Raw genomic sequence first — 72,089 nt, forward strand, 5'->3', positions numbered from 1 at the left:
AGTGCACAATTGTTTTAAGCCTGCCCTGAGCCAACTACTACTGAAAACTAACTTTTTTTACTTCAGTTTGTTAATATCAATACATAATCGGCAGCCATTTTATGCAACAATAGTGCACCAGCAGAGGATATCTGCATGTCTGCAAGTCCAGAAATACAGCTTTTTGCATACTGGGGTTAAAAAAATACTTTTTTTCATATAATGCACATCTAGGATTAGACGTGCATAAGTGAGTGTCACATTTAGGCCATAAATACAGCTTTTTGCTTACTGGGGTGAAAAAAAACATCTGTTTCATATATGCACATCTAGAATTAGACGTGCATAAGTGAGTGTCACATTTAGGCCAGAAATACAGCTTTTTGCTTACTGGGGTGAAAAAAAACCATCTGTTTCATATAGTGCACATCTAGGATTAGACGTGCATAAGTGAGTGTCACATTTAGGCCAGAAATACAGCTTTTGCTTACTGGGGTGAAAAAACCCCATCTGTTTCATATAGTGCACATCTGGGATTAGACGTGCATAAGTGAGTGTCACATTTAGGCCAGAAATACGGCTTTTTGGTTACTGGGGTTATAAAAACCCTCTGATATACTGCACATCTGGAATTAGACAAGCATAAGTAAGTGTCACATTTAGGCCAGAAATACAGCTTTTTGCTTACTGGGGTGAAAAAAAACCATCTGTTTCATATAGTGCACATCTGGGATTAGACGTGCATAAGTGAGTCTCACATTTAGGCCAGAAATACGGCTTTTTGGTTACTGGGGTTATAAAAACCCTCTGAAATACTGCACATCTGGGATTAGACGTGTATAAGTGAGTGTTACATTTAGGCCAGAAATACGGCTTTTTGCTTACTGGGGTTATAAAAACCCTCTGATATACTGCACATCTGGGATTAGACGTGCATAACTTACTGTGAAATTTAGGCTACAAATACCGCTGTTATATAGAGTTAAAAAATTTTTTTTAGTGCAATACCCTACATCAGGGTTTATATTGGCGGTTAATTATTTTTAACAGACTTAACCACTTTTTACTTTGCTTGGTGAACGCTAACTATGAGGCAAACGTCTAATAAGGGATGCGGTCATGGTCGTGGTGGTGGTGTTGGTGGAGCCTTTGGTGCAGGTAGAGGACGTGGCCGTTCTGCCACAGCTACACGTCCTACTGAGGTCCCAGTAGCCGCCAGAATCTACAGCGATATTTGGTCGGGCCTAATGCCGTTCTAAGGATGGTAAGGCCTGAGCAAGTACAGGCACTAGTCAACTGGGTGGCCGACAGTGGATCCAGCACGTTCACATTATCTCCCACCCAGTCTTCTACAGAAAGCGCACAGGTGGTGCCTGAAACCCATTCCCATCAGTCTGTCACATCACCCCCGTGCATATCGGGGAACCTTTCTGAGCCTCAAGTCATGCAGCAGTATCTTATGCTGTTTGAAGACTCTGCTGGCAGGGTTCACCTAGGGCATCCACCTAGCCCTTCCCCAGGGGTGGAAGACATAGAATGCACTGAAGCACAACCACTTATGTTTCCTGATGAGGACATGGGAATACCACCTCAGCACGTCTCTGATGATGACAAAAAACAGGTGCCAACTGCTGCGTCTTTCTAACAGTGTGCAGACCGAAAAGGAGGTCAAGGAGGAAGACTGGGTAGAAGACGATGCAGGGGACAATGAGGTCCTAGACCCCACATGGAATAAAGATCGTGCCACTGACTTTCAGAGTTCGGAGGAAGAGGCAGTGTTGAGACCGAGCCAACAGCATAGCAAAAGAGGGAGCAGGGGGCAAAAGCAGAGCAGCCGTCGCCAAAACAGTTTGCCTGCTACTGGCCACCGTCACCAGGGACCGAGCACACCAAAGGCAGCTTCAAGGAGTTCCCTGGCAAGGCACTTCTTCACACAATGTGCTGACGACAAGACCCGAGTGGTTTGCACGCTGTGCCATCAGAGCCTGAAGCGAGGCGAAACGTTCTGAACCTTAACATAACCTGCATGACCAGGCATCTACATGCGAGACACGGGCTGCAGTGGAGTAAGAACCTTCAAAACCAAGAAAGGGTTAAGGCCCCTCCTGCTCCCTCTTCTGCTGCTGCTTCTGCCTCTTCCTCCGCCTCTGGAGGAATGTTGGCACCTGCCGCCCAGTAAAAACAGAGGAAGTGCCGCCAACAACACCACCTCCATCACCAAGCATCTACACCATGTCACACGGAAGCGTTCAGCTCTCCATCTCACAAGCCACACTCGATCCCTGGCCCTGAATGCCAGCATTTCTAAACTACTGGCCTTTGAAATGCTGTCATTCAGGCTGGTGGAGACGGACAGCTTCAAACAGCTCGCTTGCTGTCCCACAGTACGTCGTTCCCAGCCACCACTACTTCTCCAGGAGAGCTGTGCCCTCCCTTCACAACCAAGTATCCGATAAAATCAGGTGTGCACTGTGCAACGCCATCTGTCGCAAGGTCCACCTAACCACAGATATGTGGACCAGTAAACACGGCCAGGGACGCTATATCTCCCTAACTGCACACTGGGTAAATGTATTGGCGGCTGGGCCCCAGGCGGAGAGCTGTTTGGCACACGTCCTTCCGCCGCCAAGGATCGCAGGGCATCATTCTTTGCCTCCTGTTTCCTCCTCTTCCTACTCGGCTTCTTCCTCCTCTTCTACCATCTCCTCATCCGGTCAGCGACAGACCTTCACCACCAACTTCAGCACAGCCAGGAATAAACGTCAGCAGGCCGTTCTGAAACTGATGTGTTTGGGGGACAGGCCCCACACCGCGCAGAAGTTGTGGCGGGGTATAGAACAACAGACCGACGAGTGGTTGCTGCCAGTGAGCCTCAAGCCCGGCCTGGTGGTGTGCGATAATGGGCGAAATCTTGTTGCAACTCTGGGACTAGCCGGTTTGACGCACATCCCTTGCCTGGCGCATGTGCTGAATTTGGTGGTGGAGAAATTCATTCACAACTACCCCGACATGTCAAAGCTGCTGCATAAAGTGTGGGCCATCTGTGCGCGCTTCTGGCGTTCTCATCCTGCCGCCGCTCGGCTGTCTGCTCTACAGCGTAACTTCGGCCTTCCCGCTCACCGCCTCATATGCGACGTGCCCAGCAGCTGGAACTCCACCTTGCACATGCTGGAGAGACTGTGCGAGCAGCAGCAGGCCATAGTGGAGTTTCAGCTGCAGCACGCACGGGTCAGTCGCACTGCGGAACAGCACCACCAATGACTGGGCCTCCATGCGAGACCTGTGTGCCCTGTTACGCTGTTTCGAGTACTCCACCAACATGGCCAGTGGCGATGACGCCGTTATCAGCGTTACAATACCACTTCTATGTCTCCTTGAGAAAATATTTAGGGCGATGATGGAAGAGGATGTGGCCCAGGACGAGGAGGAGGAAGAGGGGTCATGTCTAACACTTTCAGGCCAGTCTTTTAGAAGTGGTTCAGAAAGAGGATTTTTTGCAAAAGCAGAGGCCAGGTACAAATTTGGCCAGCCAGGGCCCACTACTGGAGGACGAGGAGGAGGATGAGGAGGAGGAGGATGGGGATGAAGCATGTTCACAGCGGGGTGGCATCCAACGCAGCTCGGGCCCATCACTGGTGTGCGGCTGGGGGGATACGGAGGACGCAAACGATACGCCTCCTACAGAGGACAGCTTGTCCTTACCTCTGGGCAGCCTGGCACACATGAGCGACTACAGTACATGCTGCAGTACCTGCGCAACGACAACAGAGTTGCCCACATTTTAACGTGTGCTGACTACTGGGTGGCCACCCTGCTGGATCCCCGTTACAAAGACAATGTGTCGTCCTTAATTCCCTCACTGGAGCGTGATCGGAAGATGCGCGACTACAGGTGCACGCTGGTAGACGCCCTCCTGAGAGCATTCCCGACTGACGCCGGGGGACAAGTGGAAGCACAAGGTGAAGGCAGGGGAGGAGGAAGAGGTCGCCAACGCAGCTGTGTCAGCGCCAGCACCTCAGAAGGCAGGGTTAGCATGGCCGACATGTGGAAAAGCTTTGTCACCTCGCCGTAACAACCGGCCCCAACTGCTGATATGGAGCGTGTTAGCAGAAGGCAGCATTTGAACAACATGGTGGAAAAGTACCTGTGCACACGCCTACACGTACTGACTGATTGTTCTGCCCCATTCAACATCTGGGTCTTCAAATTGTCCACATGGCCAAAGCTTGCCCTGTATGCCTTGGAGGTGCTGGTCTGCCCTGCAGCCAGTGTACTCTCTGAACGTGTATTTAGCACGGCAGGAGGCGTCATTACAGACAGACGCAGCCGCCTGTCCACAGCAAACGTGGACAAGATCACATTCATTAAAATGAACCAGGCTTGGATCCCTCAGGACTTGTCTGTACCTTGTGCAGAATAGACAGTTCTAACATCCTCAACCATCCATCCTTGTACTCAAGTGCACTTATTGCTTTTTTTTTTTTTTATATGTCCCAATATTTTGGGGGATACCCCTATGTAAAAATGCAAAATAACACACATCTGTGTTGGCTACCTATTCCTCCTTCGCCGCCGCTTCCACCAAGACCGCCACATGAGCCTACACGGCCACATCCACCCATTCACCGCCTCCTCAACCTCTTCCTCCTACATCATTCCTAATTTTTATTTTTTTAAGGTCTTTTTTTAATTCATTTTCCTATCCACATTTGTTTGCAGAACATTTGCCATGCTCTTAAGCCCATTTTGCTGCCTTTTGCAGCCCTCTAGCTGTTTCCAGGGCTATTTTAGTGCCATTTTAGTGGCCAAAAGTTCTGGTCCCCATTGACTTCAATGGGGTTCGGGGTCAAGTTCGGGTCCTGTACCCGAACTTTTTTTTTAAGTTCGGCCGAACCTGCCGAACCCGAACATCCAGGTGTCCGCTCAACTCTACTCCCTATCCTTTTCCTGAACTTCTATACAGGAAAATAAAAGTTTAAAGTCTTTTCTACCTCTTTTCTGCCTGCTGACGTCTCTCCCTGCACTAAGTACACTGGAAAATGGCTAAATCCAAGATGGCTGAGGATTTTTATAGGGCTGTGACATCACAGGGCTGGCTGGCTGCTGATTGGCTGCATGCATGGCATTGTGGGTGATCTTTCGTTACCTACATCAGAAAACAGTGTCTGTATTTCAAATTCCAATAATATGGGCCTAATATAGTGTCCATAATCTGTGGTGTTCTGTGACATGTACTTTCCTGCATCCGAAAACTGTGTCTGTATTGTAAATTCCAATATTCTGGGCCTAATATAGTGTCCATAATGTGTGGGTTACTGTGACATATACTGTCCTGCATCAGAAAACTGTGTATTTAGCGGACAGTAAAACAATCTGTGCCACATCTAGTGACAAAACCATTAATATGAAGAAGGCGAGCACTAAGGGATGGGGAAGTGGGCGTGATGCTGATGGTGCATGCAGAGGCCATGGCCCTGGGTGCAATGAAACTGTGCCTGCTGCCAGTGCACCAGAAAAAAATAAATAAACATCCACTGTACCCAGCTTCATGTCCAACTTAGCTGGGCGGCGCAGGACAACACTGTCCAAGTCAGACCAGTGCGAACAGTTGGTCGGTTGGATTGCTGAAGATAATGCTTCCAGTCGTTTAAGCACCACCAAGTCTTCCACCAAGTCCAGTCTCTGTAGCCAAGAGTCTGGTCAACCAAATACTCACTCTGATCATCCTTCATCCCACCATGGAGAGGCTTGCTAAACGAGTGTTCCCACACTCTGATATTCCGAGGAGCTCTTTCCAGCGCCACTATTAGATTGGGCCCTTACGCTTAGCACGCTTGAAGAGAGACCTGAGATATTGTGCCCTGATTACCAACTCTTGAGCCTTCACAGACTCAAGAAGATGACGGTGGTGAATGGCAATCATTCGTTCACAAGGTGGATGATGATGAGACACAGTTGTCAATCGCCTAGATTGTGGTTAGGTCAAGTCAGGAGGATGAGTAGAGTGAGGAAGTGGAAGAGGAGGTGGTGGACGATGAGGTCACTGACCCAACATGGGAAGGTGAAAAGCCGAGTGAGGACAGCAGTACAGAGGGGGAGGCATCCGCAGCACCGCAACAGGCTATAAGAGGCACTGGGGTTGCAAAAGGGAGAAGTTGGCCCACACCAAACAGGCCCGCAACTGTTACACTGAGAACCCCCATGTGTAAATCTACCTTGCCAAGGGGTAGGTGTTCCGCAGTATGGCGCTTTTTTGAGGAAAGTGCAGACGACAAAAGAGTGGTAGTTTGCAACCTGTGCCGACCAAAATGAGCCGGGACGTGAACACTAGCAACCTCACCACCACCAGCATGATCTGCCACATGGCATCCAATCACCCAAATAAGTGGGCCGAACGCCTGGGTCCACAATCTGGGTCTGCGGGTCACACCACTGCCTCCTCTTCCCCTTTGTTACATGCTGCTGGCCAATCCCCTGATCAAAGCGCCGGCCCGGATGCCCCTCGCCCTGCACCTGGACCTTCGCATGAACCATCAGCAACAACATTCATTTCCCTGTCCCAGCGCAGTGTCCAAATGTCCATAACACTGACCAACACAATTACTGGGAAGGTCCATTTCACCACGGACACATGGACAAGTGCCAGTGGCCAGGGATGCTACATTTCCCTGACTGCACACTGGGTGAATGTTGTGGAGGCCGGGAGTGAGTCGTACCCTGGGATGGCACAGGTGCTACCCACGCCCAGGATTGTGGGCCCTACGTCTATCAGGGTCTCCGCCAGCAGCTATGTTACTTGCTCAAACCTCCACTTCTCCTCCTCCTCCTCCACTTCCACCTCCAGCAGCAGTCAGCCATCAGTCGCTAGATGGAAGCAGTGTAGCACTGCTATGGGTAAGCGTCAACAGGCCGTGCTGAAGCTGATCTTCTTAGGGGACAAACAGCACACCACTGCAGAGCTCTGGCAGGGTATAAGGGACCAGACCGAGCTGTGGCTCTTGCCACTCAACCTACAACCAGGCATGGTTGTGTCTGGCAAAGGCCGTAACTAGGTGGCGGCTTTGGAGCTCGGCAACCTGACACACATCCCATGCCTAGCCCACGCCTTAAACTTAGTGGTTCAGCGGTTTATCAAAACCTATCCCCATTTGCCAGAGCTACTAGTGAAGGCACGCCGCGTGTGTGCCCATTTCCGCAAGTCTTTCACAGCTTCAGCCGGTCTGTAAATGCTGCAGCAGCGCTTGCGGCTTCCAGCTCACCGACTGTTGCGCGACGTGAGCACTCGCTGGAACTCTACGTTCTACATGTTGGCCAGGCTTTGTGAGCGGCAGAGGGCAGTTGTGGAATACCAGCTGCAACATGGTCGTCGCCTTTCGAGTCAACTGCCACTATTCACAAGTGAGGAGTGGGCATTGATGTCAGACCTCTGTGAGGTTTTAAAAAAACTTTGATGAATCCACACAGATGGTTAGTGGTGATAACGCTATTACCAGCGTAACCATCCCACTGCTGTGTCTACTCAAATGATCGTTGCTCACAATTAAGGATGACATTCTGAATGTGGCAGATGAGGAAATGGGGGAGGACATTACACAGGGTTATAGCCAGACCTTCCACAGTTCGTCTTCTCAGCGCGAATTGGACCATGAAGAGGAGGAGGAGGAGCTGGAGACAGTGTCCTCTGCTACAGAGGCTAGTACCCATGGAACTTTATTTCCATCTGTTTAGCGTGGATGGGCAGAAGAAGAGGAGGTGAAAGATGATGAGGAGGTGGAGAGTCATCCTGATGTCGACATCGACATCTTGCCTGTTGCTACTTTGGCACACATGGCTGACTTTATGTTAGGCTGTCTTTCCCGCGACCCTTGTTTTATACGCATTTTAGATAACACGGATTACTGGGTGTTCACCCTTCTCCACCCCCACTACAAAGAGAACTTCTCCTCTCTCATTCCTGTGGTGGAGAGGACGAGTAAAACAGTACAATACCAGAAGGTACTTGTTGAGAGATTGCTCAAACATTTTCCATCTGACAACGCGGCCGGCAGAGTCTGTATTTCCTTAGGCAACCGAGGAAGGGAGATAAGGGGAACACACAGCAGTTCCAACAAAGGCAGGGCAACCCTCTTCAAGGCATGGGATACTTTCATGACACCCCGCCAGCAACCTCACCCTGAAGTGTGGCCTAGTGGTACAAGGAGGGAATAGTTTTGAAAGATGGTGAAGGAATACATAGCAGACCGTGTCAGCGTCCTAAATTATCCCTCAGTGCCTTTCAACTACTTGGTGGCAATTTCAATCTATCATTTATAATGTACTCAATCTACTGTAGTGTATTCCCATGCACTTTTTCCACCACAAAAAAAGAGTATGTGGTTGAATCTTGTTCTCTCCTCCTCCTCATCCAGATTGTATATATTCCCTCCACTTTAATTTTTTTAATAGGGTCAGCTCAACTGCAGGCCCTCAACTCAAATTTTGTTATAGGGTCAGCTCAACTGCAGGCTCTCAACTCAAATTATTTTATAGGGTCAGCTTAACTGCAGGCCCTCAACTAATTTTTTTTTATAGGGTCAGCTCAACAGCAGGCCCTCAACTAAATTTTTTTAATAGGGTCAGCTGAACAGCATGCGCTTGCATATAATGTTTTAGAGCGTCAGCTGAACAGCATGCACTCGCATATAATGTTTTAGCGCATCAGCTGAACAGCATGCAATTGCATATAACGTTTTAGAGCGTCATTTGAACAGCATGCACTCGCATATAATGTTTTAGAGTGTCAGCTCACCTGCAGGTACTCGCATATAATGTTTTAGAGAGTCAGCTCACCTGCAGCCACTAGCATATAATGTTTTAAAGTATCAGCTGAACAGCATGCACTCGGATAAATGTTTTAGAGCATCAGCTGAACAGCATGCACTCGCATATAATGTTTTAGAGCATCAGCTGAACAGCATGCACTCGCATATAATGTCTTAGAGCGTCAGCTGAACAGCATGCACTCGCATATAATGTCTTAGAGCGTCAGCTGAACAGCGTGCATTTGCATATAATCTTTTAGAGCATCAACTCACCAGCAGGCACTCGCATATAATGTTTTAGAGCGTCAGCTCACCAGCAGGCCCTCACCCCTAATGTTTTAGAGGGTCAGCTCAGCAGCAGGCCCTCGCCCCTCATGTTTTGGATGGTCAAATCAGCAATCCCTTGCTCCAAATGTTTTTGAGGGCCACCAATCATAATTTTTCAAGGGTGTGTATGATGCCCTCCTTTATTTGTAATAAAGGGTGTATTGCCGGTTCCTTGTAATTTTTGGCAGCCCTTTCACTTACTGCATAGGCTTTATGAGTGTAGGAGTCCCACTACCTGAACAATTGTACCACAATGTGAATGAGGCCCTCCTTTATGTGATATATAGGAGTGCCTCTTGCTTGTAATTTTTTGCTGCACTTGCACTTTATATACAATTGAATATACAGGAAAGAATGTTTCCTAACAATTTATCCTGTAAAATAGATTTTTTTTCCCTTTGGTTTTGTGCATATTTTTGTCAGTCTGTAAAAGTGGTGTACAACTCGGACAACATGGTTCCCAGCAGCGACCTCGGAGTCCAAGATGCATCCAGACATCGTCCCCATGCTGTTCTAGATCCATTTCGGTGGTGTTTCTGTCACTTTCTGACCTTTTCCAATGGACCAGTCACCCTACCCTCTTCAGAGCAGTGGGTGGCTGGTTGTCTCCTATTGACTTCTATCATACTCGGGTGCTTGGCCGAGCACACGAATATAGAAATGTGTTCGGGCCGAACACCTGAATACTTTGGTGCTCGATCATCACTAGTTTTTACTGCATTAATTGGTTTTGCATCAGTATTTTTTATAATGCAAATGGGGCATACAGGGAAATGCAAGAGATCAGGTGCAAGTCTTTGCTGTGTCATTTCACATTTCTGTTGTTCTTTCCTTTTACAGCCCATCAATGCATTTCCTTTGCACTGATTGCAACAACTGTACAACTGGATGAAACCCAATGGATCTCATTATAAGTCAGATCTGTCAGTTACCATTCATGCCCTGTACCTGCATTCCATAATTTTTGTTTTTCTGCCGCTGTGATGGAACAGAAAACTGGAAATGATAACACAGATGTAGACAAAGCATTAATTGGATGCATTCACTTCTGGAGCGTATACAAATGTGTATTTTTACACTTACAACCCTGTGTCCAACCACAGGTTTATCTTAAAGGAAGATATGTTTTGCAGTTTTTATGTTATTTTTTAAGCCAAAGTCGTGGATCTACTAAGAAGAAGAAGTATAAGTCCTTCCTTTATATTTCCCATTTATTTTGAATTCCCCAACTTTGTCTCAAAGCACTGCATTTTGTTTTCTCAAAAAGATGCTGTGTTTGAAAGTACCATTATATGGACTATTATTTTATATGCATCATCCTAGTCAAAATATATAATATAAGACTTGGTAGAAGCCAAACGATTGCGAAGAGTCTCAATAGATATATACTAACCTTGAGCTTTCAAAGAGAATTGTCTGTGACCATCAAAATACTCAGCAGATTTTATAAGGTTACTTATGTTAATAGGAGTAACATGTTTTTTGGCAGGTAATGAAATATTTTTTTAAATGCACATTAAATAAAATATTAGAGAATCATTAAAGGTGGCCTGAACTTCTAATGGTTTTTAAAGTAAGGTTTTATGAGCCATTTCAATAAATACATATCTGCAACATGAATTCACAAAAACAGCACTATAACTTATAGCAGATAGACAGTTGTCCCAAGGTGACATTAAAAGGATTGTCTCACTTCAGCAAATGGCATTTATCATGTAGACAAAGTTGATACATGGCACTTACTCACATAATACACTGGTTGTTTCCAGGGTATATGGTCACTTATGCAATCCAGCAGTGGTGACTGTGCTTGCACACTATAGGAAAAAGTGCTAGGCTCTCTGGAGTCCAGTACCATGGGAGCATGCATAGACATGCATGTGCAGCAGCTCTCATCCCAGCCACCTCTCATCTGCTCTGCAGAGGTGGCTATAGCCACTAGAAGCAAGCAGTGTACTGTATGATGTAATAAATGAAAAATAAATCAAGCCAACACAGTAGGCAAAATGGACAATCACAATATATTAGCAAGTGCCTTTTATTAACTGTATCTACTGTAGGTCACTAAACCCTTTTGCCACAAATAACTGCAAGTGAAGTGCGTATATATTTTTTATTTCTATAATGAAATACGCTTTTGACACAAATAAGTGCACCAGTGAAGTGCGTGTATTTTTTTCTTTTTGTACGCTTTCAACACATATAACTGCCGATGTGAACTGAGAATATATTTTTCTTTTTGTACTGAAATAGGCCAGTAAATGCTTTCAAGACATATAACTGTAGAAGTGAACTGAGAATATATTTTTCTTTTTGTACTGAATTAGGCCAGTAAACCCTTTTGCTGCAAATAACTGCACCAGTGAAGTGCGTATATATATTTTTATTTCTATAATGAAATAGGCAACTGAATGCTTTTGCCACAAATAAGTGCACCAGTGAAACGCGTATATTTTTTTCTTTCTGTACTGGAATAGGCCACTAAACGCTTTTGCAACAAATAACTGCACCAGTGAAGTGCGTATATTTTTTTTCTTTCTATAATGAAATTAGGCACTCAACTCTTTTGCCACAAATAACTGCACCAGTGTAGTGCGCATATTTGTCTTCTATAATGAAATAGGCCACTAAACGCTTTTGACACAAATAAGTGCACCAGTGAAGTGCGTGTATTTTTTTCTTTTTGTACGCTTTCAACACATATAACTGCCGATGTGAACTGAGAATATATTTTTCTTTTTGTACTGAAATAGGCCAGTAAATGCTTTCAAGACATATAACTGCAGAAGTGAACTGAGAATATATTTTTCCTTTTTGTACTGAATTAGGCCAGTAAACCCTTTTGCTGCAAATAACTGCACCAGTGAAGTGCGTATATTTTTTTTTATTTCTATAATAAAATAGGCCACTGAACGCTTTTGCCATAAATAAGCGCACCTGTGAAGTGCATATATTTTTTTTCTTTCTATAATGAAATAGGCCACTAAACGCTTTTGCCACAAATAACTGTACCAGTGAAGTGCATTAGTGTTGATCAAGCACCAAAGTGCTTGGTTGTTCGAATGCTCGGGTCAAACACCTCGGGATGCTCGGGTCAAACACCTCTTTCGAGCGCCCGAGCACAATAGAAGTCAATGGGAGCACCCGAGCATTAAACCAGGAACCCCCTGCTCTAAAGAAGGGTGGGTGTCTGGTTCATAGTAAAAGGTCCGAAATTGATGGAAACACCACCGAAATGATTCAGGAACAGCATGGGGAGGATGTCTGGATGCATCTTGGACTCCCAGGTTGCTGCTGGGAACAATGTTGTCCGAGTAGTATGCCACTTTTACAGACTGACACTAATACGCACAAAACGGAAGATAAAATCGATTTTAGAGGAAAAATTGTTAGGAAACATTCTTTCCTGTATATTTACTTGTATATAAAGTGCAAGTGCTGCCAAAAAGTATAAGGAAGAGGCACTCCGACACAACCTGTATATCACATAATGGAGGGCCTCATTCACATTGTGGTACAATTGTTCAGGTAGTTGGACTCCTACACTCATAAAGCCTATGCACTAAGTGAAAGGGTTTGCAAAAATTACAAGGAACCGGCACTCCAATACACCCTTTATTACACATAAAGGAGTGCATCATACACCCTTGAAAAATTATGATTGCTGGTGACCCTCAAAAACATTAGAAGCAAGCTGACCATCTAAAACATTAGGGGTGAGGGTCTGCTGCAGAGCTGACTCTCTAAAACATTAGGGTCGAGTGCCTGCTGCTGAGCTGACCATTGAAACGATTATGGGCGAAAGCCTGCTGGTGAGCTGACCCTCCAAAACATTAAATGCACGGGCCTACATGTGAGCTAGCTCTCTAAAAGATTGTAGGTGAGGGCCTGCTGGTAAGCTGACCCTCTAAAACATTACATGTGAGGGCCTGCAGGTGAGCTGGCCCGCTAAAAGATTGTAGGTGAAAGCCTGCTGGTGAGCTGACCCTCTAAACCATTATATGTGAGGCCTGCAGGTGAGCTGACCCTCTACAATATTAGGAGCAAGGGCAGACTAATAAGCATGTTGATATGATGGAAGAGGAGGACGAGAAAAGGAAGATTGAACTATATACCCTTTTTTGTGGTGGAAGGGGTGCATGGGAATACAGTGTATTCAGTACATTATAAAAAAATCTTTTAAAGTGCCTTTATGTTCAGCCGCTTTCCTCTGGTGGAGCAGAGGGGCAATCCAGGCATTGTTCATTTTTATAAGAGTCAACCGGTCAGCATTTTCAGTTGACAGGCACATGCGCTTATCAGTTATTATGCAGCCAGCAGCACTAAATACTCGCTCTGAAAAAACACTGGCGGCATGGCAGGCCAGCACCTCCAAGGCGTAGATCGCCAGTTCGTGCCACGTGTCCAGCTTGGACACCCAATAGTTGTAAGGCACAGAGGGATTATTGAGGAAGCAGACAAAGTCTGCTATGTACTCCCTCACCATCTTTCAAAAATTTTCTCTCCTTGTGACGCGTATCAGGGTGAGGGTGCTGGCGGGGTGTCATGAAACTGTCCCAGGCCTTGGAGAATGTTGCCCTGCCTCTGTTGGTACTGCTGTGTGTTCCCCTCGTCTCCTCTCCTCGGTTGCCCAAGGAGCTAAATACTCTGCCGCCAGCGATGTCAGCTGGAATTTTTTGGAGCAATTTTTCCACAAGGACCCTTTTGTATTGCACCATTTTGCTCATCCTCTCCACCATAGGAATGAGAGTTGAGAAGTTCTCTTTGTAGCAGGGATCGAAAAACCAGTAATCGGTGTTGGCCAAAATGCGTACAATGCGAGGGTCACGAGAAAGGCAGCATAACATAAAGTCAGCTATGTGTGCCAGAGTCACAACAGACAAGATTTTGCTGTCCTCATCAGGAGGATGACTCTCAATCTCCTCATCCTCATCCTCTTGCTCCTCTTCTGCACATCTACGCTGAAGCAATGGAATAAACCTGCTATGGGTACTACCCTCTCTAGCGGAGGCAACCGTCTCCTGCTCCTCCTCCTCCTCATCCTCCTAATCCTCCTAATCCTCATTTGCGCTGAGAAGACGATATGAGGGTTGTATGGCTATCATCCTGTGTACTGTCTTCCCACATTTCCACCTCTTCCACATGCAAAGCGTCGGCCTTAATTGTGAGCAGCGAGCATTTCAGTAGACACAGAAGTGGGATGGTTACGCTGTTAATAGCGGCATCGCCACTCATCCTCTGTGTTGATTCCTCAAACTTGCGTAAAACCTCACAGAGGTCAGACATCCATGCCCACTCGTTGCTTGTGAAGAGCGGAAGCTGACTAGAAAGGCGACAACCATGTTGCAGCTGGTATTCCACTACTGCCCTCTGCTGCTCACAAAGCCTGGCCAACATGTGTAACATAGAGTTCCAGCGCGTGCTCACGTCGCACAACAGTCATTGAGCTGGCAATTGCAAGGGCTGCTGTAGCGCTGCCAGACCAGCTGTAGATGACCTTTGGAAATGGGCACACACGCGGCACACCTTCACCATTAGCTCAGGCAAATTGGAGTAGGTTTTGAGAAACCGCTAAACCACTAAGTTTAACACGTGGGCTAGGCATGGTATGTGTATGAGCTTGCCGAGCTCCAAAGCCGCCACCAAGTTACAGTCATTATCAGACACAACCATGCCTGGTTGTAGGTTGAGTGGCGAGAGCCGCAGCTCAGTCTGGTCCCTTATACCCTACCACAGCTCTGCGGCGGTGTGCTGTTTGTCACCTAAGCAAATAAGTTTCCGCTCATCCTGTTGCCGCTTCCCCACTGCAGTGCTACACTGCTTCAAGCTACTGACTGATGGCTGACTGATGCTGCAAGATGACAATTCAGAGTTGGAAGTGAAGAAGGAGGTGGAGGAGGAGAAGGGGGGTTTGCAGCCACTAATGTAGGTGGTGGAGGAAATCCTGATGGAATTAGGGCCCGCAGCCTCCACTATGTTCAACCAGTGTGCCATCAGGGAAATGTAGCATCCCTGGCCACAAGCACTTGTCCATGTGTCAGTCGGTAAGTGGATCTTCCCAATTACTATGTTGGTCAGGGCACGGGTGATGTTACAGCACACATGCTGGTGTAAGGCGGGGATTTCAAAATAGAGGCAGCTGGGGAGTGAATAACGAGGGACGGCCGTCGCCATCAGGCTGTGGAAAGCTTTAGTGTCCACAAGCCTAAATGGTAAAATTTCCAGGGCCAGCAATTTGTAAATGTGTGCATTTAGTGCTATGGCCTATGGGTAGGTGGCTGGGTATTTGCGCTTTCGTTCAAATGCCTAGGGTATGGACATCTGTACGCTGCGCTGAGACACAGAAGTGAATGTGCTAGATGAAGGTCCAGGTGCAGGGCGTGAGGCATCCGGGCCCTTGTTTTGGACAGGGGATTGGCCAGCAAGTAACACAGGGGTAGAGGAGGCAGTGGTGTGACCCAAAGACACTGATTGTGGACCCAGGCGTTTGGCCTATCTATTAGGGTGCTTTGATACCATGTGGCGGATCATGCTGGTGGTGGTGAGGTCGCTGGTGTTCACGCCCCTGCTCATTTTGGTACCACACAGGTTGCAAATTACAATTCTTTTGTCATCCGCACTTTCATCGAAAAAGCGCCAGAATGCAGAACACCTACCCCTTGGCAAGGGAGATTTCCGCAAGCGGGTGCTTCGGGGAACAGTTGCAGGCCTGTTTGATGTGGCCCGCCTTCTTTTTTTTGCCACGCCACTGCCTCTTCCAGCCTGTTGTGGTGCTGCGGATCCCTCCCCTTCTGTACTGCAGTCCTCGCTCGGCTTGCCACCTTCCCAGGTTGGGTCAGTGATTTCATCGTCCACCACCTCCTCTTCCACTTCCTCACTCTGGTCATCCTCCTGACTTGTTGACCTAACAATAACCTCACTTATTGACAACTGTGTTTCATCCTCATCATCAACCTCTTGAGACACTAATTGCGGTTGACTTATTGGCAACTGTGTCTCATCATAATCATCAGCCTCGTGAAACTCTAATTGCTATTTCCCACCGCCATCTTCTTCTGACTGTGGATGCCCAAGAGTTTGGGAATCAGGGCACAAGTTCCCCTCATGTCCCTCTTCAAGCGGGCTTGACGAGAGGCACAAATTAAGGAATGGCGGTGAAAAGAGCACCTCGCAATATCCGAGTGTGGGATCACTTGTTTGCAAAGACAAGGTGGGAGGAAGGAGGATCAAGGCGAGGATTCTGTTGACCAGACTCTTGGCTACTGAGACTGGACTTTGTGAAAGACAGGGTGGTGCTTAACCGACTGGAAGCATTATCTGCTGCAATCCAACCGACCACCTGGTCGCACTGGTGTGATGTCGAGAGTGTTGTCCTGCACTGCCCTGCAAACTGGGACATGAAGCTAGGCATCGTGGATGAGTGTGTTTCTTGTGCTCTGGCAGTAGGCACAGTTTCACCGCGCACAGGGCCACAGCCTCTGCTTGCTCCATCTGCAGCAAGGCCACTTCCCTATCCCTTACTGTTCGCCTTCCGCATATTACATGGTATATATGCTTGCAAGTATGTCACATGTACAGTAGCGCAGGTTTTGTAAGTGTATGCGCAAATAAATTAGACTGAATGTCACTGATATTTATGATGGGCAAACATTATACAGGAGATGTAGCACAGGTAATGTCGCTGACACCAGCAGCGAAAAAATTTGACTGAATGTCACTGATATTTAGGATGGGCAAATGTTATACAGGAGATGTAGCACAGGTAATGTTGCTGACACCAGCAGCGAAAAAATTTGACTGAATGTCGTTGATATTTCAGATGCGCTAATGTTAGACTGGAGATAAATATAAAATAGGTTACATGAAGGGATGTGTCAAGCGACAACGTGGCAAACAGCCCCTCAGCAAAAAAGCTAACTCAGGGATAACTAGGACGACGAATAAATGAACACTGAGGATTGATAAGCTATAAAAATAATGTTTATTGAAATATATAATTAAAAAACATACAATTGGAGATGACAGACAAATCAATCATTGAAAAAAGTGCGGTACAACCCTGGGAGAGTTTAGTAGAACAAGTGACATAACAATGGAGCCTAAAGACAAGAATCTACTGCATAAAACAAAGTGTATATATGCATATAGATGTCTTAAACAATGAAAGCAGAAGGTGCCGTATATTGTAAAGTGCAAGTGCAAACTGCAAATAAGCAGTGAAAAATAGCAGCTCTGCAAGTACATGAGTCATCAATTAAATAGACATCTATTTAATAAAGTGCAACAGATACCATGATAAAGTGCATGTGCAAGCCACAAACAAGTGGCGAAAAAGCATGGTAAAATCTTATTCGGAGGCTCAAAAAAAATTGTATATGCAATGTAGGCATAGAAAGTCACATACCGTAATTTAAAGTGATAACTCCACAGGAGGACCGCACACCCCAACGCGTGTTTCGGTGGAAACCTTCCTCTGGGGGTACAGTTCTTCCTACTGGAGGGGTTATATTTAAATAAGTGCTCCTCCAATCAGAGTACACCAATTAGTGTAAAATAGAGACAGATGGTGTCAATGAAACCATCTGCCCTATCGCCGTCCTTCTAAGGGGTGGGATCACAGGCGGACCGTGCGGTGGCCAATTGTACGAGCACGACTGCACTCACCAGATAGACAATCAAGGACCTTCGGTGACGTAATAATCCCGCAAGATTATCGGCAGCCACGTGATGGCCTGTCACGCAGCCGGCAAAATCAAGGGGATGGATCACATGATCGCAAGTCGCGATCACATGATCGGCAACGCTCAAAGGATGGAATGAGTCATAGAGGGATAAGTCATGTGATCGGCAGCACTCAAAGATGGAACGTAGGAGAAGAGATCACGTGATCGCAAGTCACGATGAAATGATCAACATTTTTCAGAAGATGAAACACTCACCAGAAAGGGGTGAAAGACATATATGAATGGTGATAAAAAGTGAATTGAATGTATAAGTGAATCAATATTAGATGGGTGATCAAATTGATCAGGATGGGATATAGAAACACTAATCCCAAGACATACAAAGTGCATGAATACTAATAATATATTATAACATGTAAGAATTAGACAAAAAAATATATAAATGCAGTAAAGAAGTACTACAAAAAAAGAAAAAAGTATATATATAACAATAGTGATACAATGTGAGTGAATTAAACCATGATTAATGAAGAAAAGTGATATGGCGTTTCCATCTTCAATTAGATCTTGATGGCGCAGATAATCCTGTCAAATATACCCAAAGTCCATATAGAGAAGCAAATACAAATATGTTAACCTATATGCAGAAAAACAGCGTTAGTGATAAATCTCTAGTAGGAAGACACAAGAAAAATACATGAACATGAAAACCTGTTAAAATAACATTATTGATTAAGAATAAAATGAATATACATGTTCACTGCAGAAAAGGGGCGTAAGACAGGACATCATTGAGGCCTTTAGGTTGCATGGTATCTAGGGTCCAAATCCACTTTGTCTCCAGTTGGGCCAAACGCTTCATCAGGTTACCTCCTCGCATCCCCAGGTCTATGTGATCTATCCCACAAACTTTAAAAAGCAAGGGGTCGCTGTCGTGAAAGCTCCTAAAGTGCCTGGCAATAGGTTTGAGGTCAATCGCATCAGTGGAGTCTTTTGATTTAACAATGTCTCGGACATGTTCACGGACTTGTATTTTCAATTCCCTACTTGTCAGGCCAACGTAAATTTTTGGGCATGGGCAACTAGCATGGTAAATTACCCCCTTGGTGGTACATGAATACAATGGATAATTTTATATGTTTTGGTCTGCGTAGAGTTAGTAAACTCGGTAGTCCTCAAGATGTTGTCACAGGCCACACATTTACCACAAGGGGAACAGCTCCATTATGGCCCCTTAGATCTTACCAAATGGTCTCCCAGATTCTTCGCTCTCCTAGCCACTACAGATGGATATGATGGCAATATCTTATCCAAAATTGGATCCGCCCTCATTATCGGCCAAAATCTCTCCAATATTTCTCGCATGTGTTGCCACTGTGAGTGGTAATGAGTGATGTATCTTACCGTATCAGTTGTTTCCTTCTTTGGTTTGGGATGAATAAGATCTTGTCGTGTTGAATGCTTTGCACGATTATATGCTTTCTTCACTGATCTCTTGCTGTATCCTCTTTCTAAAAACCGTTGTCGTAAGATATTAGACTGGGCATCAAAGTCCTCATTGGTGGAACACACTCTTCTGATCCTAATAAACTGGCCAGTAGGTATTGCTTTAATTGTCTGGGGAGGGGGAGAGGATGATGCATGTAAGAGTGCATTGACGGCAGTCTCTTTCCTGTATATATCAGTTTGCAGGAGACCCGAAGAGTCACGTTTGATCAGAACATCTAGGAAATCTATTTGTTCCCCATCATGTTTGAAGGTCAAATGGATGTTATATTCATTATCATTGAGGCTTTCCATAAAATGACCAAGAGTGTCAGAGGTACCCTGCCATATTAAAAAGATATTGTCGATGTACCGGGCCCAAAAAATGACCCGGTCCATCAAAGTATGCCCATCGGACATGAACAGTTCCCTCTCCCACAGCCCCAGGAAAAGGTTGGCATATGAGGGTGTACAGGCTGCCACCATTGACGTCCCCCGGAGCTGCAGGTAGAAGGAGCCATTAAAAGCAAAAAAATTGTGCGTGAGTGCAAACTGTAATAAATCAATAAGGCAGGTGGAAAAACTCTTGTCAGCATTAGTCATAGACAAACAATAGGAAGCGGCTCGTATCCCATCCTTTTGGTTAATGCTGGTGTACAGCGATTCGACATTGCATGTAACCAGCAACTAGTGATGAGCGGCAGGGGCAATATTTAAATTTGCGATATTTCGCGAATATTTGGGCGAATATTCACCATATATTTGAGAATTCGCGAATTCATGATCTCTTAGCATTATTTTCTTGATTGCAAAAATTTGCATAAAGAATTCGCATATAGAATTTGCATAAATAATTTGCATAAAGAATTTGCATAAAAATTCGCATTAAAAATTCGCATGAACTGGTATTTAAAAAAATTGAATATTCACGATTACGAATATATTTTGCGATATTCTAAATAATTGCGAATTCTCGAAGTACCGATATTCGCGATTAAAATTCGCAATTCGAATATTCGTGATCAACACTACCAGCAACATATCAGAATACAGGTGAATGCCATCAATCTTCTGGAGCAAGTCTGCGGTATCCCACGTATATGATGGTAAGCCTTCCATCAGAGGCTTTAAGTTGTAATCTAAAAACTTGCATACATTCTCCAGGAATCCCCCACAACCTGATATGATTAGCCTACCTGATGGTTTTGTAGGACTCTTGTGGATTTTAGGCAAAAGATATAAGGTGGGTATTGAGGGATGTCGTGCAGTTAATGCATCACATAGTTGTCGAGAGATAACATCAGTCACTGCTGTCTCCAATAGGTTCAATAGTAGTTGACTGTAGGAGGAAAGGGGGTTAAAGGTTAACTTTTTGTAGCAAGCCGTATCCCTCAATTGGTGATAGGCCTCCGTCTCATACATTTTACGAGGCCAGATAACAATATTCCCCCCTTATCAGCCGGTTTGAAGACCATGTCCTTCAAGGACCGTAAATTCTTCAAACTTTTGCGTTGGTCAAATGTCAGATTGTCATACGTTCTTTTGCCAGTCAGCTGTGAGAGCTCCTTAGATACCGATTTCACAAAGAGATCTACTGCTGGACTTAATGATAGGGAGGGGAATTTATCAGAGCATTTTCTAATAGTCATGGGAACCTTACCCGAAGTCTCTCTCTGCTTCTCCAGTAAACTCTCCAAAACATCCAAAGTTTCTTTTTCTGTAGGTGAACTAAAAGAATTTTCTTCTTCAGGTTTAAAGAACCACCTCTTTAAATTAGCGATCGGGCCGAACAGATGAAGATCTTTTATCGCTGTGAAAGTATCAAGAGGGGCAGAAGGTGAGAAGGTGAGTCCTTTCTGTAAGACAGAGATGTCCACATCGGATAGATGATGGTCAGAGAGGTTAATTACCTTTAAATTCTTACCCTGATGTGGGTCATTTCTCTGTCTCCTCTTATAAGGTTGAGTTCTATGTTCCCACTTCCTCTTGTTTTGGCCCCTCCACCTAGTCATCATCCCAGGGCTGGTGTATCCGCTCACCTGACTACCTGTATTGCTTGCTGTGGATAATGATGAGATGGATGAAGTCCGGATAAGTGTGTCAGATCGTTGGACACGTCACCACCGGTACATCTTTTTATTCTGTGCATCAATAAGCAACTGAATTTCTTGGACTTCAGTTGTTGAATGTCCCTTTCCCACATCTCAAATTGTGCCTCTAATTGGAGGTTAAAGGAGGGTCCGTTTCATCATTCGAAATGGCCGCCTGTAGATGGTTCTGTGTTGTCTCAATTTCTTCATCCAATGTTAGCAAAGTGATTGGCATTAAAGCCAATCAATAGTTCCATGAATTTCGTGGCGCTATTTGTACAAATCTACTCCCATTTATCTATAAATACTTCATCCTCTATCGGAAAGGATGGGAACACCTGAATGCGTAGACCCCTGGGGACTAGACCCCTCTGTACATAATTTTCTAGAGAGGCCTTATTCCACCAAGTTTTTAATTTCCGGTGGAGTTGAGACCTCAATGTGCCCTGCAAAACTCCCACATCTCTGCATGTATTAAAATCAACAGATGAGCTGTCATCTCTAAAAACCTCCACAAGACGAGACTGCCAGGTACGTTCTCTTGTTTTGAAGTCCATGGGGCCTGCAACCAAACAAAAATCTGTGGAAACCACAGTGAATACACTAGTTAAATACAAAATAGTTTACATGAAGGGATGCGTCAAGCGACAACGAGGCAAAAAGCCCCTCAGCAAAAAAGCTAACTCAGGGATAACTAGAATGACCTATAAACGAACACTGAGGATTGATAAGCTATAAAAATAATGTTTATTGAAATATATAATTAAAAAACATACAATGGGAGATGACAGACAAATCAATAATTGAAAAAAGTGCGGTACAATCCTGGGAGAGTTTAGTAGAATAAGTGACATAACAATGGAGCCTAAAGACAAGAATCTACTGCATAAAACAAACTGCAAATAAGCAGTGAAAAATAGCAGCTCTGCAAGTACATGAGTCATCAATTGAATAAACATCTATTTAATAAAGTGCAACAGATACCATGATAAAGTGCATGTGCAAGCCACAAACAAGTGGCGAAAAGCATGGTAAAAATCTTATTCGGTAGGCTCAAAAAAAATAGTATATGCAATGTAGGCATAGAAGGTCACATACCGTAATTTAAAGTGATAACTCCACAGGAGGACCGCACACCCCAATGCGCGTTTCCGTGGAAACCTTCCTCTGGGAGTACAGTTCTTCCTACTTGATGGGTTATATTTAAATAAGTGCTCCTCCAATCAGAGTAGTGTAAAATAGAGACAGATGGTGTCAATGAAACCATCTGCCCTATCGCTGTCCTTCTAAGGAGTGGGATCACAGGCGGACCGTGCGGTGGCCAATCGCACGAGCACGACTGCGCTCGCCAGATAGACAATCAAGGAGATGTAGCACAGGTAATTTTACTGCCACCAGCAGCAAAAAAAATTAGTCCTGAATGTCACTGATATTTCGGATGCTCTAACGTTATACTGGAGATGTAGCGCAGGTAATGTCGCGGTGGTAATGCAGCGGCAAAACAATTTAGCACAGGTTGCGCTAAAAATATATATTGCTGCCAGATACAACAATAGTCCTTAAAAGGACTTTTGGGTCTCTACAATAGCACTCAATTTAGCGCAGGTTGCACTTAAAATATATATTGCTGCCAGACACAACAATAGTCCTTAAAAGGACTTTTGGGTCTCTAACACCAACCCTGCCTAACAAAAAATAAAATTCAATTGAATCAATTCCCTACACTATCTGTCCCTTCTACAGCACAGTTCTCCCTGACTAACACTGAGCCTAACCATGTGTCATCGGGTGCTTTATAGCACCCGATGAAGCTTTCCGTCCAGCCAATCACTGTAATGCCAGTAAACACGGCTACGGCATTACAGTAAGTGGCAGTACTGCTACACAGCCAATAAACGTGTGGGGAGGAGACTTGAGCATCGCGCTCGAGCACACGTGGTATTCGCCAAGCACCGCGATGCTCGAGCCGAACTGGTGTTCGGCTGAGCATGCTCGATCAACACTACTAATCATACAAGAAGCATTACTAGAAAATTAATGCTCAGCAAAAGGTACGACCTGTATATCTATTAGAAATAGGAATGAGCCTTAAGATTCCATCACACATAGGTTTTGCTAAGACCACCAGAAAATCAATTCCCCACCCAAAAAAATATAAAAAATTGTAAAAACCACAGGTGTTCAAAAAATTCAAGCAGCTACTCTAGCTTTTTTTTAATCAGTAAGGAAATACCAGTGCCAAATTCAATGTGTGTAGGGACCCTAAAATGGTATTTCCAACTCAAAAAGTGCCTCTTTCTTTTCATAACTACTGTACACTCCCAGCCACTCAGTTGTGCAGAGAATTGCAGCTTGAAAAAAATATATACAGAGAGGGAGACTTAAGTCTACTGTATTGTATTTCCACATTCTGTGTCTTTTTAAGTACATACCAGACACTAAAAATCAAATTTTCTTACATAGACAAAATGTGACCTTGAAATGCCCTCTATTCTGTAACAATCACCAGCAGAGAATATCTCTCGTGTTCAAGTCTTCAAAGTAAGTCTCTTGCAGAAATGTAAGATAATTCAAACCAAGTGACACCATCACCCTTGCTGTCAGCATCTGCCATCTGGGATGCTCAGTCATTTACTAAAGTGTTACAACATTGAAGTGAATGCTTGTAGGATGTTGTGAATATGCTGGAAGTCCAGCAAGCACCTTTAGGGAACTGTCAGAATGGTAATAGTCTCTGTTTATTATAGAAAAGCCGCACAGCTGGAACATACTTTTGCTACATGATGTTTAATACTTTTTTAACTAAGTATAATACTTTTCACTTTCTCTTTATAGAAAGGGATATTATTTTGTTCATGTTTTCTTCAGCATCAATACATTCTAGATGGGGTAAATAAAAGTGAACGCAACTTAAGTACAGTATATTGAGTCTATGTACCCAAAAAGTTTTGATAAAAAATAAAAAATAAACATTAGCAAAGCTAAAACTGATTGAACCAAATTACTAAACAGCAAAATTATTTGCCAAATGTAATTGTCACATCGCAAGTCAGTGGGCTCAATAGTTGAAACTTTTGCAAGGAACTTATGTCAGCATGTGACTGGTACATGGAGTCTGAACCGCATGGAGTCTGAACATCTTTCTCATACTTGTTTACTAGATTCAGAAAAGTGAATTTTCGAAGAAGAACATTCCACATCCAAAATCAATCGAATTCAAACAACTGTTGTGTTTTTATAGATTATTTTTTTTTTTTTATAAACAATTTTTATTGAGTTTTTGATATGCATACTGTCAGGATCTTGCCCGATTCCCCAGGTCGCAGTACCTGATCAGACCGGGATCAGGTACCCGCGGTCAATCGGGACAAGTACTGACACTACACACACTATCGAATTTGATCACTCTGCGTCCTACAATTTACCAGATTGCATGGAGATCAAATTGTTGCCTGTTCCTTCTAACAACTAAAAATTTCTGAGATTCGCATTTTAACCACCTCAGCCCCCAGTGCTTAAACACCCTGAAAGACCAGGCCACTTTTTACACTTCTGACCTACACTACTTTCACCGTTTATTGCTCGGTCATGCAACTCACCACCCAAATGAATTTTACCTCCTTTTCTTCTCACTAATAGAGCTTTCATTTGGTGGTATTTCATTGCTGCTGACATTTTTACTTTTTTTGTTATTAATCGAAATTTAACGATTTTTTTTGCAAAAAAATGACATTTTTTACTTTCAGTTGTAAAATTTTGCAAAAAAAACGACATCCATATATAAATTTTGCTCTAAATTTATTGTCTATACATGTCTTTGATAAAAAAAAATGTTTGGGTAAAAAAAAAAATGGTTTGGGTAAAAGTTATAGCGTTTACAAACTATGGTACAAAAATGTGAATTTCCGCTTTTTGAAGCAGCTCTGACTTTCTGAGCACCTGTCATGTTTCCTGAGGTTCTACAATGCCCAGACAGTACAAACACCCCCACAAATGACCCCCATTTCGGAAAGTACACACCCTAAGGTATTCGCTGATGGGCATAGTGAGTTCATAGAACTTTTTATTTTTTGTCACAAGTTAGTGGAAAATGATGATTTTTTTTTTTTTTTTTTTTTTCTTACAAAGTCTCATATTCCACTAACTTGTGACAAAAAATAAAAACTTCTATGAACTCACTATGCCCATCACGAAATACCTTGGGTGTGTACTTTCCGAAATGGGGTCACTTGTGGGGTAGTTATACCGCCCTGGCATTCTAGGGGCCCAAATGTGTGGTAAGGAGTTTGAAATCAAATTCTGTAAAAAATGACCTGTGAAATCCGAAAGGTGCTCTTTGGAATATGGGCCCCTTTGACCACCTAGGCTGCAAAAAAGTGTCACACATCTGGTATCTCCGTACTCAGGAGAAGGTGGGGAATGTGTTTTGGGGTGTCTTTTTACATATACCCATGCTGGGTGAGATAAATATCTTGGTCAAATGCCAACTTTTGTCACGGAACCATGAACCAGACGTACAACAAGAGATAAGTGAAAATAAGAAGGCTTTATTGAAAATAAAGCTGTAAAGCAAAAGTCCAAACGGATGGTGAAACCAAGCAGAGTCTTTGCGAAGCCAGAGGTCAGGAACCAGAAGGGTAGTCAGACGAAGCCAGGATCAGGAACCAGCAGGGTAGTCAGACGAAGCCAGGATCAGGAACCAGCAGGGTAGTCAGACGAAGCCAGGATCAGGAACCAGCAGGGGAGTCAGACGAAGCCAGGAACAGGAACCAGAAGCAGCAGCAGTCCTAGAAGCATGTGAACACAGGAGGACCAAGCAAGGAACTGAAGCCACAGACCTCCTATATATATGAGCTAGGCATCCAGCTCCTCCCAGGGGAGGAGGAGCCGCAGGGTGGAAGGCTACAAGAAACCCAGAACCCAAGATGGCCGCCAGCACATGTCAAACGAAGGAGAGCAGCAAGCAGGTAAGACCATGACAGTACCTCCCCCTCAAGGGCCCCTCCTCCGCGGAGCACAAAACGGTTTCTGAGGGAAGCGTGCGTGGAAGGCTCGGAGCAGGGCAGGAGCATGGACATCTGCGGAGGGAACCCAGGAACGCTCCTCTGGACCATAACCACGTCCAATGGACCAAAAACTGCAACCGACCGCGGACCAGGCGTGAGTCCCAGGATATTGCTCACCTCATATTCCTCACGATTGCCCACTTGGACCGGACGAGGCCGAGGAACCGAGGAAGTGAACGATTACACACCAGTGGCTTCAACAGGGAGACATGAAACACGTTGGAGATCCGCATGCCAGGAGGAAGCGCAAGGGCATAGGCCTACCGGGGTTTACCCTGCGAAGCACTCGGAAGGGACCAACAAGCGAGGCGCCAGCTTGGGAGTGGGCACTCGAAGGTTGAGGTTGCGGTGGACAACCATACACGGTCCTCCGACCTGGTAGGAAGGAGCAGGCGCTCGTCTGCGATCAGCCTGGAGTCTCTGGCGCTGCGCAGAGACCTCAAGGGACTTCTGGATCAGTACCCAGAAGCACGTAGGACGGAAAGGTGATCCTCCACAGCCGGAATATCCTGGGGAGAGAATACCTCCGGTAACACGGCAGGTTGGAACCCATAATTGGCCATGAAGGGAGACGTCCCAGAGGAAGAGTTCACCGCCGTGTTCCTGGCAACTCAGCCCAAGGCAGGAGGTCAACCCAATTGTCTTGGTGATCGGAGACATAGCAACGAAGGAATTGCTCCAAGGCCTGATTGGATCGTTCTGCGGCCCCATTGGACTGAGGGTGGTAGGCCGAGGAGAAGGAGAGATGAATCCCCAACTGGGAGCAAAAGGCGCGCCAGAACCTGGACACAAACTGACTCCCCCGATCCGGACACAATCTCCTTAGGCAAACCGTGCAACCGGAAGACCTCCCTGGCAAAAATCGTGGCCAACTCTTGTGCAGAGGGTAACTTCTTGAGAGGAACACAGTGGCACATTTTGGAAAACCGATCCACATCATGAGAATGACCGTATGGCCTCGGGATGCAGGGAGGTCCACAATGAAATCCATCCCAAGGTGGTGACCATGGGCGCTCCCCGGTGGCTATGGGTTGCAGAAGGCCCAACGGAAGGTGCCGAGGGGACTTACTCTGGGCACAAACGGAGCATGCCGCTACATATGCGGCGATGTCGGAACGTAGGGAAGGCCACCAGAACAGACGTTGAAACAGCCCAGGACAGCTGATTCTTTCCAGGATGCCCCGCGCGGTCTTGGAGTTATGGTAGGTTCGCAACAACCGAGGTGCGCAACTCCTCAGGCACAAAACATCTGCCGTTGGGTCTCCCAGAGGGAGCACCAGATTGAGCCGCCAAAATCTGCTCACCCAGGGGAGAGGTCAGGCTGGTGCGAATGGCGGCCAGGATCTGATTCGGAGGTATGACCGAAGTCGGAATCGACTCCTCCCTGGACAGCTCGGAGTACTGCCGTGATAAGGCATCCGCCCTGATGTTCTTGGAACCGGGTAGGTAGGAGACCACGTAATTAAAACGTGACAAGAACAGAGCCCATCTGGCCTGACGTGGTGTCAATCTCTTGGCCTCAGAAAGGTAGGTCAGATTCTTGTGGTCCGTCAGGAATGAGAACCGGAACCACGAACCTCGAGCAAGTGCCTCCATTCTTTAAGGGCCTGCACGATGGCCAATAACTCCCTGTCACCAATCTGATAGTTGCACTCCGCGGAAGACAGTTTCCGAGAGTAAAACCCACAAGGAAGCAGAGGACCCTCTGGTGTTCTACGCTGAGACAGAAGGGCGCCTACTCCCGTCTCAGACGCGTCCACCTCGAGGACAAAGGGCAACCCAGGGTTGGGATGCGACAGAATCGGAGCCGACACAAAGGCGGACTTTAGGGCCTCAAAAGCTCGGATGGCCTCGAGCGGCCAGACCTGGGAATTACTTGCCCTTCCTGGTCAGATCCGTGAGAGGCTTGGCCAGCATGGAAAAGTCCCTGATGAACTTCCGATAATAATTGGCGAAGCCCAAAAAGCGCTGCAGGGAACGAAGACCACTGGGCTGGGGCCACTGTAAGACAGCCGAAACCACTCAGGATCCATGGAGAACCCCTCAGCGGAAATGATGTAACCTAAGAAGGTTACCTGGGATCGGTGAAATTCGCATTTCTCAAGCTTTACCGAACAGCTTGTTCTCGTCGTAACCATTGCAAACACTCGTCTGACATCCAGAATGTGGGCCTCCATGGATTCAGAATATACCAAGATGTCATCCATATAGACTACCACACACTGCTGCAACAGGTCACGGAAAACATCGTTGATGAATTCCTGAAAGACTGCGGGCGCATTGCACAACCAAAGGGCAGTAACCAAGGATTCGTAATGACCGGTCCTGGTGTTAAACGCGGTCTTCCACGCATCGCCCCGCCTTGATCCTTACCAGGTTATATGCCGCCCTCAGGTCGAGTTTGGGTAAAGACCGTGGCCCCTTTAAGGCGAGCGAACAGCTCGGAAATCAAGGGTATCGGGTAAGCGTTCTTGATCGTGATGCGATAGAGACCCCTGTAATCGATGCAAGGGCCTCAACTCACCGCCCTTCTTTTTCACAAAGAAAAATCCAGCCCCTGCCTGGGGACGAAAGACTTGCGAATGTGTCCGCGTGAAGCGCCTCCCTCACGTACTCCTCCAGTGGCCTCATTCTCCGCTACCGACAGTGGATTCGACTTTTGCCACGAGGAGGAACGGCACAGATTGTAACTCTATGGCACAATCGTATGGGCGGTGCGGAGGTAGGGCAAACCGCGCGCACATTATCGATACATCCCGGTAATCCTCGTATTCAGGAGGCAAACAGAGAGTCCGAGGAAGTACACGCAACTTGACAGACCCATGGATGCAACTAGCCCCACACTGCAGTGACCACGAGAGGATCTCGACCGATCTCCAAAGCGAAAGTCGGATTATGCTTCTGGAGCCAGGGTACCCCAAGACCACCGAGTAGTGTGGAGACGAAATAACCTGGAGGCAGACCGACTCTCTGTGAACGGCAACCAATGGCTATCCCACTGGAAGGGTCTCATGAGTCACGTGTGGCGGCAGAAGGGGTCTGCGTCTATCGCCTCAAGAGCAGTGGGGAACCTCGAGCCTGCAGAGGAATGGAATGGCGGCAGCGAACACACTATCAATGAACAAACCCACCAGCACCAGAGTCCACCAACGCCTGGGGTCGTCACCGAGCCCCCGACCCAGGAGAGGACAACAGTGATCAGTGGTTTGTCAACAACGGGAAACCGGGGACGAGGAGACTCCACCCAAGATCTGCCCCGACAGGATCTCAGGGTACGAAGCGTTCCCCGGACGGTTTCGGACATGCCAACCGAAAATGCCCACCGAGACCACAGCACATGCATCGGCCCTCGCGGTCTCCGGAGTGCCCTCTCCCCTCGGACAGGCGCAGCAAACCCCAGCTGCATGGGTTCACCCCCAGACAAGTCATCCCCAGGAGGCGTGGGGAGGAGAGGGAGGCACGGGTGGGACAGCAAACGTAGGCACCAATCTGTTAGAAGAACCTCCGCAGGTTCTCCTTAAAGGAAGGTCTCTCCCTGAGTCTGGTGACAATCAAAATCAGGAAAGAAATAAGAGACTCGAGCTCAACTGGTAGGTCCTTAGCTGCAACCTCATCCTTCAAGGCATCCGAGAGACCATGCGGAGAAAGCAGCGACCAGAGCTCATTATTCCAGGCCCACCTCTGCTGCCAGGGTACGAAACTCAATGGCGTATTCAGCTTACGGATCGTGAACCCTGTCTGATGGACATAAGGAGCTTCGCAGCAGAGGCAGCACGAGCCGGCACATCGAATACCTCCGAAGAGAAGCAACAAAACCGGAAAACTCGGCAACCACCGGATTGTTGTTTTCCCCATAAAGGGCTGGCCCAGGCCAAGGCCTTGTCCGAGAGCAGCGAGATCAAGAAGCCCACCTTTTGATCTCTCAGTAGGAAAAGCAGTGTGGCATCAACTCGAAATAAATGCCCACCTGGTTAAGGAAACCTTCGGCACTGAGTTGGCTCTCCCCCAAAGCGCTGTGGGAAGAGGGGCAGAACCGGTCATACCCGAAACACCGCAGGCGCAACAACAGGTGTCGGGGTAGACTCTGGCGCAACAACCGAGCGGCAGTAGGAGCGAGCCCAGGAGCGACAACCGACACCATCGGCAACGGGAGGCCGAAATGAGCCGTGCGTTCAAGCAGGGTTTGCAACGCTCACAGCGAACCGACCCAACAGGTGATCCTGCTGATCAAGTCTGGCAAACCAGCGTGGGTAGCGAGGATGGCCCTGTACCGTCAGAATTCATGGCTTGGTCCTAATGTCACGGAACCATGAACCAGACGTACAACAAGAGATAAGTGAAAATAAGAAGGCTTTATTGAAAATAAAGCTGTAAAGCAAAAGTCCCAAACGGATGGTGAAACCGAGCAGAGTCTTTTGCGAAAGCCAGAGGGTCAGGAACCAGAAGGGTAGTCAGACGAAGCCAGGATCAGGAACCAGCAGGGTAGTCAGACGAAGCCAGGATCAGGAACCAGCAGGGTAGTCAGACGAAGCCAGGATCAGGAACCAGCAGGGGAGGCAGACGAAGCCAGGATCAGGAACCAGAAGCAGCAGCAGTCTAGAAGCATGCGAACACAGGAGGACCAAGCAAGGAACTGAAGGCCACAGACCTCCTATATATATGAGTCTAGGCTTCCAGCTCCTCCCAGGGGAAGGAGGAGCCGCAGGGTGGAAGGCTACAGAAACCCCAGAACCCAAGATGGCCGCCAGCACATGTCAAACGAAGGAGAGCAGCAAGCAGGTAAGACCATGACAACTTAGTATAAAAAAAATGGGAAAAAAGTTGTCTTTTGCCAAGATATTCCTCTCACCCAGCATGGGTATATGTAAAATGACACCCAAAACACATTCCCCACCTTCTCCTGAGTACGGCAATACCAGATGTGTGACACTTTTTTGCAGCCTAGGTGGGCAAAGGGGCCCATAATTCCAAAGAGCACCTTTCGGATTTCACAGGTCATTTTTTACAGAATTTGATTTCAAACTCTTACCACACATTTGGGCCCCTAGAATGCCAGGGCAGTATAACTACCCCACAAGTGACCCCATTTGGAAAGAAGACACCCCAAGGTATTCCGTGAGGGGCATGGGCAAGTTCCCTAGAATTTTTATTTTTGTCACAAGTTAGTGTGAAAATGATGATTTTTTTTTTTTTTTTTTCATACAAAGTCTCATATTCCACTAACTTGTGACAAAAAATAAAAAATTCCATGAACTCACTATGCCCATCAGCGAATACCTTGGGGTCTCTTCTTTCCAAAATGGGGTCACTTGTTGGTGTAGTTTAACTGCCCTGGCATTCTAGGGGGCCCAAATGTGTGGTAAGGAGTTTGAAATCAAATTCTGTAAAAAATGACATGTGAATTCCGAAAGGTGCTCTTTGGAATATGGGCCCCTTTGCCCACCTAGGCTGCAAAAAAGTGTCACACATCTGGTATCTCCGTACTCAGGAGAAGTTGGGGAATGGTGTTTTGGGGTGTCATTTTACATATACCCATGCTGGGTGAGATAAATATCTTGGTCAAATGCCAACTTTGTATAAAAAAATTGGAAAAGTTGTCTTTTGCCAAGATATTTCTCTCACCCAGCAGGGGTATAGTAAAATGACACCCCAAAACACCATTCCCCACCTTCTCCTGAGTACGGAGATACCAGATGTGTGACACTTTTTTGCAGCCTAGGTGAGCAAAGGGGCCCATATTCCAAAAGAAGCACCTTTCGGATTTCACAGGTCATTTTTTTACAGAATTTGATTTCAAACTCCTTACCACACATTTGGGGCCCCTAGAATGCCAGGGCAAGTATAACTACCCCACAAGTGACCCCATTTTGGAAAAAAGACACCCCAAGGTATTCGCTGATGGGCATAGTGAGTTCATGGAAGTTTTTATTTTTTGTCACAAGTTAGTGGAATATGAGACTTTGTATGAAAAAAAAAATAAAAAAAAAAATCATCATTTTCCACTAACTTGTGACAAAAAAATAAAAAATTCTAGGGAACTCGCCATGCCCCTCACGGAATACCTTGGGTGACTTCTTTCCAAAATGGGGTCACTTGTGGGGTAGTTATACTGCCCTGGCATTTTCCAGTGGCCCTAATGTGTGGTAAGTAGGTAAATGACCTGTGAAATCCTAAAGGTGCTCTTTGGAATATGGGCCCCTTTGCCCACCTAGGCTGCAAAAAAGTGTCACACATGTGGTATCGCCGTATTCAAGAGAAGTTGGGGAATGTGTTTTGGGGTGTCATTTTACATATACCCATGCTGGGTGAGAGAAATATCTTGGCAAAAGACAACTTTTCCCATTTTTTTATACAAAGTTGGCATTTGACCAAGATATTTCTCTCACCCAGCATGGGTATATGTAAAATGACACCCCAAAACACATTCCCCAACTTCTCCTGAATACGGAGATACCAGATGTGTGACACTTTTTTGCAGCCTAGATGCGCAAAGGTGCCCAAATTCCTTTTAGGAGGGCATTTTTAGACATTTGGATACCAGACTTCTTCTCACGCTTTGGGGCCCCTAGAATGCCAGGGCAGTATAAATACCCCACATGTGACCCCATTTTGGAAAGAAGACACCCCAAGGTATTCAATGAGAGGCATGGCGAGTTCATAGAATTTTTTTTTTTTTGCACAAGTTAGCGGAAATTGATATTTTTAATTTTTTCTCACAAAGTCTCCCGTTCCGCTAACTTAGGACAAAAATTTCAATCTTTCATGGACTCATATGCCCCTCACGGAATACCTGGGGGTGTCTTCTTTCCGAAATGGGGTCACATGTGGGGTATTTATACTGCCCCTGGCATTCTAGGGGCCCTAAAGCGTGAGAAGAAGTCTGGAATATAAATGTCTAAAAATTTTACGCATTTGGTTTCCGTGAGGGGTATGGTGAGTTCATGTGAGATTTTATTTTTTGACACAAGTTAGTGGAATATGAGACTTTGTAAGAAAAAAAAATAAATTCCGCTAACTTGGGCCAAAAAAAATGTCTGAATGGAGCCTTACAGGAGGGTGATCAATGACAGGGGGGTGATCAATGACTGGGGGGTGATCAATGACAGGGGGGTGATCAATGACAGGGGGTTGATCAATGACAGGGGGGTGATCAGGAGTCTATATGGGGTGATAACTACAGGTCATTGATCACGCCCGTGTAAGGCTTCATTCAGACGTCCGTATGCGTTTTGCGGATCGGATCCATCTATCAGTGCATCCGTAAAAATCATGCGGACATCTGAATGGAGCTTTACAGGGGGTTGATCAATGACAGGGGTGTAATCAATGACAGGGGGGTGATCAGGGAGTCTATATGGGGTGATAACCACAGTCATTGATCACGCCCCTGTAAGGCTTCATTCAGACGTCCGGATGCGTTTTGCGGATCGGATCATCTATCAGTGCATCCGTAAAAATCATGCGGACATCTGAATGGAGCGTTACAGGGGGTTGATCAATGACAGGGGTGTAATCAATGACAGGGGGGTGATCAGGGAGTCTATATGGGTGATAACCACAGTCATTGATCACGCCCCTGTAAGGCTTCATTCAGACGTCCGGATGCGTTTTGCGGATCTGATCCATCTATCAGTGCATCCGTAAAAATCATGCGGACATCTGAATGGAGCTTACAGGGGGTTGATCAATGACAGGGGTGTAATCATGACAGGGGGTGATCAGGGAGTCTATATGTGGTGATCACCACAATCATTGATCATGCCCCTGTAAGGCTTCATTCAGACGTCCGGATGCGTTTTTGCGGATCGGATCCATCTATCAGTGCATCCGTAAAAATCATGCGGACATCTGAATGGAGCTTTATCAGGGGGTTGATCAATGACAGGGGTGTAATCAATGACAGGGGGGTGATCAGGGAGTCTATATGGGGTGATAACCACAGTCATTGATCATGCCCCTGTAAGGCTTCATTCAGACGTTCCGGATGCGTTTTGCGGATCGGATCCATCTATCAGTGCATCCGTAAAAAATCATGCGGCCATCTGAATGGAGCTTTACAGAGGGGTGATCAATGACAGGGGTGTAATCATGACAGGGGGGGTGATCAGGGAGTCTATATGGGGTGATCACCACAGTCATTGATCACTCCCCTGTAAGGCTGCATTCAGACGTCCGTATGATTTTTACGGATCCGATCAGTCTATCAGTGGATCCGTTAAAAATCATGCGGACATCTGAATGGAGCTTTACAGGGGTGTGATCAATGACAGGGGGGGTGATCAGGGAGTCTATATGGGGTGATCACCACAGTCATTGATCACTCCCCTGTAAGGCTGCATTCAGACGTCCGTATGATTTTTACGGATCCGATCAGTCTATCAGTGGATCCGTAAAAATCATGCGGACATCTGAATGGAGCTTTACAGGGGGGTGATCAATGACAGGGGGTAATCAATGACAGGGGGGGTGATCAGGGAGTCTATATGGGGTGATCAAGGGTGAATAAGGGGTTAATAAGTGACAGGGGGGGGTGTAGTGTAGTGGTGCTTGGTGCAACATATTACTGAGCTACCTGTGTCCTCTGGTGGTCGATCCAAACAAAGGGGACCACCATAAGACCAGGTAGCAGGTATTTTAGACGCTGTTATCAAAACAGCGTCTAATATACCTGTTAGGGGTTAAAAAAATCACATCTCCAGCCTGCCAGCGAACGATCGCCGCTGGCAGGCTGGAGATCCACTCGCTTACCTTCCGTTCCTGTGAAAGAGCGCGCCTGTGTGCGCGCGTTCACAGGAAATCTCGCGTCTCGCGAGAGGACGCACCGGCGCGTCCACCCAGAACAACAGGACCGCCGCAAAGACGCAATCCTGCGTACGGCGGTCCTGGGGTGGTTAAAGCAAACAGGTAGCTAAAAATTAGGAACTCTAATTGCCTTAAAAAATATTGCCCGTGCTAGGTTAAATTATGGTTTTAATAAAAATTGAAAGATGTAAAAAAAACAGAAGCATACAAATATACACAGAACATTTTTTTTTTAAATAAAAAGGATGAAAAGAAAACTGACGCCTACTTTACTCAAACAGAGGACTTGCAGCTATCAGGTTCCTGAGGCAAGACAGAAAGACACGGATCCTCATTCAATCAATTGGCCTCAAAATGGGGGAACTCAGTACAATCTGCTCTGTCCAATTTATAAGAATTTGGCCCAGGCAGTCTGTAAACCCGCCCTTAGGGCGTGACATATGGGTTGGCTGTGACTTTTATGACCGGTCAGTCACGCTGAAGATCTGGTCTAAAATGGATTTCTGCCCATAACTCTACACAGGAGAATGCCTGCCCGATAATTGTGGGTTCATTTTTTCAGCTCTCAGTATTTGGGGTCACAGGGGTACCAAACACGGGGTGTCCACGTGACCCCAATCAGAAGAACTGATTTTCTGAGTCAGGATTTAACATCAGTGGGTGGCTTTTGGTATGTGAGGGCACTGTCACCTCCTGACCGTTAAAATGGCGTACCTCAATAATCTCTATTGGAGCTGTATTTTCGAGTTATGACCGGAGTAAGGTTTTTGGATTTCCCATTGACAGCAAGGCATGGAGAGCAGGCTTTCCCGCACCCTCCGGATGCGTGCCCCTATCATAAAGTAATAAACTCTTTGAAGCTGTCCACTATACAAGCATGTTTATATAAAGTGTCGTGGAGGCCACTGATCGTTGTCACCTCTGGTCAGGGACTAAGAAGTTTATGGCGGTGGTCTGGTTTTGGATTTGGGGGAAGATGGAGAGGGAGAGAAGGGACAGTTATTTGTTTGAATAAGGGGGAGCTCCGAGTCAGAGAAGGGAGAGTTATTTGTTTCAATAAGGGGGAGCTCCGAGTCCCCAGAACACCAGGCCATAGTCCCCAGAACACAAGCCAAGTGCCACACCTCCCCCTATTAGAAGGTGCCTGGGGAGGATGACTCACAGGTCATTCTCCATGGCACCTGTCACTGTGGGTTCAGCAGCCCTAGACAGTCCATCCACATTCCCATGGTCGCTCCCCTTCTTGTGCTGGATGGTAAAATCATACTGCTGCAGAGCCAACCTCCATCGCAGCAGTTTTCCGTTCCAGCTACACGGTTCAGCCAGCTCAAGGGGTTATGGTCAGTGATCACCGTAAAGTTACGCCCATAGAGGTATGGCTCTAATTTCTTAAAAGACCAAACTATGGCAAAGACACTCATTCTCAATGGTGTCATATGCCACCTCCCGGGGCAGCAACTTCCGGCTAAGGTACAGAAATGGGTGCACCTCCCCAGTTAGGTCCACCTGGCTGAGGACAGCTCCTAGGCCATATGTGGAGGCATCTGTTTGTACCACAAACCTGTGGGTGAAATCAGGGGCCTGAAGAACGGGGGAGTGGGATAGAGCGTATTTCAAGGCATTGAAAGACGTCTCACAGTCAGGGGTCCAAGTGACCAGCTTGGGGAGTTTTTTCTTAGTGAGGTCTGTCAGGGGCTTTGCCAAGGCATTGTAATTGAGCACAAATTTCCTATAATATCTGCACGTACCCAGATTAGACATTACTTATTTTTTGGTCTGCGGGGTCGGCCGAGTAGTAAATGCTTCCACCTTGCCAGTTTCAGGTTTTATGGTGCCTCTGCCTACCAGGTGTCCCAGGTAGCAAACTTCAGTTATGCCCACCTGGCACTTTTTTCAGGTTTGATAGTCAGCCCTGCGAAGCGGATTTTCTCGAGAACCTGTGTCAGGTGGGTGAGATGCTCCTCCCACGTGTTGCTGAAGACAGCGATGTCATCGAGATAAGCCACCGTGCAATGTTCCAATTCCCCCAGCAAGTTATTCACCACTCGCTGAAAGGTGGCTGGGGCATTTTTCATGCCAAAGGGCATCACTAGAAACTCAAAAAGCCCAAAGGGGGTGATGAAGGCCGACCTTTCATAAGCTTCCGGGGTCAGGGGTATCTGCCAGTACCCTCGGCTCAGATCCATGACTGTTATAAAACTGGGCTGCTGCCAGTTTTGTCTAACAGTTCATCAATCCTGGGCATTGGATAGGCATCAAAGACCGTCACGGCATTTAACTTCCGGTAATCTACACAGAACCGGGTTGTCCGGTTCTTTTTTGGGACAAGGACGATAGGAGCAGCCCCAGGCACTGTGGGAATTTTGGATAATCTTTTTTTTTATTATTTTTTTTTTAAATCTTTTTTATAGAAAATAGTGACATTACATATAATAGAAAATAACATAGCACAGGAAAGTTACTTTCTTCTCAGCTACAACAATAAGTGGTATTACAATTATGAAATTAAGACAATCATTCAGTGACTGTCCCACATGGGAACCAAGGTAAAAGTAAAATGATTAAATTCCGAGACAAGCTACATTTACAAGAGTGTGCGGCATGGCTACTACACTGTTAGAAGTTCCTGAAAGAAGTCCAGGGTAACCAACATTTCTTAAATGTAATGTTTCTATTGTTTTCCCATGATGCTAGTTCCTCAAATCTATAGAGTTGATCTATTTTAGCTATCCACTGGGGTATGGGTGGTGTATCTTCAGATAGACAATATTTGGGAATTAAAAGACGTGCTGCGTCCAAGAGGTGATTAAATAATGGAGGAAGAAATTCCTGAGAGCTGAAAGTATGTACACCTAAAAGGGCTAATTGTGGTGTTATAGGGATATTTGAATGGCATATCTTGTTGCGTTCTTCAAATATTTTTGACAAGTTTTAATTAGGGGGCAGGTCCACCAAATGTGAAAGTATGAGCCCTTATCTTTACAGCATCTCCAGCAAATATCACTGTTATCTACTTTATATCTACAGGTTACATCTGGGGTTTTATACCATCTTGTTAGGATCTTATAGGCATTTTCTTGTATACGTATACATCTTGACGCTTTATGGGGTCTCAAAGGATTTTGGATGTTAGTGCCTGGGGAAAGGAGATCCCAGGTCTTTCTCCAGTTACTAATGAATGCAGGTTTAGGCATGAGAATAGGGGTAGAACGTTTTTTTATAGATCAACGAGATCAGTTTAGTACGTGGGTCAGAGCCTACTAAAAGACTTTTAAACCAGGTTAACGGGCGAGTTAAAGAGCTCTTAGTTATGTTTTTAGATATAAAGGACCGTAGGAAGGAGGTTAAAGGGGGGGAAAATTTTCATTCTGGAAAGGTCTGAGATATAGAATTTGGTTTTAGTATGGTCCCGCTGTCATCAAATAGGGATATTACTGGGTAAGTTGAGTTCCTTATTGACGTGAGAAGGCTACTCAATAGAGCTTTAGGTGCAAATGCTAAGATGTCCCTAGTTTGGAGGAGTGGGGATGGCAAAGGAAAAGCATGCTTAGTAAATTGAAACCAATCCCAGGTGCTCAATGTGGCTTTAATTATTGGGTTAAGGGTTTTGGCTGAAAACACTGAGGTATCGTTTCCTACCAGTAGTCCTCTAAAGAGGAGCTCAAACTGTGATTGTTCTAGGTCAACCCATGGCTCGTTCATTGTTCCTTTAAGCCATCCTACCATTCTAGCTAATAGAACAGCATTATTATAAAGAACTGGGTTAGGCATCCCTATCCCACCATAAGCTTTGGGTTTGTTAAGAGTATGTAATGCTAACCGTGCTCTTTTCCCAGCCCAGATAAATGATCTAATCACTTGGTTCAGTGTTATATAAAATGACTTAGGCACTGGAATTGGTAAAACCTGTTGCAGATATGTTAATCTGGGAATTATAAGGGATGTTACAATATTTTTTCTACCAAACCAGGATAACATATGTTTATCAAGAGAAGTAAGCTGCTCTTTTATTGAGTTTAGTAATGGGATGTAATTTAGACTGAATAATGAGCCTGGGTCGGACCCTATTTTGACACCTACAGGTACAGTACAGACCAAAAGTTTGGACACACCTTCTCATTCAAAGAATTTTCAGTATTTTCATGACTATGAAAATTGGAGATTCACACTGAAGGCATCAAAACTATGAATTAACACGTGGAATTATATACATAACAAACAATTGTGAAACAACTGAAAATATGTCATATTCTAGGTTCTTCAAAGTAGCCATCTTTTGCTTTGATTACTGCTTTGCACACTCTGGCATTCTCTTGATGAGCTTCAAGAGGTAGTCCCCTGAAATGGTTTTCACTTCACAGGTGTGCCCTGTCAGGTTTAATAAGTGGGATTTCTTGCCTTATAAATGGGGGGTGGGACCATCAGTTGCGTTGAGGAGAATTTAGGTGGATACACAGCTGATAGTCCTACTGAATAGTCTGTTAGAATTTGTATTATGGCAAGAAAAAAGCAGCTAAGTAAAGAAAAACGAGTGGCCATCATTACTTTAAGAAATGAAGCTCAGTCAGCCGAAAAATTGGGAAAACTTTGAAAGTAAGGGCTATTTGACCATGAAGGAGAGTGATGGGGTGCTGCGCCAGATGACCTGGCCTCCACAGTCACCGGACCTGAACCCAATCGAGATGGTTTGGGGTGAGCTGGACCGCAGAGTGAAGGTAAAAGGGCCAACAAGTGCTAAGCATCTCTGGGAACTCCTTCAAGACTGTTGGAAGACCATTTCAGGGGACTACCTCTTGAAGCTCATCAAGAGAATGCCAAGAGTGTGCAAAGCAGTAATCAAAGCAAAAGGTGGCTACTTTTGAAGAACCTAGAATATGACATATTTTCAGTTGTTTCACACTGTTTGTTATGTTAATAATTCCACATGTGTTAATACATAGTTTTGATGCCTTCATAGTCATGAAAATAAAGAAAACTCTTTGAATGAGAAGGTGTGTCCAAACTTTTGGTCTGTACTGTATGTAATGTGTGGGGTATACCAGTTGAAGGGAGATTTAAGTCTGAGTTCCTGAATAATTGATGTGGGGAAACCTACATTTAATATATGGGACTTATTCATATTGATTTAAAAATTTGAGAATAGGCCAAATTGTTCCATTATGAAGTAGATATGGAGTAAGGCTATAGTAGGATTAGTGACCATAATGAGTAGGTCATCAGCAAAGGCTGCTGCTTTGTGTTCGAATCCACCCACTCGTACATCTTGGATACCCCTCTCTCTCCTAATAGCCTGTAAGAGAGTTTCCATAACTAAGACAAATAGTAGGGAGAGAGGGGGCATCCCTGTCTCGTCCCATTGCGAATAGCAAAGGGAGGGGAGAGAGAGTTGTTGACGGTAACAGAGGCTGATGCATTGGGGTTTAGGGAACATACTGCGTTAATGAATTGGTCTGGGATTCCAAAAGTGTGCAAAACTTTATTCATGTAGTCCCAGTTGACTCTATCAAAAGCCTTCTCAGCATTAGTGCTGAGAAGGATCATCGGACAGTTGTGTCTTTTTGAGTAATATATGCAATTAAGTACTCTAGATGTATTCTCCTTACCCTCCCTGCCCTTCACAAAACCTACTTGATCTTTTTGGATCAGTTGGATCAGTGTGGGTAGTAAAACTGAGAGGCGTGTCGCCAGCATCTTTGCTAGAATCTTTAGATCTAAGTTTAGCAGGGAAATCGGACGATAATTCCCGCAATTAGAACTGTCTTTCCCCTCTTTAGGAATCAAAGATATATGAACTCTGGTCATATCTACTGACATTGGGGTACCCAACAAAGAATTGTTACAGACACTGAGCAGGTCAGGGCCTAAGATATTTGACAGTGACCGATAGTATGAGGCTGGGAGGCCATCAGGGCCTGGGCATTTCCCTCTAGGGAGTTGTTTAATAGTGGCTTCTAATTCCTCCTAAGTAAAGGGTGTTTGTAATGCTAAGGCCTGTTGTTCGGAAAGGGCAGGAAGGGATAGCGAATCCAAAAAGGTAGTCATATGTTCAAGTGGGGTGGGTCCCTTTTGGGCATTTGATTCAGATTCCTTTAGATTGCATAGCGAGTGGTAAAACTCTCTAAATTTGGCAGCTATAGTTGAGGTGGTAAAGGCCATTTCACCATCTGTAGATTTAATTTTGTGTATGTAGTTAAGGGACTTCCTCTGTTTAATACGTTGCATCACAAATTTAGATGCTCTATCTCCATGAGCGTAATTTTTAAATTGTGCTTGGAGGTAGTATTTAGCAGAGGCAGTGTTTAGCAATTTTTTTAGAGCTTCGCGTGAGTCAGTTAAATCTCTATAATGGGTTTCTGACAGGGATAGTTTGTGTAGGGATTCAAGTTGTTGAATTTTGGTTAGTAACTTATCTATCTGGAGTCTTCTAGCTTTTTTGACCCTAGCTCCCATGGATATAAAGTGGCCTCTCATGTATGCTTTATGGGCATCCCATAGCACTTGGTGAGAGGATACTGAGTCACAATTCAAAGAGAAAAACTCCTTTAATACTTTTTGTGTTTGTTTCAGGGGATCTCCAGCGGAAATTAGTTGTTCATTTAATCGCCATCTAAAGGGGCGAGAATCAGAAGTGGGCATATCTAGTGTAAAAAACACAGGGGAATGATCTGATAGGTACATCAACCCAATACTGGCCAGGCTAATTGGAGATGTTCTTTTGATATAAATAGGTAGTCAATTCTGTGATAGGACCCATGAACTGGCGAGAAGAAGGAGTAGTCTCGAGCTTTCGGATTGAAGAGTCTCCAGACATCACAAATGGACCAACTATGAAGGTATCTCCTGAGATGTCTGAGAGCCTTAGTAGATATGGCTGATCTTTTAGAGGTGGAGTCAATTTCTGCTTCAAGCGCAAAATTTAAGTCTCCGCCCAGAATCACTAAACCCTCTTTATGTGGTTCCAACACTGAAAGGACCTCCGTTATCCAAGTAACCTGGCCAGTATTGGGGGCATAAAGATTGATAAAGGTATACACCTGGTTGGCAATAGAACCTTTAAAGGAAACCTGTCACCAGGATTTTGTGCATAGAGCTGGGGACATGGGCTGCTAGATGGCCGCTAGCACATCTACAATACCCAGTCCCCATAGCTCTCTGCTCTTTTATTGTGTTAAAAAACCTTTTTGATCAATATGCAAATGACCTGGTATGAGTCCTGTGTCCGAAGATGAGTCAAGCGGAAAGGAGCCCAGCACCGCCCCACGTCCTCTGAATCTCCTCCTTGCTGGCTGACATCACAGAGCTGGAGCGCCGAAATCTCGCGATGCGCGAGCTAGCGCATGCGTAGTGTCGGCATCATGTTCATTCCCTGTGCTGGAATCAACACAGGGAACGAACTATGCATGCGCTAGCTCGCGCATCGGAGATTTTGGCGCTCCAGCTCTGTGACGTCAGCCAGCAAGGAGGAGATTCGGAGGACGTGGGGCGGTGCTGGGCTACTTTCCGCTTGACTCATCTCTGGACACAGGACTCATATCAGGTCATTTGCATAACTCCCCCTTGAAGGAAGCCATGCGAATGCTAGCTATAATTCAGTGTAAAGGGTGAAGTGAAAAAGTGTATTATTGGTATTGAGCAGAATAAACCAGTATAAAAAAGTACCAAATAGCACTCAGCCTCCCCGGGCGAAGCAACAGGGCGTCCCTGTGGTCCACATGTGGATTGAAGAGCATACATGAGTAATAGAGTACCTGAGAATAAAACAGCAATAAAGGAAGAAAGTAAGAACATAAAATAATACATAACAAAAATAGGGTAACCACTAATGCAGCAGAGCATAAGAGCTCCACGAACTCGAAAGGGGGGAATGTATAAGTTTCCCAAACCTATCCCTCTAGGGATCATCATGGACCAGACAATGTAATGGTCTTAATGCAAAGGATTAACTGTTTCCCATACACCAATGTAGAACATATAAGAACGTATACGAAAAAGTGTACTCAATCACATTAGATCGCGTTTGAACTACGAGGACATATTGGTATGGATGGATAACATAATCTAAAACATGTTTCTCCGATTTGCGCAAGGGGTCGAATAACTCTCCTGTGTCGCTGCTAAATTCAGAAGATCGTACACATGAGAGCAGATTAAATTGCATCGGTTTCCGATTTTATTTCAAGCGAACACCGGAATAGGTGAACAGTGTGGAGAGACCGCCTGCTAAAACAGAAGCATGCCCAACTGAGTTGCGATTAAGCACATTTGGAGTTGCGAGGGCGTATTTGCCTGGGTGGACAACAAAACTAACACATGTTTATTTTCGATCTGAGCAAGGGGTCAGTTCCTGCGTCGTTGCTAAATTTAGTAGATCATACGCATAAGCGCATGTCAAATCGCTTCGGTTTCCGAATCTATTACAATCGAGCACAGGGAGAGATGAACAGTGTGGAGAGACCACTTGCTCAAACAGGTATTTGCCCTATTGAGTTGCGATTAATCATAGTTGAAGTTGCGAGGACGTATTTGCCTGGATGGACATCAAAATCTAAAACATGTTTGTTCCGATTTGAGCAAGGGGTCTACTCCTGTGTCGCTACTAAATTCAAAAAATCGTACGCCTAAGCGCATGACAAATATCAACGATTTCCGATTTTATTGCAAGCGAACACAGGGAGAGGTGAACAGTGCGAAGAGACCAATTGCGCAAACAAAAACATGCCTTACTGAATTACGATTAAGCATAGAACCAGCTTGAATGTAAGGTGAGGGGGCCGAATAGATAATTATGAATAGGCTATATATCTAACTTGTGAGAAATGAAAATCTCTAACTAAACAGAGTCAGATAGAAGTATTATAATTATCTGAGTAGTCCCGGACAATCATTCATCTAAGAGTGGGAGTCTTCTTGGAGTAGAGATGTTCCCTCTTCTTGCTCTTTGCGGCTTGGGGATACGAGGAAGCTCCCAGGGTACAATGTTAGGAAGCTTCGGAAAAGCCGTCATCCCTTGGAACGCATCCAAATTCTCAATCGGTAATGGCTGGATCCCAAAGTGTTCATAAATCTTCTCCAGGTCCTTGAAGGAGGAGATGAAAAGGCGACGTCCATCGTGGGAGAAGGCGAGGCCGAAAGGAAATGCCCATCTATACAGGATCTTGTGAGCTCGCAGCCAGTCGATAAGCGGTTTTAAAGCTTTGCGTTCTTTAAGTGTTGATTGCGCCAAATCCTGAAAGATGGAAATATCGTTGCCTTCCCAATTCAGGGACAGGTTATTACTGGCACTTGTAAGAATTGCTTCTTTGACTGGGAAGTATAGGAACTTACAGATAAGGTCCCGAGGTGGCCCATTGGTTTGTGGTTTAGGCCTCAGGGCTCTATGTGCCCTCTCAATGGTGACTTCATGGGCGGTATCTGGGCCCAGGAGATGAAGGCAAATCTGCATCACCGTCTCTGGTATGTCGCTTGGAGCAATAGATTCAGGGATTCCTCTAAAGCGAAGGTTGTTTCTTCGTCCCCTATTTTCTTGGTCTTCTACGGCCGTGTGCAACATGTTAATATGTGCATGATAATCCGTCATATTCGAAGACACCTCTCTCTGGTGAGTAATGAGTTTGGCTTGGTTCTCTTCAAGCGATTCTACTCTTGTACCAATATGGCATATGTCGCTTCTGATAGCTGCCATTTCTGAACTTAGGGGTTCGAGAGCTTTGGCTAGCGTTTCTTTTAGGAAACTTCTAGATATTGGCAGGGCATCTGGGCCAGGGGAATCATCCCTACCTCAATCGGCACCATTTGAAGCTTGTTGTTTGTAGCCGGAGGATTTTGGTGTTCCGGGCACCATCTGAGTTTTTTTGCCACACATGCAGCGGCTGCCTTTTTGATGAATTTATCCATGTCGCCCGCATGTATCATTGATTTGGCAGGTCCGGAGGAGTCAGTGGGTTTCTGTCCACCGATTTTGACCATTTTTTGATCTGGAAAGCTATTAATAATATGCTAAGAGGGATAATCTGGTCATAGAGCAGCGCTTCACACAGCCATCCACTCTCAGCGCAGCCACCGGATTTTTGGATAATCTTTAAGCCTAGCATCTCCCCTACCTCTCGCTTCCTATTCTCTAGGACTTCCCGGGTAATCCGGTAGGCCAACTGCCGAATCAGGCGGTGACTGCCGGTACCTTCATGGTGCTCTGCCAAGTGTGTCCTACCTGGTTTCCCTGTAAAAAAGATCCTGCTGCACTGAAAGGACTGCTGCAAGTTCACTTTGTTGCTCCCCAGTAAGCTGCGGGTTGATTTGTAAAGCTTGCATCGATCCGCAGCCCTTGCTGGCTGCCAGCAGATCAATCAGGAGATCCTCTTCTCCATTCTCGGGTAGGCTACACACTGGCAGGGCCCATGTAGCCCTGTCCTGGTGGGCTTTAAGCATATTCACATGGAAGGTCCTTTCCCTCTTTCCCCTGTCATCCAAGGCCACTACATATGTCCCTTCATTCACCCGTTTTGTAATGGTATATGGCCCTTCCCAGGCTGCCTGGAGTTTATTCTGGAGCATGGGAATCAGGGCCCACACCTTCTGCCCAATTTCATAAGCTCGTTCTCGGGCATGCCGGTCATACCATCTTTTCTGGTTGGCCTGGGCCTTGGTAAGATTCTCCCGGACCTGACCAACAGAGTCTCCATTTTCTCACGGAGGGTTAACACGTAGTCCACCACGGTTGTCCCGGAACATGCAGTCTCTCCCTTCCAGGCCTCACGAATGAGATCCAGGGGTCCACGGACCCGTCTCCCATACAGAAGCTCAAAGGGGGAGAAGCCTGTGTATGCCTGGGGTACATCCCGGTATGCGAACAACAGGTAAGGGAGATAGCGTTCCCAGTCCCGGCCTTGGGTCTCCACAAACATCTTAAGCATCTGCTTTAGGGTTCCGTTAAAGCGTTCACAGAGACCATTTGTTTGCGGATGGTAGGGGCTGGCAACTATATGCTCCACCTGCATTTTCTTACACAAACACTGCATCAAGTTAGACATGAATTGTCCGCCATGATCAGTGAGCATCTCCTGTGGGAACCCTATGCGAGAAAATATACCTAACAGAGCATCTGCCACTTTGTCTGCGCAGATGGAAGACAAAGCAACAGCCTCTGGGTATCGGGTGGCATAGTCTACCACAGTGAGTATAAACCTTTTGCCAGAAGAGCTGGAAATGGCCAAGGGTCCCATGATCTCCACTGCCACCCTCTGGAAGGGCTCATCATTGATGGGCAGAGGGATCAGCGGAGCCTTACTTACATCCCCATGTTTTCCGACTCGTTGGCAAGTAACACAGGAACGACAATAGTTGGCAATGTTCGTTGCCATGTTAGGCCAATAGAACCGGCAGGACAGCCTGGCTTTAGTTTTCCGTACCCCCAAATGCCCAGACCAGGTGACTTCATGAGCTACTCTGAGTAGCTTAGCCCAGTACCTTTGGGGTACAATCAACACCCTCTCAGCAACCTGTGATTGGCTGGGGTCAGGGAAAACCGGCTCTCTATATAGTTTCCCCTGTTCCCAGTAAACTTTTACCTTGTCAGACTCTCCAGGAAGCCTGGCGGCAGAGGCCCTTAGATCTTCCAAAGTGGCATCTGTAGCCAGGGCCTCCTCGAACTCCAAGTTTGTGGCGGGTGCCTGCTGCACCACCCAGGTAATTTCAGGGAGAGGAGGTGGGGGAGCTGTATCCCCCAGATGCTCCCCCTGGGCAATCAAGTTCCCCGTATCCTCCTCAGCAGCATTCTGGGCACTCTTCTGTCGAGTCACAACTGCTATGGAGGGTACAGCGGCGCCCCAGTCAATGGTACCTTTTAACTCAAGTACATCACCATCATCATTCATCTGGGAAGCCGGTGGGGGACAGACAGGTGTCTGTCCGGCGTCTCCCTCCATGGAAAAAACATGGTTAGGCAAAACACAATGGTTCACCCCCAATCCTTGCCCAAAGTCCTCTTCCAAGGGTCCCTGGTCCACTGGCAGGGGGGTGAGGCAGGGTCGGTGGGGGTAGAAGCAGGTTCATACTGGGAAGTCATGCGGCCCAAGTCAGTGCCCAGCAGCACGTTAGCAGGGATGCAGTCTGACTGAAGAATCCATCAACCCCTGACCTCTCATCCATCACGGGGAACTTGTCAAAAGATGGCATTGGTTGACGTACCTCTCTGGTTTCTGTGGGGGCTGGTGATGCAAGACCCCGGTCGAGCCACGCTAATTTCCAGCTTCAGTTGGCGCTTAGATTGGCGCTCTGCGGCTTCCCTCTCAGCTTGGCGCTCGGCGGCTTTCTGGTACTCTAGGATGAGTTGCAAACGAAGTTCGGCATCTGAGTCACCTAGGCAGGCCAGCGCAGCCTGTATGGATGAGGGCAGTCCTTCTGCGGTGGTACTCTGCTCAGAGTTCTCACCGGCAGGAGAGGCAGGCCTTGGGTTTATCTCACAGACCAGCTGGGGAGGACTGCCATCTGGCTGGGTTGTCATGCCAAGTCCTTTGTCCGGTCCGCTCCATCAATCCCTCTGAGCTGACAGAGATTGACTAGTGCTTCCTTCGTCATCCCCTGGTATGAAGTGGACATGATGCTGCACTTCTCCCAAATAAAAGATAGAAAAGAAAACAAGAGGGGGTAGGGGAAACTGTCCTGTATGTATATGTTCTGCTTCAAAACCAAAATAAATAACCTCAGCACGGACAGCTCACCTGCACACTGGCACCGTACTGCCAGCTGTTAGTGGAAGGTTTAATTGCTTAAACCCGGTACTAATGCTTTAAAATTAAATCCCACCTACTGCCACCAATCTGTCATGATCTTGCCCAATTCCCCAGGTCATAGTGCAAACTGGATTCCCAAAAAGTTGGGACACTAAACAAATTGTGAATAAAAACTGAATGCAATGATGTGGAGATGGCAAATGTCAATATTTTATTTGTAATTGAACGTAGATGACAGATGAAACGTTTAATCCGAGTAAATGTATCATTTTAAAGGAAAAATACGTTGATTCCAATTTTCCCTGTGTCAACAAATCCCCAAAAAGTTGGGACAAGTAGCAATAAGAGGCTGGAAAAAGTAAATTTGAGCATAACGAAGAGCTGGAAGACCAATTAACACTAATTAGGTCAATTGGCAACATGATTGGGTATAAAAAGAGCTTCTCAGAGTGGCAGTGTCTCTCAGAAGCCAAGATGGGTAGAGGATCACCAATTCCCACAATGTTGCGCAGAAAGATAGTGGAGCAATATCAGAAAGGTGTTACCCAGCGAAATATTGCAAAGACTTTGCATCTATCATCATCAACTGTGCATAACATCATCTGAAGATTCAGAGAATCTGGAACAATCTCTGTGCGTAAGGGTCAAGGCCGTAAAACCATACTGGATGCCCGTGATCTCCGGGCCCTTAAACGACACTGCGCCACAAACAGGAATGCTACTGTAAAGGAAATCACAGAATGGGCTCAGGAATACTTCCAGAAACCATTGTCAGTGAACACAATCCACCGTGCCATCCGCCGTTGCCAGGTGAAACTCTACAGTGCAAAGAAGAAGCCATTTCTAAGCAAGATCCACAAGCTCAGGCGTTTTCACTGGGCCAGGGATCATTTAAAATGGAGTGTGGCAAAATGGAAGACTGTTCTGTGGTCAGACGAGTCACGATTTGAAGTTCTTTTTGGAAATCTGGGACGCCATGTCATCCGGACCAAAGAGGACAAGGACAACCCAAGATGTTATCAACGCTCAGTTCAGAAGCCTGCATCTCTAATGGTATGGGGTTCCATGAGTGCGTGTGGCATGGGCAGCTTGCATGTCTGGAAAGACACCATCAATGCAGAAAAATATATTCAGGTTCTAGAACAACAAATGCTCCCATCCAGACGTCATCTCTTTCAGGGAAGACCCTGCATTTTTCAACAAGATAATGCCAAACCACATTCTGCATCAATCACAACATCATGGCTGTGTAGGAGAAGGATCCGGGTACTGAAATGGCCAGTCTGCAGTCCAGATCTTTCACCTATAGAGAACATTTGGCGCATCATAAAGAGGAAGGTGCAACAAAGAAGGCCCAAGACGATTGAACAGTTAGAGGCCTGTATTAGACAAGAATGGGAGAGCATTCCTATTTCTAAACTTGATAAACTGGTCTCCTTGGTCCCCAGACGTCTGTTGAGTGTTGTAAGAAGAAGGGGAGATGCCACACAGTGGTGAAAATGGCCTTGTCCCAACTTTTTTGGGGTTTGTTGACACCATGAAATTCTGATTCAACATATTTTTCCCTTAAAATGGTACATTTTCTCAGTTTAAACTTTTGTTTCGTGATTTATGTTCTATTCTGAATAAAATATTAGAAGTTGGCACCTCCACATCATTGCATTCAGTTTTTATTCACAATTTGTATAGTGTCCCAACTTTTTTGGAATCCGGTTTGTACCTGATCAGACCGGGATCAGGTACCCGCAGTCAATCGGGACAAGTACTGACACTACACACACTATAGAATTTGATCACTCTGCGTCCTACAATCTACCAGATTGCACGGAGATCAAATTGTTGCTGGTTCCTTCTAACAAATAATAAACTTCTGATATTCGCATTTTAAAGCAAACAGGTAGCTGAAAATTAGGAACTCTAATTGCCTTAAAAAAAACATTGCCCGTGCTAGGTTAAATAATTGGTTTTAATAAAAATTGAAAGATGTAAAAAAAAAACAGAAGCATACAAATATACACAGAACTGTTTTTTTTAAATAAAAAGGATGAAAGAAAACTGATGCCTACTTTACTCACACAGAGACTTGCAGCTATCAGGTCCTGAGGAAAGACAGAAAGACATGGATCCTCATTCAATCAGATTGGCCTCAAAATTGGGAACTCAGTACAATCTGCTCTGTCCAATTTATAAGAATTGGTCCAGGCAGTCTGTAAACCCGCCCTTAGGGCATGACATATGGGTTGGCTGTGACTTTTATGACCGGTCAGTCACACTGAAATCTGGTCTAAAATGGATTTCTGCCCATAACTCTACACAGGAGAATGCCTGCCCGATAATTGTGGGTTCATTTTTCAGCTCTCAGTATTTGGGTCACAGGTGTACTAAACACGGGGTGTCCACGTGACCCCAATCAGAAGAACTGATTTTCTGAGCCAGGATTTAACATCAGTGGGTGGTTTTTGGTATGTGTGGCACCGTCAGGCCGTTAAAATGGCGTACCTTAATAATCTCTATTGAGCTGTATTTTCGAGTTATGACCGGAGTAAGGTTTTTGGATTTTCCCAATGACAGCGAGGCATGGAGAGCAGCTTTCCCCCACCCTCCGGAAGCGTGCCCCTATCATAAAGTAATAAACCCCTTTGAAGCTGTCCACTATACAGGCATGTTTATACAAAGTGTCGTGGAGGCCAGTGATCGTTGTCACCTCTGGGTCAGGGACTAAGAAGTTTATGGCGGTGGTCTGGTTTTGGATGTGGGGGAAGATGGAGAGGGAGAGAAGGGACAGTTATTTGTTTGAATAAGGGAGAGCTCCGAGTCAGGGAATTGACAGTTATTTGTTTCAATAAGGGGGAGCTCCGAGTCCCCAGAACACAGGCCAAGCACTCATGTTCGGTGTGCCACACATACGATCTCAAAAGTATTAGGTTACATCAAGCGAGGTAGATAATGAACAGATAATGAATATGACAACAAGTTAACAGGGAAACCAAATGAGTGTATAAATAAGGTTACAGAGAGAGATAGAGAGAGCACAGTGACAATTTTTTAAGCAAAAGGTATAAAGAGGGATACCTCTATTGGCTTTCAATGAATGTACATGTAGGAGACCTAGAAAAACATTTAGGTTATGATAATTTTCTGTATTTCCTCCAAGAGGACCAATTAGAAAGGAACTCATTTCTTGTCCCAAGTTCCCAATTTGAGAGTTTTTCAAGACGGTAAAGTGTGGGGGGTGGAGCTGGCGCCGAACGGAGATGGCCGCATGAAAGACTAGCTCCGTGTACGAAAGCGCACTAAAAGCCTGGCATTACAGCTATCAGATCGACGATGGTCAAAATCGGAAACCCCAAGACAGGGGAAATTACTGGCCACACGAAATCTGGTATAAGCAGCGGAGACATGGAGAAATTTATAAAGAAAGCCGTGTCTGTTTATGTTCTCCAGAGATTCCAAGATGGCGCCGGCAACACCGCGATCGGCAGGCCAGAGACATCCGGAGGATGCTGGAGCAGCTGGTGGAGGTGAGAGTGATACAGACAGCCTCCCTATATCCCGATCTTACCTAAAAGATATACTAGCTTCCTCCCTTTCATCAGCGCTGGAACCGCAGAGCGCAGATCTGTCTGCCATAAAAAAAGATGTCCGCCAGATAGGGACAAGAGTGGAAATCCCTAGAAAACTCACAAATGCACATCTTCCAACACCAGGCAGCGGTATCTCAACGCCTGCAAGTGGTCCAAAACAATCTAAACACTATGTTCAACGCAATTGAAGATCAAGAAAATCGGGGAGACGCAACAACCTGCGATTCCGCGGAATCACAGAATTAGAGGGCGCAAGCGACATCCCTAATATGATCACCCAAATATGTTTACAACTCCTAGGACCAGATTTGCCCATGAAATCATACTAGAAAGAGCACACAGAGCCCTTCACCCGAAACCGCCTTCACACGAGCCACCAAGGGACATAATCTGCAAGTTCTTGAGCTTCCCAGTGAAAGAAGCCATCTTAACCAGAGCACAAGATACCAATAATATAATCTGAGACGGCCATAAAATATCTGTCTTTCAGGATCTTGCCCAGTCAACATTGAAAAAAAGAAGAGCACTCAGGCCTCTGACAGACTGGTTAAGGTCTCAAAAAGTTATCTATAGATGGTCCTTTCCATTTGTCATATCCTTTTCATACGAGGGTCGCAGAATTCAGATATTATCCTTTTGTGACCTAAATGCTGCATACGACCTATTACAGATAGACCCGCTGGCCATCCCCAACTGGGATTCCGTTGAAGAACTGGTGGACCTTCCTGAAATCCCAAGACAAGACCCATGGGAAAGGCAACGTACTCCCAAATCTGCAAGAGAAAAGAGAGAAAAAAGAAATACTACACCCAGAAGGCTTTAAATAGGAGACTGACCTGATTAAGCATTTCTTACTGGCTATACCTGTCCTAATTTCAGTGCTTACTCAGTTATGACCCCTTGAATAGGGCCATGATCCCCCTTTTCTTTTCAAACCCTGTCGATTATATCTATCCCTCTCTTCTCCTATCGCACCTATCTAGTATACCTGAGCGTTTGACCTGATCCTCACTCTAGTATAGGGTGCTGCAACACTATACTGATTATACTTCCCCCCTCTCTTCCTCAACCTACTATCAACATTCAATTACTAATGTTTTAAACCTTACTAAAAAGGCTTCTCATGTTGAAAATAGCCTTACGATTTACACCCTGTTTTTGATTATTTTGTGTTAATGCTTTTTTCCGTTGCAGTGAATGCTACTTAACATGTGACTCTTTAGATTTGCTGCAGTGGAAGCCCTGCGGACCCCCTTCCGCTTCACCTCAGGAGGCTGAGTATACAACATCAAAACCTATATTGTAAAACATACCAATTAATAAAAAAGCTCCACCCAAGTTCACAACCATTATTCCATGGCTAACCTCCAAATATCCTCTTATAATGTGAGAGGTTTTAATTCTCCCTCCAAGAGATGCCAAATCCTCTCCCATTTGAAGAAAATGGATTGTTCAGTCCTCCTATTACAGGAAACCCATTTCAAACTCAACCATAACCCAAATCTTTCCTATTCTAATTTTCTTACCTGGTTCCATTGTGGCTCAGACTCATCAGCCTCCAGGGGTGTAAGTGTTGGATTCAGCAAAAATACTCCTTTCCAATATTGTAGCCACATCCAAGACCCCGAGGGTAGATATATTCTTGTGAAAGGCAATCTAGCTAATCAGACATATACATTTATCAATATATATGCCCCTAATACAAACCAATTGGCCTGGTTTAAATCCCTTTTTCCAATTATACAAACCTTTAGTGAAGGGGTCATTGTTATGGGAGGAGATTTCAATATCATACTGGATACTTGGAAATGGTTTCAGACTTCTGAGTGGGGCTTCCCCTTACCTTCCCCGCTAATACAATGGAGAGACGTGATTAATGCTGCCCCATTAGAATTGAGACAAACTCTTCCAATCGACATTTGACAATTGGAAATACCAATACTTTCCCTCTACGATGAAACAGGCTCAGGGCTGGATGGAGAAACCCTTGTATCTGTCTTCCCAATATTAAAGAAACATCTGTCCCTGATATCATTTCTTAGAGCATTCATATCCAAACATATCCCAAAACAAGCTCTCCTCAGACCTATCACCAGGCCCTTCGCTAACAGACAGGCAAAACAAACAATTGCTTGGGGCCCCGAGCTGGTTGGGGCCCCGAGCTGGCCAAGCAGAGTAACTCAGAAGATCCAATGGTATAAAATATTCTAACCCCCAGGCGTTCCCATGGTGACGGGGACGCTTGCCTGGTTAGAATATACCATCGGATCTGAGTTTTTCGAGCTCAGTGAGATCGTAAAAAACTCAAATCCGATGGTATATTCTAACCCCCAAGCGTTCCCATGGTGACAGGGACGCTTGCCTGGGGGTTAGAATATACAGGGCCCCGACTACTTTAACTTTAATCATTGCTCATTGGCATTGCTGAGTGAGCTGTTTACTTGGATTATTTCGGATATCTCTTACTTTGTCTTAGCTCCGGACTCCGGTAATAGCAGGCAGTGCGGGGGGCGGCGCTCACTCACTATCCCTGACGTCACGCGCCTGCTCCTCCCACTAGGCGGCGCAGGCGCGTGACGTCAGTGAGTGAGCGCCGCCTGCACTGCCTGCTGTTGTTACCGGAGCTAAGACAAAGTAAGAGTCAGAGATATCCAAACAATCCTAGTAAAGAGCTCAGTAATGACTTGAGCAATGATTAAAGTAGTTACTGATTCGTTTATAAATATACTGCTGTGCTGTGAGCGTCGGGGAGGGGGATCTGTGGATGGCACTGTAGGGGGATCTGTGGATGGCAGTGCACACAGATCTCCCCCCTAAACAGCGCCATCCACAGATCCCCCTACAGTGCCATCCACAGATCCCCCCTCCCCTAAACAGTGCCATCATGATGATCATGGCACTGTTTAGGGGAGGGGGGATCTGTGGATGGCACTGTTTAGGGGGGATCTGTGGATGGCAGTGCCATCCACAGATCCCCCTACAGTGCCATCCACAGATCCCCCCTCCCCTAAACAGTGCCATCCACACAGATCTCCCCCCTAAACAGCGCCATCCACAGATCCCCCTACAGTGCCATCCACAGATCCCCCCTCCCCTAAACAGTGCCATCATGATGATCATGGCACTGTTTAGGGGAGGAGGGATCTGTGGATGGCACTGTTTGGGGGGGATCTGTGGATGGCACTGTTTAGGGGGGGATCTGTGTATGGCAGTGCCATCCACAGATCCCCCTACAGTGCCATCCACAGATCCCCCCTCCCCTAAACAGTGCCATCCACACAGATCTCCCCCCTAAACAGTGCCATCCACAGATCCCCCTACAGTGCCATCCACAGATCCCCCTACAGTGCCATCCACAGATCTCCCCCTAAACAGTGCCATCCACAGATCTCCCCCCTAAACAGTGCCATCCACAGATCTCCCCCCTAAACAGTGCCATCCACAGACCCCCCCCTCCCCTAAACAGTGCCATCATGGCACTGTTTAGGGGAGGGGGATCTGTGGATGGCACTGTTTAGGGGGGAGATCTGTGGATGGCACTGTTTAGGGGGGAGATCTGTGGATGGCACTGTTCAAATTTCATGCACATTAAATGCAACAGCAGTATTTGCACTGTAAACCTCCTTTTTTATTTTATATAAAGTGTGGGTGAACTTAAACTGTATGGCTATACTGTGGTTCCTGTAGGCTTTGCGTGCGTAAGGTGTGGAGGGGGGGGGGGGGGCCTCCATGTCTATTTTGCTTGGGGCCCCCAAATTCCTTCAAACGGCCCTGCCTATCACCTGGTTTGAAAGCCTAATAGTTAGATCATCCCCATTTACAAAACCGATTTAAAACCTATACAAAGTACTTAATGCCCCCGCTTCAAAACAAAATTAGCATATGTGGGTGCTTGGGAATGCGATTTGGGCATATCCTTCACACCAGAAGAATGTTCTAATATATTCTTGATACCCCACACTACTTCAAAATGTGTTAGGATCCAGGAAAACTGATACAAGATTCTCACTAGGTAGTACAGAACCCCCAATATCACTTGTAGGTATGACGAAAAAGGATCCTTTTATTATATATGGTGGTCATGCACTCCGATACAGAAACGGTGGAATAAGATTTTTACTAAATGTAATGAGATATGTGGTACAAAAATCCCTGTATCTCCTCAACTGGCCCTGTTGGGTTTTTCTGCTCGGTACTCTGGGGGTGGAACTCCTTCTCTATTTAAAAAGCTCCTAACCAGTGCACGCCTTTTAATACCTAGACACTGGCTCACACAGGAGCTTCCCTCTATGGAGCAGTGGATAGGAAAGGTCAACACTATTTATAGATTCGAGGAATTGGCAGCCTGGGAGAATCGCAACTTTCCTAAATTTAAAACGACTTGGAAAACCTGGGAACAATATAGGAATTTTAGCAGAAAAAACTCATGATTCACTTATACCATGATATTTTATGTCATCATTATAGTATTAGAACCCACTGTACAATACTCTCTGTACTCATGTGTTACTCTGTACGCACTTATACCATGATATATTATGTCATCATTTTAGAATTGGAACCCACTGTGTAATACTTACTGCACTCATGTGTTACTTTGTATGTTGTTTAACAATGTTATTATAAAAATCTGATGTATGATGCTAAGCTCCTAATAAAGCTTGCTTAATTTTTTATTTTTTAAAAAGACGGTAAAATTGATCTACTCTTTTTTTTACATTGGTAAATGGAAGGAATCTCGGTGGATCGCCAAAGCATAGGGATCGTGAGGCGAGCCGCCGAGAGCAAGTAGGAAAGTAGGACAGTTTTGTGTTTACCAGTATTCACTATACCAAGAGATAAGAGGGCAGTTTCAGGGATACAAGGTAAATTGGAGTTACAAATGGTATTGCTTAGGCGGAAGATTTCCACCACACAGCTATTGGGGGGAAATCCCACCAAATATGGAGGAAGGTACCTCTTTCAGATCTGCATCTCCAACATCGATCAGAGACGTCGGGGTACAGAAGAGCTATCTTGCCTGGTGACTTATATCACCTAGACAAAAGTTTATAACCATTCTCCTGCACCCGGACGCACCTTGAGAGTTTGTGTGGAGTGCTAAGGAGTACATTGGTCTCTTATTCAGAAAATTGTCTCTTTTTTGTATAGCGTTGAGATCAGTTTGGGAGGATATCGAACGCTAGTTTGCAGGTTTTCAAACCAAGTTGGTGAACTTCGAGTATGAGGAGAAACCGACCATGAGGCAATTCCCTCTCTAAGAAACTTGAGAATGAGTTCTTGATCTCTTTTGGAGTCAGGGAGACTAGGTCTCTAATCTGAAGAAGGGGGAGAGGAGCGATAGATCCCGATGGTTGGAGGAGAACCAATTCCATACCTTAATAGTGGAGTGTGTCAAAGGGTTGGGAATTGAAGATAATACCAGGGGTGGTTTGTCCGCCAGCAACAGTGATCTAAGGGAGGAGTTGAAATTAACATTCTCCAGGAAGAGCCAATGTTTGTGGGAGGGGGAGCGAATCCAATCTGTCACTCGCATGAGGTGGACGGAATTCATTTATAATTCAGGGTCAGGCAAACCTATACCTCCCATGTGTTTTGGTTTGGTCAGAGTAGAAAAGGAGATTCTAGACTTCTTTCCTTGCCACAAAAATTGGCGAAGGAGGCTATTCAGGTTACGGAAAAAAGATCGGGGAATCGTGATATGTAGTACCTGGAGGAGGTAGGTAAGTCTGGGAATAACTAAGGACATTACCATGTTTTTTCTGCCAAACCATCAAAGAAAGTGGCCTTCCAATGAGTCCAACTGAGCGGTGATGGATTTCAAGAGGGTAGTGTAATTGAGGTGGAATGAGTCAGGAAGATAGGAGTTTATTTTGATATCTAAATAGGTTAGGTGTTGGGTAGACCAGTTAAAGGGGGAGTCTAATTGGAGGGCAGTAATACAAGACAGGAATAGGCCAGGATGGAGGATCTGTGATTCCTGCGGATTGATTTTGAAGTTAGAGAGATAGCTAAATCTTTTTAAGAGTAATAGTATCAAGGACATAGAGATAAAAGGATTAGTAGTGAGTATCAGGAGGTCATCGGCAAAGGCAGCAAGTTTAACCTCTTGGGTGGCAATTTTCATGCCTTGGATATCATTTTCCTGTCTTAGGGCCTGCATGAGGGTTTCCATAACTAGGACAAAGATGAGGGGGGAGAGGGGGCAACCCTGGCAAGTTCCATTTTTAATCAAAAAATGGAAAGAAGTGAGGTTATTTACTAGGACTGTAGCGGAAGCATTGTCGTATATTGCGAAAATAGCGTGTATATAGGGGCCAGGGAAGTTGAATTTGTGTAGGGTGTGTTTGATGTAGGGCCAAAAGCTTTTTCCTCGTCCGTACCTATGAGTACCAGTGGCAATTTCTTGTGAGCGGTGTAATACAGGGCGTCAAGAACTTTAGTTGTGTTGTCCTTACCTTCACGTCCTTTTACAAAGCCCACTTAGTCAGGTTGAATCAAGTTGGGAAGGAGAGGTTGTAGTCTTGTAGCGAGCATTTTTTCCAGGAATTTTAGATCTATATTCAAAAGGGATATGGGGGAATAATTTGCACATGAGGTAGGGTCTTTAACGTCTTTAGTGATCATTGCGTTAGTCATGTCAGTTGAAAGAGGACGGTTTTGTAGGGCTAAATTACAGACGCGAAGCAGGTGGGAGAGTAAGGTGTTCTGGAAAGTGGAATAATAGGCAGTTGTAAGGCCGTGAGGGCCAGGGCATTTACCTTTCGGGGAATTTTTAAGAGCTAGGGAACGTTCGGCTATAGTGAAAGGTTTTATCAGATCCTCGCGTTGAGAGGGGGATAGGGACACGAGATTTAGGGTGTCTAAAAAGGATTTGGTAAGTAAGTTTCGATCTACATTGGACTGGGTCTCATTAGGGGGGGGCCGGTTGTAGAGTTCTTCATAGAAAAGGCTAAATTGTTCAGCAATGGCATCTAAAGAGAAAGGCTGGCGGCCTTGGAGGGATTTAATTGAGGCCACGTATCTGGATAGTTTTTTTACGTTTAATGCGGTTCATCATAAATTTACAGGCCTTATTGCCATGGGCAAAGAATTTATGTTGGGAGGATAAGTAGTATTTGGCTGCTTTTTTATTAAGTAGGTTTTTAAGGTCCTATCTGAGTGCTGTGAGTTCAGATAAGTGGTGGAGTGCTAGGGACTGTTTGTGTAGAGATTCCAAGGCATGAATTTGGTCTAGTAGGAAAGAAAGGTGTTTGTCTGCTTGTTTTTTTTTTCAAAAAGGAGCATTTACTAATGAAATGTCCTCGTATAAATGCTTTATGAGCATCACATAGGATTTGGGGGGAAATATCATGGATATTATTGGTAATGAAGTATTGATCTAAGAGGGATGTAAAGTGTTTCTTGTGGCCCTCGTCGCTCAGTATGGACTCATTAGGTCTCCGAATGGAGGACTTACCAGGATCAGGCAGAGAACGGATTGTGCAGAAAACTGGGGAATGGTCCGAGATGGTGATGCTCCCAATCTCAGGATCTGTACACAGATATAGGTATTCTTTAGACACACAGATGTAGTCAGTTCTGCTCTAGGAGTGACCTGGAGCTGAATAAAAGGTATAATCAATGGTAGAAGGATTCAGACATCTCCATACATCCATCAGACCCATCTCATATAGTTTGGAGTTGAGTTTTTTCAATAATCTGATCGATAGTGGGGATTTTTTGGAGGATGTGTCCACGAGGGGATTAAGTGCAACATTGAAATCACCCGCTAAGATTAACGTACCCTCATGGACAGACTCCACCAAAGATAAAACAGATAATAGCCACGGAACTTGATTAGAATTGGGGGAGTAAATGTTAAAAAAGGTGAACATCTTATGTTCGATAAGACCCTTCAAGATTATATATCTTCCCTCTGGGTCTGAAACATGAGTGGAGTATTGGAAAGGGACATCTTTCCGGAAGCCAATGCTGACTCCCCTTGAGGCTGCACCATCTGAACCACAGTGGAACCATTCAGGAAATTTAGAGTGGGAGAGGTCTGGGAATTTTCCCCGCTTGTAGTGGGTTTCTTGAAGGAAGATTACAGAGCATCTTTCTCTTCAGAGAAGGGAAAGAATTTGGGATCTTTTGGAAAGAGATCTAAGTCCCTTCACATTATAAGATGCAAGTTTAAAATCAGGCATGTAGAATTATATGGGGTAATGTGAGGGGGATCAAACCGTTATTTTGTAGGTCCCAAGACAGGAGAAGAATGTAAGGACGTATGGCAGCCTCCAGGGGAGCAGGACTTATGTAGGTCTCTGGGGTACGCTTATGAGGATAGTACCCCTGTGCGCTCTGTCTGTAAAAGAATAAAGGTAGAACTAAACAGAGATTAAACCAATAACAAAACCAGAGTTGCATTAAAGCAAAAAACAATAAAGACATTGATGTGAAGCTCAAAAGCTTCTCTTAGGAGCGGTTGAGAAAGGGTTTCAACCCAAGTATAGAGACTCGCTGTTATTTGGGATTGTGTTATACAAATAAACAGAGAGATGTTGGGGGGGGGGGTTAATAGGAAGGGAGGAAGGGATATGGGGAGTAAAGGATATAGAGATAAGGAGATAAGGAGAGGAGGATATAGGTGGGAGGCTGAAGAGAGCAGCACAAATTATGAATGGTCACCAGCGGTTGGTGAATAAGACAGCAAAGAAATATTAAAAGGTGGACCAGGCAATCCTGTTGGGGGCTAGAATGCCACTTCCTCGCTTTATACGCTGCTGCTTCGGAGTGTTGGCTCTTTCCCATGGTGTCATCTTAGGCAAGTCCGGTAAGGAGGCAATGTCAGAGACCGCATCCCAGTTTGCGATATCGAGAGGAGGAGAGGACTTCTTGGAGATTCTCATATGAGGAGATTCTGATTTTCCTGAGTAATTAAAAGAGAGGACGAAAGGAAAGGTCCATCTGTATAGAATTTGCTTGTTACGGAGATGGTCAGTGAGAGGTTTGAATATTTTCCATTTCTGAAGGGTGATAGAGGATAGGTCTTGATATATTGCAATAGGGCAATCGTTAAAGGAGATGTTGTTCGCAGATCTGGCTGCGGTGAGGATTTTTTCTTTGTCCACAAAATTTAAGAATCAACAAATAATGTCTCTGAAAGGCTTAGAGCTTTTTGTTTTTTTTTGTCTGAGAGCTCTGTGGGCCCTTTCAATTATGAAGGGTGAGTTGTCATCACTCCCCAGGAGAGATTCCACAATTTGCTTGATGGCGGGCAATATTTCCTCGTTTGTCACCGTTTCAGGGATACCCCTGAACCAGAGCTTGTTTCTCCGGCTGCGATCTTGATCTTCCATACCCACATACAGTGAGTTGATACAAACCGGATTCCAAAAAAGTTGGGACACTAAACAAATTGTGAATAAAAACTGAATGCAATGATGTGGAGATGGCAAATGTCAATATTTTATTTGTAATAGAACGTCGATGACAGATCAAACGTTTAATCCGAGCAAATGTATCATTTTAAAGGAAAAATACGTTGATTCCAATTTTCACAGTGTCAACAAATCCCCAAAAAGTTGGGACAAGTAGCAATAAGAGGCTGGAAAAAGTAAATTTGAGTATAACGAAGAGCTGGAAGACCAATTAACATTAATTAGGTCAATTGGCAACATGATTGGGTATAAAAAGAGCTTCTCAGAGTGGCAGTGTCTCTCAGAAGCCAAGATGGGTAGAGGATCACCAATTCCCACAATGTTGCGCAGAAAGATAGTGGAGCAATATCAGAAAGGTGTTACCCAGCGAAAAATTGCAAAGACTCTGCATCTATCATCATCAACTGTGCATAACATCATCCGAAGATTCAGAGAATCTGGAACAATCTCTGTGCGTAAGGGTCAAGGCCGTAAAACCATACTGGATGCCCGTAATCTCCGGGCCCTTAAACGACACTGCACCACAAACAGAAATGCTACTGTAAAGGAAATCACAGAATGGGCTCAGGAATACTTCCAGAAACCATTGTCAGTGAACACAATCCACCGTGCCATCCGCCGTTGCCAGCTGAAACTCTACAGTGCAAAGAAGAAGCCATTTCTAAGCAAGATCCACAAGCTCAGGCATTTTCACTGGGCCAGAGATCATTTAAAATGGAGTGTGGCAAAATGGAAGACTGTTCTGTGGTCAGACGAGTCACGATTCGAAGTTCTTTTTGGAAATCTGGGACGCCATGTCATCCGGACCAAAGAGGACAAGGACAACCCAAGTTGTTATCAACGCTCAGTTCAGAAGCCTGCATCTCTGATGGTATGGGGTTGCATGAGTGCGTGTGGCATGGGCAGCTTGCATGTCTGGAAAGGCACCATCAATGCAGAAAAATATATTCAGGTTCTAGAACAACATATGCTTCCATCCAGACGTCATCTCTTTCAGGGAAGACCCTGCATTTTTCAACAAGATAATGCCAAACCACATTCTGCATCAATCACAACATCATGGCTGCGTAGGAGAAGGATCCGGGTACTGAAATGGCCAGTCTGCAGTCCAAATCTTTCACCTATAGAGGACATTTGGCGCATCATGAAGAGGAAGGTGCAACAAAGAAGGCCCAAGACGATTGGACAGTTAGAGGCCTGTATTAGACAAGAATGGGAGAGCATTCCTATTTCTAAACTTGAGAAACTGGTCTCCTCGGTCCCCAGACGTCTGTTGAGTGTTGTAAGAAGAAGGGGAGATGCCACACAGTGGTGAAAATGGCCTTGTCCCAACTTTTTGGGGATTTGTTGACACCATGAAATTCTGATTCAACATATTTTTCCCTTAAAATGATACATTTTCTCAGTTTAAACTTTTGTTCCGTGATTTATGTTCTATTCTAAATAAAATATTAGAAGTTGGCACCTCCACATCATTGCATTCAGTTTTTATTCACGATTTGTATAGTGTCCCAACTTTTTTGGAATCCGGTTTGTATGTAACTGGCAGATGGAGAGGGATTGTGCCACTGTGGAGCTGTGTTCTAGTGCAGCTGCTTGGATAGTCTCCAGGGATTCCACTCTGTTGCCTACATGCTGAATTTCCTGTGTCAGGACTGCTATCTCCTACTTCAGTGGGAGCAGGGCTTCTGTCAGGGATTGCTTGATGAAGTGTCTGGACTCCGGTAGGGATCGGGAGGTTTCTATGTCACCCCCATCACTGTCCCCATCTGACTGACCTTCCTCCATGTTTTCAGAACATCTTAGATTCTTTGGTGCCGGGCGGTGCGATTTGCTTTTTAAGGAATTTTGCCATGCCAGAGCTCGGGTTAGCTGTTTTAGAGCAGCGGCCCCCAACCGCCGGGCCGCGGCCCGGGATCGGGCCGTGGAGGATTGTTAGCCGGGCCGCGGCGATCAGGGCAGTCTTTAACTCTGTACTAATGAAGCGCTTCCATTATGGAAGCGTTTCATTAGTACAGAAGGACCAGGGAGCGGTGAAGGATCTGTACTCACCACTTCCTGGTCCTCAGCTCGGCTATCGGCTGTGCATGGCTGCACACAGCGTGAGGTCTCTCTGTGACCTCACGCTGTGCGCCGCTATACACAGCCAGCCGACAGCAGAATGAAGAGGATTGCGATGGTGACCAGGAGCAGGAGAGGTAAGTGTTTTTTTTATTTTATTTTATTTGCACTGGGGGCTGATGGCTGACATCAGGGACATGGGGCTGACATGAGGGGCTAATGGGGGCTTATGGCTGACATGAGGGGCTAATGGGGGGGCTTATGGATGACATGAGGGGCTAATGGGGGGCTTATGCCTGACATGAGGGGCTAATGGGGGGGCTTATGGCTGACATGAGGGGCTAATGGGGGGCTTATGCCTGACATGAGGGGCTAATGGGGGGCTTATGGCTGACATGAGGGGCTAATGGGGGGCTTATGGCTGACATGAGGGGCTAATGGGGGGCTTATGGCTGACATGAGGGGCTAATGGGGGGCTTATGGCTGACATGAAGGGCTAATGGGGGGCTTATGGCTGACATGAGGGGCTAATGGGGGGCTTATGGCTGACATTGAGGGGCTAATGGGGGGCTTATGGCTGACATTGAGGGGCTAATGGGGGGGCTTATGGCTGACATGAGGGGCTAATGGGGGGCTTATGGCTGACATGAGGGGCTAATGGGGGGCTTATGGCTGACATGAGGGGCTAATGGGGGCTTATGGCTGACCTGAGGGGCTAATGGGGGGCTTATGGCTGACATGAGGGGCGAATGGGGGGCTTATGGCTGACATGAGGGGCTAATGGGGGGCTTATGGCTGACATTGGGGGGCTTATGGCTGACATTGGGGGGTTTATGGCTGACAATGGGGGGGTTTATGGCTGACATTGGGGGGGTTTATGGCTGACATTGGGGGGGTTGATCTGAGCCATTGGGGGTCTGATCTGAGGTCTGATTAACATTGGGGGTCTGATTGCTGGTCTGACCTGAGGTGTAATGAAAAATATTTTTTTCTTATTGTTCTCCTCTAAAACTAAGTGCATCTTATAGGGCGAAAAATACAGTACAGTGCAGCAGAGACCAGTGCAGCAGAGACCAGTGCAGCAGAGACCATAGTAAGTTTATATAGTCATTATATAGTGTTATATATTTTAATATGCACCTTGTGTTTTGTTATCCCCTAAGCCCCGTCCCAGAACCCCCGCCCCATGTCCCCCCCCCCCCCCCGGTCCCTGGGAAAATTGTCTTGCATGAAACCGGTCCTTGGTGCAAAAAATGTTTGGGAATCACTGTTTTAGAGGACATGGCTGGATCTGTAGGTCTCTGTCCTCCAATTTTAACTATGTTTCAGGTCTCTCTGCTGATGTATGCTGGTCCCACAGCAAGTCAGTGTACGGAGCTCAGCAAAACGCGGCCATGCAGTTCAGGCGCTAGCTCCGCCCTCCCTTTTATTGATTATTCTGAAGATCCCCACACTAGCATTTTAGTTTTCCAGTATTGAGATCCGTCATAGGGGCTCAATACCATAAAAAAAAAAACGCTTCAGTTTTGTCCCCATTCATTGTCAATGGGGACAAAACTGAACTGAACAGAACGGAATGCTCCAAAATACATTCCGTTCTGTGTAGTTGCGTTCCAATTCCAGAGAGCAAACCACAACATGTTGTAGTTTGCTTTCCATCCTGGGATGCTACTTTCACACTAGCGTATTTACTGGATCCGGCAGGGTTCAGCAAAAACGCTTCCGTTACTGATAATACAACCATCTGCATCCGTTATAAACGGATCCGGTTGTATTATCTTTAACATTGCCATGATGGATCCGTCATGAACTCAATTAAAAGTCAATGTAGGATGGATCCGTTTTCTATTGTGTCAGATTGTGGCAGAGAAAACGGATCTGACACAATCTGACACAATAGAAAACGGATCCATTCTACATTGACTTTTAATTGAGTTCATGACGGATCCATCATGGCAATGTTAAAGATAATACAACCGGATACGTTTATAACGGATGCAGATGGTTGTATTATCAGTAACAGAAGCGTTTTTGCTGAACCCTGCCGGATCCAGTAAAAACGCTAGTGTGAAAGTAGCCTAAGACAATAGGATCATACTGCAATTCCAAATACAAAAATCACTCAAATGTCACGTATCAAATTCTTCTTATCAAGGCATTCATCAAACTTTAGTATTTAATCAGTCTTTTTCATACATTTAGCCTCAACTTAAAGGAGAAGTGGAACAAATTCTAAACACAGAAAGATATACTGTGTAATAGACTTATTGAAGTGGGAACAAAGCCTTAGAGGAATTGTATAAAACTGTTCATTTCAGAAAATATACTGTATGTGACACATCATATGCTGTATTATGGAAGTTTTCCCTCCTTGAGGCATTGACAAATAATTTGTTATACGGCACATGGCAGCACACACAGTGCCAATGGCCAGGGGTGGGATTAAAAGTTTTATCAGCAGGTTCCCTACTCAACGGTGGACACGCAGCATCACGACACATGTTTACATATACTAACCCCATATAAGTGCAACACACATAAATACACCATATACAGGGAGTGCAGAATTATTAGGCAAATGAGTATTTTGACCACATCATCCTCTTTATGCATGTTGTCTTACTCCAAGCTGTATAGGCTCGAAAGCCTACTACCAATTAAGCATATTAGGTGATGTGCATCTCTGTAATGAGAAGGGGTGTGGTCTAATGACATCAACACCCTATATTAGGTGTGCATAATTATTAGGCAACTTCCTTTCCTTTGGCAAAATGGGTCAAAAGAAGGACTTGACAGGCTCAGAAAAGTCAAAAATAGTGAGATATCTTGCAGAGGGATGCAGCACTCTTAAAATTGCAAAGCTTCTGAAGCGTGATCATCGAACAATCAAGCGTTTCATTCAAAATAGTTAACAGGATCGCAAGAAGCGTGTGGAAAAACCAAGGCGCAAAATAACTGGCCATGAACTGAGAAAAGTCAAGCGTGCAGCTGCCAAGATGCCATTTGCCACCAGTTTGGCCATATTTCAGAGCTGCAACATCACTGGAGTGCCCAAAAGCACAAGGTGTGCAATACTCAGAGACATGGCCAAGGTAAGAAAGGCTGAAAGACGACCACCACTGAACAAGACACACAAGCTGAAACGTCAAGACTGGGCCAAGAAATATCTCAAGACTGATTTTTCTAAGGTTTTATGGACTGACGAAATGAGAGTGAGTCTTGATGGGCCAGATGGATGGGCCCGTGGCTGGATTGGTAAAGGACAGAGAGCTCCAGTCCGACTCAGACGCCAGCAAGGTGGAGGTGGAGTACTGGTTTGGGCTGGTATCATCAAAGATGAGCTTGTGGGGCCTTTTCGGGTTGAGGATGGAGTCAAGCTCAACTCCCAGTCCTACTGCCAGTTTCTGGAAGACACCTTCTTCAAGCAGTGGTACAGGAAGAAGTCTGCATCCTTCAAGAAAAACATGATTTTCATGCAGGACAATGCTCCATCACACGCGTCCAAGTACTCCACAGTGTGGCTGGCAAGAAAGGGTATAAAAGAAGAAAATCTAATGACATGGCCTCCTTGTTCACCTGATCTGAACCCCACTGAGAACCTGTGGTCCATCATCAAATGTGAGATTTACAAGGAGGGAAAACAGTACACCTCTCTGAACAGTGTCTGGGAGGCTGTGGTTGCTGCTGCACGCAATGTTGATGGTGAACAGATCAAAACACTGACAGAATCCATGGATGGCAGGCTTTTGAGTGTCCTTGCAAAGAAAGGTGGCTATATTGGTCACTGATTTGTTTTTGTTTTGTTTTTGAAGGTCAGAAATGTATATTTGTGAATGTTGAGATGTTATATTGGTTTCACTGGTAAAAAAAAAAAAAAAATTGAAATGGGTATATATTTGTTTTTTGTTAAGTTGCCTAATAATTATGCACAGTAATAGTCACCTGCACACACAGATATCCCCCTAAAATAGCTAAAACTAAAAACAAACTAAAAACTACTTCCAAAAATATTCAGCTTTGATATTAATGAGTTTTTTGGGTTCATTGAGAACATGGTTGTTGTTCAATAATAAAATTAATCCTCAAAAATACAACTTGCCTAATAATTCTGCACTCCCTGTACATGGTACACATACATAACTACACCATATATACACTACACACATATACCACCCAACTTTTAAAAAGCCTAAGGAGCTAAACTATGGAATGGAAGCGCTCATCTCCAGCTGCCGCTGTAATTTTAACAACTGGATCTGGAGAACCTGAGGGAACTGGCTGAATCCCATGCCTGCCTATGGCTTAGGCCTCATGCACACGACCGTCGTGTGCATCCGTGGCCGTTGTGCCGTTTTCCGTTTTTTTTTTCGCGGACCCATTGACTTTCAATGGGTCCGTGGAAAAATCTGAAAATGCACCGTTTTGTAGCCGCATCCATGATCCGTGTTTCCTGTCCGTCAAAAAAATATGACCTGTCCTATTTTTTTGATGGACAACGGTTCACGGACCCATTCAAGTCAATGGGTCCGTGAAAGAACACGGATGCACACAAGATTGGCATCCGCGTCCGTGATCCGTGGCCGTAGGTTACTTTCATACAGACGGATCCGAAGATCCGTCTGCATAAAAGCTTTTTCAGAGCTGAGTTTTCACTTCGTGAAAACTCATATCCGACAGTATATTCTAACACAGAGGCGTTCCCATAGTGATGGGGACGCTTCTAGTTAGAATATACTACGAACTGTGTACATGACTGCCCCCTGCTGCCTGGCAGCACCCGATCTCTTACAGGGGGCTGTGATCCGCACAATTAACCCCTCAGGTGTTGCACCTGAGGGGTTAATTGTGCATATCATAGCCCCCTATAAGAGATCAGGGGATGCCAGGCAGCAGGGGGGCAGACCCCCCTCCCTCCCCAGTTTTAATTTCATTGGTGGCCAGTGCTGCCCCCCCGGCCGCCCCTCCCTCCCTCTATTGTATTATTTTCATTGGTGGCACAGTGTGCGGCCCCCCCCCCGGCCCCCCCTCCCTCTATTGTATTATTTTTATTGGTGACACAGTGTGCGCCCCCCCCCGACCCCCCTCCCTCCACAATTGCACCATATTGTGTCAATGTCAAACGGATCCGTCCCCATTGACTTGCATTGTAAGTCAGGACGGATCCGTTTGGGTCCGCACGGCCAGGCGGACACCAAAACGATTTTTTCTTCATGTCCGTGGATCCTCCAAAAATCAAGGAAGACCCACGGATGAAAAAACGGTCACGGATCATGGACCTACGGATCCCGTTTTTGCGGACCTTAAAAAAAAACGGTAGTGTGCATGAGGCCTTAAAGGGATTCTGTCACCTCTCATAACCCAAATTCGGATTTTAAACCAGTCATGCTCCACAGCTTACCTTGAATCGGCTGTGCTGTTCTATATTGTAATCCGTCCAGTAGTTTTGCAGAAAAACAACTTTTATAATTATGCAAATTAACCCTGAAGGTGCCCAGAGGGGCGTTATGTTCCCCTTTGTGTGCCCAGTAACGCCCCTCTTACAGTGCCCAAAACGCCTTCCTCCAGAATCCCTAACCGCCCACAGCGTCTCATCCCTCTCCTCCCCCTCCTTGACGGCCGAGCGAAGTCTCGCGCAGACGCAGTACCCCTGAGGGCTGCGCCAGTGCGATTTGCTGGAGACTGAGGGAAGAGCGAGCATCGGACGTCACTGGGCTTGGCGCATGCCCAGTGACGACGATGAAGCTCCTGCCCTCAGTCTCCAGCAAATCGCACTGGCGCAGCCCTCAGTGGGTACTGCGTCTGCGCAAGACTTCGCTCGGCCGTTAGGGAGGGGGAGGAGAGGGATGAGACGCTGTCGGCGGTTAGGGATTCTGGAGGAAGGCGTTTTGGGCACTGTAAGAGGGGCGTTACTGGGCACACAAAGGGGAACATAATGCCCCTCTGGGCACCTTCAGGGTTAATTTGCATAATTATAAAAGTCGTTTTTTGCAAAACTACTGGACGGATTACAATATAGAACAGCACAGCCGATTCAAGGTAAGCTGTGGAGCATGACTGGTTTAAAATCTGAATTTGTGTTATGAGAGGTGACAGAATCCCTTTAAGAAAACAGGACTGTAAGGAAATTGTGTGTGCTACTGTAGACTCTCCATGCACTTACTTTCTGCTTGCTTAGACAGAGACAGTACTTAAAGTGGTTCTGCAGTTTGTTTAAACTGATGATCTATCCTAGGGGTTCAGCTGTTTGAGAAGGCAGCGGTGCTCCAGCAGCGCCGCGGCCTTCTCACTGTTTACCGCTGGCCCAGTGACGTCACGACTTGTATCAACTGACCTAGGCAGGGCTAAACTCCATTCAAGTGAACGGAGCTTAGCCGCGCCAAGGCCATTGATACTAGTCATGACGTCACTGGGCCAGCGGTAAACAGTGAGAAGGCTGAGGCGCTACTGCAGCACCGCTGCGTTCTCAAACAGCTGATCGGCGGGGGTCCCGGGTGTCGGACCCCCGCCGATCAAATGCTGATGATCTATCCAGAGGATAGATCATCAGTTTAAACAAACTGCAGAACCCCTTTAAGGAATCTAAAACTTAATTGTACATTTAAAAGAAAAAAAACTAATTATTACTATTCTCAAGAAACATATTCAACTATTTAAAAGTAAAAAAAAAAAAGACTTCAATATTCCTATTTATTATGTCAGCATAGTTCTCTCAATTATACAGTACTTCCATTTACTACTTGCTGACAAAACATGCAATCCACTTAATGAAGTTTACAAAGAATATTATTTTGAATTTTGTCCAAATAATAAGTTACTGGAGTGTGATGTCTTGCCGCATTCTGACATTGCAGAAAATGCATCACATTTATTCAATAAATGTGCTACTCTGATTGCTGAGAACTTTTATACAATTGTCAATTGATGATGCACAGCAGATTAGTGTCACGGCCTATGGTGTACACTGAGACACTGTTGCCACACTTGCGGTTGCCCGCGGCAACGTGTTGCTGTGAGAGCATGCGGGGGCCTTCTGGGTGATTGCTGTGACATGGTTGCCACGCATGCTGTTGCCGGTGGTTACGTGGTTTGGTATGCTTGTGTGTGCACTTCCCCTTTAAGTGGCTTCCTTCCCCTGTCTGTTGATGTAAGGGTTAACTACCTTGCTGGGTGTGGTCACTTGTGCTTCTTATACCTGTGGCTTTAGGTCAGGAGTCAGTTGTACTCCAGCCTTGGTGTGTGCTGGAGTTAATCTCCTTGTCTGGTTGTTTCATCTGTCCAGTGAGGGCCACCCTTGTGGTCATCAATGTTATCCCGGTGTCTCCTTCCCTTCCTATCCCTATTTGTATGAAGTGGGTTATCTTCAGGGTGTTTGTATGTCTAGTTTGGTGTTACATGTCTGGTGGTGTTTGGTGTCATGTTTGCTAGACATTCCCCTGTCTAATGTTTTATTGCAGCTATGTGTGTCCTGGGTCCCTGTGTGGTTTGTGGTGTGTGCTGTGTCCTTATGTTGGTGTGGACAGCAGCACTAGTGCACGGGTTCCAGTCAGTGTGTCTGTGGCAAGTAAGTGTGTTATAGGTCTCGCTTACCTGCCATCTCCATATGCTGTATGTGTTCCCCTCTCCTTGCAGCCTGGCCTCAGATTGAGACTCCTGTTCCTCCATTACTGGGATGAACAGGTCGTCTCTTCCCTGCTCCTTAGTGAGGGATTACCAGGGCGACTTAGGCTTTCTAGGAATAGTGAGTATGAGTCGTCCTACCATCGGGGTCCGCTCATACGGTGAGGAGTCAGGGAGAGGATTAGGGAAGCTGTAGGAGGTGACCTGCTCCCTTATTACTCCTTTTGGCCAGGCTGATTCCCTTTTACCCTTTGACACCACACGATGGGGGGTTTCCCCCACTCCCCACCATGACAATTAGTTTACGGTGTAATGGGAAACGTAATAAGAAAGAAAGAAATCTCCATGTTGTTTTGGCCCCTGGACCTCTCAGATGTTGCATGGATAGAATGAACTGGTTGGAGGATAATAGGAGAATGGATGTATGAATGTGTAAATGAATACTGGAGAGATGATTAGGATGGATGGAAGGGAGGGTCAGGGGGGAGTGTTGGAGAAATTGGTCAAATATTTTGGGGATAGATACTAGGGATGTAGAATTATGCGGGAAAGGTAGTGATATTAAACATGGATATAAATATAATTAAAAATAAATAAATGAATAATTGAATAAATGAATGTGATGGTGATGATACTGCTCCGGTATAATGATGAGAAGAATATGATTAATTATAACCAAGACGTATGATAGAATAAATCTGGGGTTAGGTTGTCTGGCAGCTTGCGACTAAAAGCTAAAGTAAAAGCTAAAAGGTAAAAGCACAATTCTGTTGCTGTTGCAACGATAAAAGGCAGAAAGAAGGGGGAAAGAAGGAAGAAAAAAAATCAAATAAAATATATATATAAAAAATCAATTCAAAAAATAAAATTCAAATAAATAAAAAAGTAAAAAATAAAACATGGAGGGAAAAATCAAATAAAATACTATAAAAAGAAGAATAAAAAATATATTTGATAGATAAAAAGAGATAAGTAAGGGGAAGGGGCGGGGGGACAGGACCCGGACTTAGAAACATTTACTTTCCAAGGCTTCATTGAGTCTGTGTGGTTCTAGTGCAGGGGTCCTCAAACTACGGCCCGCGGGCCACATGCGGCCCTCCGAGGACACTGATCCGGCCCGCCGGGTGTTTTGGCCGTTTCAGCAATTCTGGCAGGGCACAGCAGGAGATGAGCGCTGCGCTTCCATTGCGCTCATCTCTATAGTGATCTGCATCGCTGTCCTCAGGACAGCGATACAGATCGCTGTGCTGTGGCAGGGGAGGCAGAGGCGTGTCCCTTTCCCTTCCTCTGATAGGCGGCGCGATGACGTCATCGCGCTTGCTTGAGCAGTACAGAACGGGACACAGGCCAGAAGAGGCCTGCATCGCATCGCAGATGGTAAGTATGAGTGTTTTTTAATTTTATTAAATTGGCCAATTTTTCTGCCACACTTATTACTGGCAC

This window comes from Bufo bufo, chromosome 3 (genome assembly GCF_905171765.1).
Source record: "Bufo bufo chromosome 3, aBufBuf1.1, whole genome shotgun sequence".
NCBI classification, from domain to species: Eukaryota; Metazoa; Chordata; class Amphibia; order Anura; family Bufonidae; genus Bufo; species Bufo bufo.